Source organism: Heterocephalus glaber, unplaced genomic scaffold (genome assembly GCF_053883595.1).
Source record: "Heterocephalus glaber isolate CG9 unplaced genomic scaffold, H.glaber_assembly_v1.0 deba00001687, whole genome shotgun sequence".
In the NCBI taxonomy this organism is placed as follows: domain Eukaryota; kingdom Metazoa; phylum Chordata; class Mammalia; order Rodentia; family Bathyergidae; genus Heterocephalus; species Heterocephalus glaber.
The window spans coordinates 3522616-3594704 of record NW_028258412.1 but is presented as its reverse complement, the minus strand read 5'-3'; positions in this window follow the sequence as shown (position 1 = coordinate 3594704).

Sequence of the window (72089 nt, the reverse complement as noted above, 5' to 3'; positions counted from 1 at the left end):
CAGGGAGCTGTTTGATTTGTTTGTTTGTTTGTTTGTTTGTTTGTTTTTTGGTACCAGGGATTGAACTCAGGACCTCGCACTTACACCACTGAGCTAAATGCCCAGCCCCAGGGCACTGTTTTAACTCTCAGTCTCGGAGGATTTAGTAGTTGCACATGCAAACCTGTCTTCAGCCTGTCTCTAAGTCTTCCCCTCTGTGGAACGGTCTCATGCCAATGTCACTCCTGCATAGTGTCCACTGGGGTCCTGGTACCTGGCTCCTGGTAAGCTCCTGGTCAACATCTGAGCAGGCACCCTTGGTCTTGCGACTTTCCAAGTCGAGTCCCTGGCGGACAGCCATGCTCTGCATCCATGGTGTAATAACCGTGAATCACCCCGGACTCTCAGATGAACCAGCCAGCCCGGCCTCCCAGCCATCGTGCAGGGAGATGCTGGACACTGTCACCAAGCCGGCGGGCTGAGCTGCCGACAGCACTCTGCACAGAAGGCCCTCCTGCCGACCTTGATGAAAAGCCCAGTGAATTCAGCAGCCAGGATGTCTGGCTTCCCCACTTGTCACCCCCTAAATCTCCCTCTAAGTGGCAGGACTCTGGCCCTGCTGCCCTGTCTGGGGGCATCTGCTGCTTCCCAGCGGAGCCGTGCCAGGGACTTCGGAGACCTCGGTGGGGACTTTGTTTTTCCAGCCCAGGAGCAGCAGCTCACAGCTGTGAGCACCGGGGACATAAAGCAGGGACTCCAAAGGGTCCAAGTCCCTCAGCCCCCTTGGTGGTTGAGGTCAGAGTTCCAGGGCGGCTCCTGGGGAGCCTGTGCCCCACTACCCAGCTTTCTCTGGGACCTCAAGGAATCTGCCTTCCAAAGGAGCAGCCTGGGGAGTCCTGGGGCCCTGGGTCAGGTGAAGGCTGAGGCACCTTGGACAGGTCCCCTTGTCCTTGTCCTCAGTGTCCTAACCTGTAAATCCAAGTCCTTTGCTGGGAAGTTATGAGAATCAAAGGATTCATGAGTTTTTGCCATTACCCATACTGAGCACTGACTGTATACCGCACCCTGTGATTATATAGCTGATTCTAATGGGAAGTCAGTCGTTTTTATTATTTAACCTCCAGTGTGGAAAAGTCATAACTGATACTCAGAGAGGTGGAGTAATCTGGCCAAGATCACACAGTTTCACTGTGATTCACTCAGGCTCATCTGGCCCCACAAGCTGAGAGTCTGACACACTTCGAGCGCCCCTGAGCCGTGCTCCCAGCCACGGCCTGCTAGATGCCTTCTCTCATAAGCTGCTGGCACCTAATGGGTGATGCCAGGGTGCTTCCAAGCTACACATTCTCCAATACCCGGGCGGCTCCCTCAGCTCCTTGGATCACCCAGTCCTGGTAACGTTCTACTGTGGCAAAGCCCAGTCACTTGGAAGATTTAGGGGGGCACGAGGCTGTAGGGAGGGGCCAGGGTCTCAGAGCTCACCTGCCAGTGCAGGGAGCAGCCTGAGCCACGGAGGGGTAGATGCGCCCACCTCCTCCGGGCCAGACCAGGCGGCTCCTGTGACGCAGGCAGAGGCCAGAGGCACCCCCACTTCTAAGCAGACTCCACCCTGCAGTGCTGTCCCCAGTCTTACTTTCCCAGCTCACCCAGCCCTGCCAGGGCCAATGGGCTTCTGCTCTCTGTTCTGGTGGGTGGGGCGCCCACATGCGCACACTCACCCCCATTACCAGGTTGTGGCGGTGGCAGCTCCTGCTCTGGTCCTTCCTCTGTCTGTCTCCCTGGGACCAGTCAGGGAAGCTGGGCTGGCAGGAATTTTTCCACCCAACTGCTGGGCGGCTGCTAGCACCAGCAATGTGGTGGCCACCCCCATCCCCACAAAGGCTGCTGGGCCTGGCTGCAGCTTTTGGGCTCTTAGGGGCTGGGGAACTGAGGACTCCCCGAGGGCATGGAGACCCCAGGTTCCCATCCCAGACCAAGCCTGTTTGTCCCTTCCAAGCTCCCTAAGCACTTCTCAGCCCCCCAGCACAGGAGCTCATGAAGAGAACCCAAGAGGCTGAGAGGTCTCTCCCTCCCTGCAAGGGTCTTTCCGGTCTCTCTCAGAGTGGAAAATTCGTGGCTGGTCTCTTGTGTGTCCTGTCACTTGACACAGCAGGTCCCAGAACTGGTGCACAGCATCCTTTCCCATGGGCCCCTGGGAGCCTGAGGCTGCCTCCCTGAGCCAGGGCAGTGGGGCCCCCAGGGCAGAGCCTGGTGTATAGTAAATAGCCACCAGCGAGTGGGAGCGCATGCACCCAGGTTAGGAGGCCTGATTGCTCCCCCAGCTTTGCGTTGGGGTTGATGTGTGACTTTGAGCCAGCCTCTCCTTCCCAGGGCTTAGGGTACTGATCTGTGCAGTGGAGCTCAGTACTCACGGTTGTTCTCCCAGAAAACAAGGCAGAGGCCTTGGGGTTGTGAGGGGAGGAAGCTGTAGCTGAAATTATCCCTTCGAAATAAACCTCAGAAGCACATGGCACCACACAGCTTCATCTATGGCGTGGCAGCTCCGTTAACTTTGACTCCGGAGAGGCTCATCCTAACCCAGCTCTCGCCTTGCACTGTGACCAGTGCTGAGTAACAAATCACCCTAGCACTTGGCATTCTCCAAGAACAACCCTTTATTATCTCAGTTTCTGAGGGCCAGGATTCCAGAAGGGGCTTAGCTGGATGGTTGCGGCTCACGGGCTCATGAGGTTCATTTCAGCTGCTGGCTGAGACTGCAGCCTCTCAGGACTTGGCTGGGGCCAAAGGAGTCAAGTGCACTTGGGTGACTGTTGGCATCCATTCCTCAGGACATGAGCTTCTTTCCAGGGCTGTTCTGACATGTGGGAGTGGGGAGGACAGAGAGAGACAGAGACAGGGGGCGAGATGGAAATCGCAGAAGTGGCCTATCATCATGTTCTCCATGTTCCACTGGCCGCTCAGACCAGCCCCAGTGCAGCCTGGGAGGATGTGGTACCAGGAAGTGAGGGTCTTTGGGTGCCATCAGGGCATCCGGCTGCCACATTATGCAGTATGGAGCTTGTGTCATCCCCTAAAATGCAGAAGGAAATGTGAAAGGGCAAAGGCTTTTCAACAGTATCAAAGTAGAGGTGTAAACGGGGAAGGTGCTGTTTGGTTTTGGGTGGTTTTTTTTGGCACCTCCCATATGCCAAACACTATCCCAAGCTATTTTCATATATTATTTTCTTTCATCCTCCCAGCTACCACAGGAGGCAGGAAAATCACCGTTTTTCAGGTAAGGAAACATTACATACACAGATGTCAATGGCCAGAGGCAGGTTTTGAACCCAGAAGAGAGCCATTGGCTCTCGCTTTCCAGCCCTGGGTTTCACTGCAGTGCCTCCCACCCCAAGCCAGTTTCTGGAGGTGAGCGAGGTTGGTGTGGTTTCTGCTCGTTGTGCTAGAATCAGGGAAAAGCTTACCCTCTTCAGAGGGGACACTGGAAAGCTCTTTGCAAAGGATCCCCAGCCATTCCCTTGGAAGTGCTTTGCCCTCCACTGTGCCTTCCAGCCTTGTTGGGGAGGAGGATCTGTGTCCCCCTCACAGGAGAAAGCCCTGATACTCAGCCCGCAAGGCAGTGCCCTGGGCCTTTCCCAGTTCTGAGTATGTGCCCCGCCTCTACCCTGCCCAGATCCTCTTAGGGCTCACAGTGAGCTCTGCCCAGGACTCCTACACCCCAGAGGGCAGCTGGCTGGTGCATCCCACCTATAACTCCCCTGGGTACTCCCAGAGAGAGGCTGGGTGTGAGTGTGTGTGTGTGTGTGTGTGTGTGTGTGTGTGTGTGTGTGTGGTACAGAGCCCTCCTGGGTGTCAGAGATGGGCTTAGGCCAGGATTCTGAGTGTCTGCTGAGACTATTTTGTTCAATGCCTGAGTGGCCAAGGACTTAAAAATCAGGAAGGGAGGCTGAGTACATAAGGGGAGACAGGATTTTCCCATCGGTGGTCCCTTCACAATCTCTTCTGAGAAGTCTTAATCCTTTAATCACTTTTATTAATCTCATAACAATCTTTCCAACATCGGTTACATCCTTCTTATCTTGGTTAAACATTTTGGTGAACTCTTGTCACTCAGGGACCTTTTCTTTCCTTCTGCTTCAGGCCTCTCCTCTTACATAGTCTCTCTCTCTCTCTCTCTCTCTCTCTCTCTCTCTCTCTCTCTCTCTCTCTCTCTCTCTCTCTTCCCCCTTTGCTCTCTCCTTATCTCCACCTATGCCTTTAGAATCCAATAACCCTTGAATTTCAGAGCTAGCAGGAGCCTACTCGATCAGCCAGTATACCTTTGTCACTTTACAGCTGGGAAAGCCAGGGCTCCTGGATGCTAATCAGCTTGTTCGAGGTCACACACAGGTACAGTGAGTCTGCGCTAAAGCCCCTTAGAGGCGTAAGCTCTTAACCCCAACCTGCACCATGTCTAATCCACACAAACACCTCCGAATGGGTCTAGAGCTTCATTCTGGAGATGAGAGAACTGAGGCAGGAGGGGAAATCACTCAGCCTGGACACAGAAAGGATCTAGTGTTCTGACTTTGTGTTCTGGGCACCCAACCACTAGATGCTCTGCACAAGGCCTGGGCATCCTCCTCTTTCAGATCCTTCAGGACTTCAGGACTTCAGCCCCCTGTCCAACCCAGTGCAGGTGCATCCCACCACTCTCCCTGGCTAGTGGCTCAGAAACCCCTGCATGGAGTTCCCCCAGCCTGGCTCAGGGTCTCTCTGTCTACCAGGGCCATGACAGTGACATCTGCTACTGACCCAAACCTCAGCTCTTCTGCAGGGTTCAATGGGCTAAGTCTGGTGTCAGACACCTGGGCTCTCACCATGGCCACATCAGGCCTCATGCCCCCCACCCCCACTGGGAAAGGGGTTTGCAAATACTTCTCACAGCCTGTGGGAAGCAGAGGGAAATCCCCATTTCTGTAAGCCGTGGGTAGAAGTGGGGGTTTGGGGTGGAGGACACCCACATTCCCATCTCCCCATCTGTTCTCAAGGACCCAGGGAGCAGCTAGACTCTAGGACACACAGTGTCCAGGCTACAGCAGGCACAGCTCTGCGCGTCCCCCCATGCCTGTCTATCAGAGAGCTATAAGCATCCCCCTTTCTCCCTCCAAGCCTAAAGAAAATGGCATCCCCAAGAGAACTGCTCTCCAAACTATCCCAGAAGCCACAGAGACACACATGGACTGCGGCCTGCTCCTCCCTGGTCCCTGCCTCCCTCCTCGGTGACAGTGTCACCCTCACCTCTCTTCTCTCCCCCCACCTCCTCCCCTCTTTGTCTGCCTGAGAAGGAGTTGGTGAGGGTGAAGATGGAAAACCAACTGCCGAACTTAGAAAATAAAAACACCCCGGTCGGCTTTATTAATCTCCTGAAATATGCTCTCCAATTGCTGCCAAGCCGAAAGGGCTTGTGTTTTCCCCTCAAACATCGTAAAAAAGTAGAAATGTTTACAAGGATGACTGGAAATAGTGCAGTAGATCTTTCTGGTAATGTACAAGGTGATGCAATAATTGCTATGGAAACTAGTCATTATAATTCAATAAAAAGGGAGAAAAAACTTAAGTTCATTGTGTTACCTATGACTCTATCGTCACGTTCTTTACATATATTAGCATAAAATCAGGTCCCACTTTATTCTCAGGGTTTTCGCTGGCTCTGCCTTCACAAAAGGGTTTGCATGGTTCGGCTCAGATAAAGCTTTAAAGAGGAGAAGAAAACTTCCTTTGTAAGAAATCACTCTCCCTTTTTTTTTCCCTGGGCAAAATATTTGAGGTTTCTGCATAAATGCAGGTGCAGGTTCTGGAGCAGGTCCTCGGCTTGTACATGAGGAGTCTTACCCAGTGCCATGGAGAGACAATGTGTTTGCTCTATGGAGCCTGAGAAGTGACAGAAAGGGAAGACTTCTTCCTTCTGGGGAGAGGCTATTTGCCAAATAGACAGAAAGATGCAAAGTCACGTGATTGGTTGTACATCTGAGGTCTGAGCAGCTTGTGGAGGCAATTAGGGTTCAGGTGCTGGAGATGCTTGGGGATCCTGGGGTGGCCCTACCACACCGCATGGACACCCGGGCTCTCCTGCACAGCCTCACCTGCCCACCAAGCTCTAGTCACATCCACTCATTTGCACTGGGGACAGTGTAAGCAACTTGCAAAGCCAATCTGCACCCAGGGTCACTGTGATACCAGCAGTGGTGGGAACAACCCTGTGGCAGAGCCAGGAAATGGTGTTTGCTCAAATGCCCATTTCTGGCACTGGGAGATAACATGGAGGATCTAAGCAGCTGGGGCACGGGAAAGCATTCCGGGGCTACAGAGGAGTAAGGTGGAAACCATCACCCAGAGTCTCTAAGGAGCTTGCCGACCTCTCTGTGAGTGGAAGCCCTGAGGCTGGAGAGCAGGGTGAGCAGGCAGGCGGGCCTTCATGCAGCACTGCACACGGGTGAGGCGGTACATCTCCTGGAGCCTTCCTAATTGTGCAGGTTACTATACTTTGCCTTCTGGGACTAGGGCTGGGGCTGGGGCTTGGATTCTGAACCCTGCATTTCTGCTCCATGTGAGCCTCTGTTTGCCAGGGGCACTAGAGGGAGCCTTGTAGCAGCCTCCAAGGAAAGGGACACAAGCTTGTACCTGTTTCCTCCTTAAGGTTAGGTGGCAGCACCTAACACGGCAGGGTACTTCAGCCCTTCGGGGACAGTGGCTCTGGGGCAGACTGTCTTTGCAAGGATGACTAGGCTGTCACACCCCCGGCGGCTCCTCTGCACACACCTGTCCCCAAGCTCCACATCATCTGCCCTCCAGCTCTTCAGCACCCTAAACCTCTTATCCCTCCTCCAAATTTTCTGCCCAATTTCTCCATTGGCTCCCTCTTGGCCCAAAAAGAAGCAACTGCTTCCTGCCATTTTGTACTCTGTATTTCCTCAGTTCCTCCTTTTAGCTTTCCCATTTCATCAGTACCAGATCTGCTGGTTAGCTGTATTAAATTCTCCCTGGTAGAATACCTGGCGTGGTTTCTGCTTCTTACTCTGGGTCTCATCTCTTCTAATCCAGCTCCCACCTTTCTGATGGTCAGACTGATCAGGCTGCTGCCTGGAGAGGCTGACCCCCTATACTTTAGTCCCCACCCAGAGCAGACACCCTCTGGCAGTCCAGTTCCACTAAGGCAGGGGCATACCTCAGCATCCTTCTGAACACAGTCCTCCAGGACTGTACCATTCACCGCCCTGAGTTTGCAGGTGAGAGGGAACCAATTTTCCAATCTTTCCCTGAGGAGTAAGTTTCATATCTGAGCTATGACCCGGGAGAACAGTTTGATCATTTATCTCATGTTTATTGTTCATCCTATATCAGCCATTCTACTGCCTTGCCATATAGAATCTTCAGAGAGAAATAAATTCTGTTGGTGCAATCTCTTTTGTGGGCAGCTTTATGTTTATTTTTGTGTGAAAGAACCCACCTTGGGTACTTGGATCTGCTGTAGGACCGAGGGGAATTTTTAAGCTGAAACTTAATGAAATCAACACAAAGTATTCTTTGAGAATGGTGGAATCCCCTCTTGGGTAGGGGAATGCACTGGTAATTTCAGGATAATTACCCATAACTCTGAGTGGCACACAGTAGCACTCTGACGTGAATTGCTAATCTTGTCCCCATGAAGGTGATGATGGAAATCCTTATCTAGATGTGGCTATAGACACACATTGGATCCTGGAGTGATCCCATCTGAAGTCTTTTCCCCAGGTTCAGCTCTTCTTTGTTGATATCTCTCACACTAGTCTTGAGTTTACCCTGCCAGGATGTGTGGCCATGGCTGGAGATAGGTTCGAATGTCAGAAACGGGGACAGAATGCTGTTAGCTGCAGGTGGGCAAAGTTTAGGGCCCTCAGCAGGCAGCCTAACATGCTACAACTTACAAAAAGGCCCTAGAGGTCAGCTTGCTGTCACTGTAACACAATCCTTGAGATTATCAATTGTAAAGAGGAAAGGTTTATTTTGCATCAGAGTTTTGGAGGTTGTTTGACCCTGTTGCTTTTAGGCAGATGAAACAGCTTATCACAGCAGGAGCACCAGCAGAGTGAAAGTGAAGAGGAAGGATCTGGAGACTCATTATTGCGGTCAAGGCCACACCCCCAATAACCTACAATCTCCCACAAGGCCCTGCCTCTTAAAGGCTCCATTACCTCCCAACAATGCCACCTTGGGGACCAAGTCTTACACAAGGACCTTTGAGGGACATTCAAGATCTACATTATAGGAAGAGTCCCCCACAACAAAGAATGATCTGGCCTGGATTGTCCCCAGTGTCCAGGATGAGAAGCTGTGATTTGTACTCAATGTTTTTGTACTAGCTGTGACTTTCTGGTGTCAGGGCCCCCATTTTTATATGCAATGAGATTTCCCTGTTTATAGATAAAAATCGTCAAATGTGGGTACTAAGTATGACACATGTGCTCTGACTTATCTAGTGAGACTTGTCCCCTTGGGTGTACTGTGTGCACTGTCTCCTCCCAAAGCCTAGGACAGTGCCTGGTCTCTTTGGGCCCAGCCACCCTGTCCTTGCCTGGCACGCGTCCTTGGCTGTTGTGGTTCAGATGTGGTGTGAGTGTCTCTCCCACGACTTCATGTGCTGATGTTTAATCCCATCTCTGAGGCCCTCAGAAAGGATTAGAGGTGAGACCTTTAGGAAGTCATTAGGTTTAGACAAGGGAATCAGTTTGGAGCCACCGTGACTGAACCCTGGTGGCTTTGTAAAAAGTGACCAAGACCAGAAGAGACACAGTGCACTTCTCGTCTCTTGCCAGGGGTGCCTTTTGCCACCTTGGGACCCTGCCAAAGAGGCTGCCACCAGATGATGACCCTTGAGCCTCCAGAACTATGAGCTAAATAACTCTCTCTTCCTTATACAGTTACTGAGCCTCGGGTCTTTTGTTGTAGTGATGAAAAATGGACTAATACTCCAGCCACCTGTTCTGTGGCACATCCAGGCTGGGTCCAAAGACCTGGGAAGAATCTCTTCTAACTTAAGATCAAACTGAGAACATGTCTTTCTTTGGCCTGACTTCTGGACCCCAGGACATTTCCACCCCGCACTGACAAGCTCCTCTCTCCTACTCTGAGCCAATGTAGTTCCAAATTGTGCAGCTTGCATGCCTTATTCTTCCTAATAAGGAAACTGGTAAACTGGCTTCAATCTCCTTGCATTTCACCTTCATCTCGGTTTCCACTCGGGAAGTACAGCCTGTTAGGGGTGTCCCAGGGCTCTGTGGTTCTGTTACGCTCATAACAAGCATGGAGTTCCGAAGGTCTGTTTTTTGCCTCTGGATGTTCAATGCTAGCTTTGTGCAAAATGTGATGCAGACTTCCTTGTCTCCGGTTTGGTGCCGTTGATTTCATTAGAAAAATGAAAAGACAGTCACACCACATTAAATGGTCCAGAAAAATCTCAGCCTCCTCTGGTGACAGGACAGCAATCCAAGCACCCCATTTGTCTCTAGTGTTAGTTAACTGCTGGTCAGTTCCTTTCTGAGTTTACAGAGCTGAATCACAACATCCTGAGGCCTTGGCAGCTGGGAGCCACAACATTCCAGCATTCTTCACTCAGAGAGCCACATTTTCCAGGGAGGGATCTCAATGGTGAGACTTGGGGGCCAATTTTCACCATCAAGAGTTTGAATTTGGGAAGTAAGAGACACTAGAATTATGGGGCCTTGGAATTGTATTATAAAAATCTCAGGATTTTATAATTTTAGATTTTTTTCAAACTTGATATTCTGTAAACCTGGAACTGCTGAAGTAGAGGACGATGGAAGGCCAAACTTAGAAAGACCTTCAGGGCTCCAAGCTCAGGTCAGGAGCTGACCCGCCTCTGGGTCCCCTCTTCACCAACAGAAGGGGTTGCTCTGTGCACACTTGGTGCTGCCCCCAGAGGGGCCCCTGGGACACCACTGTAAAGCTGCCTGTAGGGAGCTTTCTGCCCCAATGCAGCGGTGGGGAGCGGAGCAGATGCCAGAGTCAGGCACTGTGTGTGAGGGCTGTGGGCAGATGCAGCAAAGCAAAGGAAGGACACCCTGGCCCTTGGAGTCAGGGTGACCCTGGGGAGTGCTGCAGACTGGCAGAGAGAGGATGGCACAACTCTGGCTGACTTTTGCCATGTAGAGCTGGCAGCTCTCATTACCCAGCTAAGGCATGTTACAAACCTGAGCTCTAATGCAGACATGCAGAGATTCTTTATCAACAAAGGCGACTGATTCAGATCTCAAATGCAATGCAATTGGACAAAGGAGAGGCATGTAAGGTGAGGGAGGTGCTGTTAGCTTGAGATGCAATCATCCCACAATATAAACACATATAGAAATACTATAAGGTACTCCTTAAATATATACAACTATTATTTGCCAGTTTCAAATAAAGTGTAAAACTCTTGGGCCGCTTTTGGTTGCATGCCGTAAGTTTGCATTTCCTGCCAAAGCCAGCACCTTTCCAAATGATTCTGCACAGTGTCTGGAGCAAGCTGTTCAGGGGTGGAGTTCAGATTCCTATTCTGCTATATTCTGACTGTGCAGCCTTGACCAAGTTACTCAACCCCTCTGTGCCTCCATTTCTACAGCTGTAGAATGGAGACGTTGAGAACCATGACTACTTCATGACCCTGTGATGAGGGCTAAATGGGTTCAGATATGCAAATCATTTAGTAAGTACACATGGGTTAGCATCCATACTATTCTTAGTCTTCTGCAGCTGCTCACTGTTTGCATTTGCAGTGTAGCCCTGGCAGAAGAGAAGAACAGACTGATTCACAAGGAAGGTCTTTTTGCAGATGGGGAGACTGAGGCCCAGGCATGTTTTCCACAAGCTCAAAGCCCCACAGCAAATGCCTGGCAGAGCCTGGCTCTCCAAATCTGGCCGTTTCTCCTCTCCAATACTCTCTTTGCCCTCCCAGCTGGCCAGCCCGAAACTGCCACCCTGCCAGATGTCCCTTGCTGCACTCCAGACGCAAAATGACAATGAGGTGCACTATTTTTTTTAAGAAAGAGAGAGAGAAGGGAGCAGAGGGTGGGAGAAGAGCTGTTCTCATCACAAATTTCTCCCTGGCCCTCTTCCCAGACTTGAAGTTCCTGGCAGCCCTGGCAGGGATCCGGGCAGGAGAGGGAGCGAGGGTACTGGGCAGCAGCGGGGGAGCCGCGGGCCCAGAACCACCTGCTCCGGTTTCTCGGGCTGGGCGTCCCGCGGGACCAGCGTGAAGCCGCGAGAATGAAAACGCAGAGTCGCTGGTACACAGACTCGGCCCGTTACAGAGGCTGTCACGGGGCCACTGAGCACGGGCGGAGCCCGGACACCCCGCCTCCTCCACGTGGCGACTCGCAAAGCAGAAAGAGTTCGAGGAGGGTTAAAAGACATCCTCGCCTCTCCCGTGTCCTGCTGAGATAAAACCACCGCTGGGAGACCCAGGACAATTTTTATATAGGATTAGAAAACAAAAATCAATATTTAATTATCTGTAAGCTTTTTGTGTCACTGAATCTTTAGCGCTCTAACAGGGAGCGCAGGCTGCCAGTGCAAGAGTAAGTCATTAAGGACGCCTCGTCGCCGGCCATCCCTTTTTAGTGTCAGGCCATAAATAGAGTACATTATCACTCCGCACGTGCTGGTATTGTTATTTATCTTTACAATCTTTATTTACCTCTATTTATAGCAGATTTCCCCCATATATTCCGAGGCCAGGTTAACTTTCACGGAGTTCATGAAAAGAAGGTACTTAAAACTTTGGAACATGCTTATGTGGACAGATGGTAAGGTTTTCAGAAGCTATGAGGCCCAGAAGGCCGATTTGAAGGGTGTTGATTTTCTTTCCCTTCTTCTCTTATTGCCCACATTTATCGCGGGAAGTCTGTCCAGAGTCCTCCATCCCCGGCACAGTTACCACAGCCAAACTGGATATTCATGGCCCATAGGACTGGAAAATCCTGATCCTGGACTTGTAGGTGCCACCTGGAAAGGGGTCCTTTCATCTTCTGGTGAAGTCGTCTCCGGAGACCTGTGCTTCCTTAGGGAAATCCTCACCAGATTTTGTACCTCGCCATCTTATTTTAGCCTTAGTCACACTGGCTTGTAACAGTCTGTTCAGTGAGCTGCCTCCCCCATTTCCACTGGGCTGGGACAGAAGCTGGGACACCAGGGAATCTGCACTGCCTAACACAGTTTCTGGCACATGGTAGATTCATGATGAATGCAAGTTATTATTGCATAGAGAAACAGCAGAGTTAAAGTTAAAACTAGCATTAGGCTGACCTGAGTCTGTACGTCCTCTTTGGAGCTTATTACCTTGGCGACACTGGTCAGGTTAATTACCCTCTCTGAGCCTCAGTTTCCTCATTGAGTGACTAGGATGGCCCAGTGCCCAGGGTAGAAAGCACATGGAATGAGCTAATTTTGTATCATTAACCCAAAGAGCCACATAACTCTTGGAAACCAGTGGGAATGTGGGGAAGGGATGAATGAGCATGTGGATGGCTGGCTGGCTGGATGGGTAAGTGGATGGGTGGATGGGTAGGTGAATGGGCGGATGGAAACACAGGAAGGGCCTTCCTCTGAAGCATTTAATAAGCATTTTTGCTTTTTAATTTCAAAAATAAGGCAGTCTAGGAGCAGACTTGAGGATATGTAAAAATCTGCATGCAATAAAGGCAGCATTTCAACTCAACTGGGAAAAGATTATCCCACAAATAACATTGGGAAAATTGTTTAACTATTAGAGAACAAAACCAGTTAAAGTAATACTTCACAGCCATTCAGCAGAATCAATTCCTGACAGATGGACTGCTGCTAACTATGAAGCATAAAACTCTATGACCCCCAGGTGAAAATGTGGGGTGGCATTTTATGACCTCTCACACTGAGGGGGTTTCTAAGTATAAAGACAATAATACACTATGAAAGAAACAGGTTGCTTAGACTAAATAAAATGAAAATATTTACAGATTTAAAAATAAAAGACAGTACACTGGGAAAAAACATTTTCTTCATCTACACCAGACAAAGGATTAATAGACACAGTAAGGAAATAGCTCTTGGATACTATTAAGAAAGCAAATAAAAAAATAATAAGGCAAAGAATGAAAAAGTATTGAATATTTAAAAAAGTAGAGAAGTGGCCAGATAAGTACACAGCATGAGCTAAACTTCACTGGCAATAAAAGTAATGCAACTCATACAAACAGCGACATTTAAAACCATCAAATCAGCAAACTTTTGCTTGATGGCAACACGTCCTGCTTCCAAAGACTCAGCAAAGCAGGAACAGTCCTGGGTGTTGTGGCCACAACCTTCAGGGAGCCTCAGACTAAATGGCTTCTGTTCTTTGCCTTGAAATTTTGTGCCATTTGTTATGTTGTATCTTGGGTGAAAGTTGAGAGATGCAGTTTTAATACAGTTGCCCTGTGTCAGTTCCCCTTCAGCCAGACTAGAAACGTGAACTTTTTCTTCCCTTAACAAACACTTAACAGGACCTATCATAATTTTTTTATAATTTGAAAAATTGGTTTTATTATTCGTTTTTAAAGATAAATTTTATTTTATCCCATTCCCCCTCAAGCCCCCTCCCCTCCCTATATACAAAAGCTTTGTTTCCATTTCTCCTATTTTCACTTTTTTCTTGTCCCTTCTTTCCTTCCTCCCTCCTCCCTTGTTCCTCTTCCCATCTGAACACTTTCTTCCCATTTTCTAACATCTACTATATATTTCAGTCCTTGTATCCACTTTCAGTTTCTCACACCAGAGAAACTACTTGGTATTTAAACATGTGTGTTCATTTATTTCATGTAAGAGTATGATATCAAAGTTCATCCACTTAGCTGTAAATGTCTGAACCTCATCCTTCTTTATGCCAGAGTAGTACCCCATTGTATAAAAAAAAAAACACATCTTCTTTATCCACTCGTCAGTTGATGGGCATTTGGACTGATTCCAAGATTTAGCTATTACAAACTGTGCTGCTATAAACATGGGTGTGCATATATCACTGTGGTGTGATGCTTTTAATTCTTTCAGGAAGATACCAAGAAGAGGTAGAGCTGGGTCAAATGGAACTTCTAGTTTTAGTTTTTTTGAGAAATCTCCACATTGATTTCCACAGTGGTTGCACCAGTCTACACTCCCACCAACAGTGAAGAAGGGTTCCTTTTCCCCACAGACCCTCCAGCATTTGGTTATTAGTTAATTTTTTGACAGCAGCCATTCTTTCTGGAGATGGAATCTCAGCATTGTTTTAATTTGCATCTCTTGAATGATCAGTGATGTTGAACATTTTTTTCATATATGTATTTGCTGTTTCTAATTATCTACAAAGTGTCTTTTCACTTCAAATGCCCATTTTTGCATTGAGTATTTAAATTTGGGGGGTGGGTCTGATTTTTTTGAGTTCTTTATATATTCTAGATAATAGTCTTTTATCTGAATAGCTGGTAAAAAAAAATTTTCCCACTCTGTGGGTTGTGTCTTCATTCTGTTGGTGGTTTCTCTTGCTGTGCAAAAGCTTTTTTTTGGTACTAGGGACCAAACTTGGGACCTTGCGCTTACGAGGCAGGCGCCTGAACCACTGAGCTAAATCCCCAATCCTGCAAAAGCTTTTTAATAAGATGAGGTCTCAGTTGTTGATTCTTTGTAGTACTTCTGGTGCGGTCTGGGTTTTTTTCATGGAGTCTTTGCCTACTCCTATGTCCTCAAGTGTTCTACCTATTCTCTCTTCCAGCAGATTTAGCGTAAGAAGAAAAAAATTTAAAGGCAATACCTAAATAAAAAACTGCCTATTTAGATTGGAAACATCTACAGGGTCCATGTCTATGGCATGAATCTGTCTAAAACCAGCCAATGCCAGGTTTTTCAGGAGCTCACATCCTAAGCCGCCAGTTCCAATGACTAGACCTTTACATGTGTCTAGCAAAAGCTGGAGAGATTCAGTGCTCAGTTTGAAATCAGGGTGTGTGAAGGGTCCAGGTCGCTGAGGAACTTCTTTACGTGGTCCCAGCAACCTTCCCAGTCCCCAGGGTCCCCACACCCTCCTCCAACAGCCATTTTCTCAGCCAGCAGCCCCTCTATTCTCCTTCTTTTCTTCTCTGGCTCCTCACCATCCACCATAAATCAGTTTTATTATTCTTTTCAAAGAACTTTTGGATTACTGACCCTCTCTGTTGTGTGCTTAGTTTTTCATTAATTCATTATTTTAAACATACCTTTTCCTTGCCCTGGAAATTCTGTTTTCAGAAATCTGTCAGCATCAACATTTATACACATGGTTAAAAATATTTTTGCAAGAACATTGCAACATCATTAACACTAACATAGAATAAAATTGGAAGCAACTTAAGTACCTTTCAAGAAGAGAATGGTTAAGTAAACCAAAATGGCTACAACTTCAACCTTGTATGGCCACATGATAGACTACTATACAGCCATCAAAAAGAGTGGAGCAGTTTAAGACATGCCAGTGTTGTTCTTGAAAATGTCCATACTAGATTATTAAGAGAGAAGAGTGATTTCTAGAATGCATCTATACTATGGTCCAATTTATGTAGCGAATTAAAATGCATATATTATCATGGCCTCAAAACAAGGGCAATGTTATGGATATGTTCTTTTTTTAGCTTCTGCATTTTGTGTTATTTATCATAGGGCTGTTTGTTCCCATAGAAACAACTTCTCCAACACTGCTCATAAGTCAGGATCTGGCTGCTTCTACACGCAGCCCATGTCACAACCCTCAGGGTGTGCTGGACACTCAGTTGATGCCCAGTGTTGGTCTGGAGGGCGGGTTCCCACTCTCTGTGGCGATTCTCACAGCTCCCTTCTACCCCACATCTGCTCTCACCCAGACTTCATGCCCAGACCTGCACCCCGAATACCCTCCCCTGCTGTGCCCACCTGGAAGCCTCCATGAAACCTCAACCAGCAGCTCCCTCAGGTAGCATTTCCAAGTGCTCCACTCTGCCTTAAGTCCTGAAACTATTTTAGCACATGCTCCACAGGGGGAAATCTGGGGTCCACTGGCAGCAGAGTCGCTGAGCCCATCCTTTTATTTATAGGTGAAGAAAATTCTCATAACATACAATGAACACACATGCAATATACAAGTTAGTGGTGATTTTTGACATCTACATTTCTGAACCTCAACCCAGTTATATGGCATTGCAAGCTCTGTTGGGCCCAACAATCTGCATTATTAGTCAAGCTCCCAGACAATTTCTGCAAACACTGAAGTTTATTTAGTTTTAGTTTAGCCCTAAAATCATGTTTTACTATAACAGCTAGTGAATGACTGCTTGCATGTCCTTTAACTTGCAATCCCTGGACTGTGAGAACCTGCATGAAGATAGAGCGGTAGATGTGTAGCTACGTTCACAGAGGTAAATAGGTATCTGCATATGTGTATGGATTAGTGTGACCATATTGAGTACGTTCTGTTGTATTCCTCTAAGAAGTTTTGCATACTGTAAAGTGCTGTCCAGAAGGAGGAAGTGGGAAAATGCCCCTTTGCCAGGGACCCAGCAGTCAGGGCCAGGGCCTCCACCTTGCAGAGCTTTCAGCTGGGGGTTTGTCGCTTCCCCTCCCCAGCACTGGCTGGTCTTGACAGCCGCCAGAAAGACCCTGTCCCACAACCCTCACAGCAGCATATCAGAGGCAAGGCTCCAGCAGAGGGAAGTCGGCTTCTGGTGCTTTCTGAAACCCCTCTCAGGCTGAGGACAGGGTGTTGGCAGGTCCAGTGTGGCTCCCTGCCTGGGGACAGCTATGATGTGGAGGCCCCATCTCTATCTCAGGGGCCTGTTCCATCCTTACCCAAGGACCTACTGCCTTTTGGGAGCCCATGGGCTGGAGTAAGAGAGGAAGGAGGTGACAGCTAGGCCAGAGGGAGGGAGGGTGGCGAGGGCCCCTCTCCAAAAGCCAGCAACTCATCTTTCAATTAGGACACTTTCATTTCCTCACAAACTGGTGTGCCCTGTGGAGAAAATCACACCACATATCACAGCAAGAAAGCACAGAGGTGTAAAAGCCCTGGACATTGCCAGAACTTGGTTCAAATCCCCACTCTACCACTTCCGGGCTGTGCTACCCAAGCCAGGTACTGGCCCTTTCTGAGCCCTTTCCTCGTGTATAAGATACTATCCCAGAGTTTCTTTGTAAGGTTTAAATTACCCAATGTCTGTGAGAGGCAGTATGCAACTCTCGGAATACACAGGAAATATCTCTTCTCTACATGTTAATGACTCCCACAAATGTGTACCTCCTCAGAGGACAGCTCTGTCTTCCATGGTCATAAAACACCACAGCCAGGCCAAGCGGAAGCAGCTCTGAATCAGAATCTGACACCTGGGCTCCATCTCTGTCACTTGGGGACCTGGGCAAGCAAATGCAGGAATAGTCCGATAGAGGGGCCGGTCCAGAGCCTTTCACCTGCAAGGACTGTCTGACGACCTTGCCTGGCTTCGGCACCATTTCTCAGATGAGCATGCTGAGGCCTAGTGAGGAGAAGTCAGTTACATAAGATGAGGAGAAGCCAGGAAGAGCTGGGTTTCCCACAGGGTGGGTCTGGCTCCAGTATCCATGTTCTTTCTACCCACTTCCTCTTGGTCTTTCAATAATGACAATAACAAATGATAGCTACCATTTATTTAACACTCCCTGTAGGTTGAGCATGCTTTAAAGACTTCGCGCTCTTCCTATCCATTAACTGTCACCACAAGCCATGAGGCAACATGCTCTGCCATCCCCCATTTTCCAGATGAGGACATTTATGCTCAGCTACTCTGTGGTATGGTCAGAATTTGAACCCAGGACCTTTTGAGTCTTTTTCTCCCTTTCCCTTAATGACTCACACAGGTATTAAACAGCCCCAGAGGTGCCTAGGGAATGAACCAAGGTGAGAAAGCTCTCCTGTCATTGCTCCCTCAAGGAAGAGGAGGAGGAAGTCCCCAGAATAGTGTCAGGTCACGTCTGCCCAGACACGTTTCCTATTCACCAGCCCTCCCTCCCGCACCCCAGCCTTTCCAGTCAGTCATGACAATGACAAGAAGCCTAGGCCATAAACAAGTTGCACAAATTTCACAGATGCCCTGGGAAACTCAAGCCGGGAAATGGCTCGGCATATGTCTAAATGGTTAATTGACTTAATTGCTGAGCACTGGGCGATTAGCTCACTTGATCCACCCCAGTGGCCACAAAACGTCCTTAATGGTGTTCCGTTTATTTGTATGTTAAGCTCCAGTTACTATTACGGGAAACTTTTCAATTGCTGATTACCTCATAAATATGTAATTGGAGTCGCAGGGGAGAGGGACTGGGAACCTCTCACCAAGGCTTTCTGAGCAATGGTGAAAGGTGGTATTTATTCACCTACTCAGCAGTTGTTTCTTGAGCACCTACTATGTGCCAAATCCTCTGTGAGGAGGCCCTGGAGGAGATGGAATCGAAAACAAATTGGGCAAAATCCTTGGCTTTGTGGAATGTGCATTCTAGCAGGAATAGACAGACTGTAAATAAGAAAATACATATGCACGTGAAATCACTTAAAATAGGAACTATGGCAAAAAATAAAACAGTGACTGACGGGAGGAATGAGCTGGAAAGAGTTTGCTTGGGTGAGGGTGGTCTGAAAAGGTTTGTCTAGGGACTGGCATTTGGACAATACACACACGCAAAGTAGGAATTATCCCTTCAAGATTTGGGGGGACAGTGCTGGAGGCAGGGGCCAGCAGAGTTTGATTAGGACCCTGAGACAGTGGTGAGCTGATCTCGCCTGAGAGCCAGAAGCAGGCCAGTTTGCCCAAAGCAGAGCGGGACAAGTGCGAGCAGCACGGGGAGAGCGTGCAGGTGGGCGGGCGCAGACCGCAGGTACCGAAGCACAATGGAAAAGCACTGCATGATTTGTATCGACTCCTCTGGCTGCCGGCTGGTATGGGTTAATGGGGAGCTGTAGGGAGACCAGTCCTCCGAGCTTAGCTGAGGTAACAGCACTTTGTAGCAGGTCACCGTTTAGCCGCCCTGGGGTTCTTCACCAGGTGCTGAGGCTGTGCGCAGACTGCAGCAAAGCGGAGCCATCCGTCCACAGTCACGTTTGCTGAGACCAGCGGAATTCCCGGTGAGGATAGGAACGGAGTGCACGTAAACATATCATTCTTCCTGGGTATTCTGGCTCTTGCTTTTGCTTTTTGCTGTGTAACTTAGAGCCTCATAAAAACAGGAGCTTGGTAAGCAGGAGGTGGCAAATTTGCTAGTGCAGCTGCCCGGAAGCCGCCTACCACTCTGTTAGCAAGCGATTATAAACCCATTTGGAGCCAAGCTGGACTTGTCCGAATCATTCTTTGATCTGCTGGTGACTTCCTAATTCAGAAGGAGCCATTTCCTTTACATTTCCCCAGGAAATTCACAGAACAGGTGGGGTGGGGGTATGAGTGACCAGTGAGGGACACTCACCATTGAGGTGAAAGGGGGTGACTTAAACCAGGTTTCCAGGGAGTAGATGCATATTTCTGAGTGTCCCTGGGAAGCAGATGGAATGGGACCTAGTCTGAAGAACCCAAAGACTCCTGGGTTTTAGCTTAAGCCACTGGGATGATGGTAGAGCCATTTGGAAAGATGGCAACCACCTGGAGATGAACAGGTGGGTAGGTAGACTGGTGGCTTTGAAAAGAGCAAGTTGGCCCAGACAGTTTGGAAGGTGGGATACCAGACTCAGGAAGAAAGCGGTCAGCAGTCACTGAAGCCCAGACAAGACGCGACTGTGGCCAGGGCTGGGACCAGGACCACGGAGTGGTGGGTTGTGACCTTGTGCCTGTTTACCTGAACTTGGAATGAAGCGGCAAATTGACTTTGGTCAAATCAATGTAATACAAGTCCAGAAAATAGACACCTTAATTCTGTCATACCCCAAATTATTACCCGTAGCCCCATCTTAATCCTTCTGAAGTTGGGTGGGGGTGAGGGAGACAGATCAAAATTAGAATGATATCAAGCAGAAAATAATCTTCAGTCTGGGTTGCACTGATAAAAAAATAGGCAGAATTCATGATTACCATATAAAACTGTTTATGTTGGTGATTATATGTTACTGCCACCTCCAGGTCCTGGCAGTAAATGACTTAATTGCTTTAGAGCTGGGGTGTGGGAAGCAGGAGGGTTGTGCCGGATGGTGGGATGGAGAAAACCTCCCGTCTCCATTTCCCACCCGCAGTGGCTTCTGGGTGTCTCCCTGGCTTCTGCATCAGCTTCTGTGGAACATGGCAACTATGGCCTTTGTGCTAATCAAGATGGCCAAGGCAGAAGTGGGGCTGCCCCCAGAAATCTTAGTGTCAAAAGGGATTCATCAGGTTTGGGCTGAAAAGGAGAGAGGGAAGCAGACCTTGATTTCCAGGCAGAAGGACATCACAGATGGGCGTGGTTGCAACCTGTGCACCACAGAGTGTTCCACTTGCCTGTTGGTCCCATGAGTCTGGGAGCCCTAGGAGGACCAAAGCTCTCAAGTTTCCTCCTCAACTTCTCCCAGTACCCAGTGCCCAAGTCCAGGTTTCCCAAAAGTAACTGTGAGACATGGATTGAGGGCAATCCCAGGAAGCTTCCATATAGGGGTGGGAGGGAGTCACAGTAGGAAGGACACCAACATGTGTCATATTATCAAGGATGGTGCCACCATGGGCCCCTGGGGAGCTTCTAGGGGAATGGAGAACTGAGTGAGAGTGGGAGCTGGGGTATTTATACTTCCCTTCCACCATGTCCAGTGGACAGAGAAAGCCTTAGGGTCCAGGAAGCCCGTGGGAAAAGAGACAGACACAGTGGCACTTGGAAACTGGACTGCAGTGCCTTGGAAATGGGACACCAAAGAGCACTGGACAGACAACTCACAGAGCCAAATACGTTACATGAAATTAAATAAATGGCTGGAGTATGGGACCCTCAAGACTCCAGCTCCCTGCCAACTTGCCTTTTTAGTTCTTGCTCTAGAAGTTACCACCTTCAGGTCCTTGGAGAGGCCCCTGAGCCTCTTGGTGGCTCAATTTCCCATTGGCAATGTGGCAATGACTGTGCTGTTTATATAACGGAGAACGCCCAATGTGAGATCCCATTTCAGCTGTTCATCCATGTGAGCCATTAGTAAGTGCTGACTGCATGCCTGCTTCAGCACTAAGCACTACAGGAAGCAAGATGCAGCGCCTCCTATCAGACAGGACCTCCCAGGAGGTCTCAGACTCCCTTGTTTCCTGCCCTCTGGGGGTAGGATGCATGAAAAACAGGGCTGAGGATCTTGCAGAACCTGTGGCCAGAGCTTGACAGGAAACCTCTCATCCAGCCCTGGGTGCCACAATAAGCTCTACAAGGAGCAGCTTTCCTTCATTCACTCATTCATTCATTCATTCTTTCACTCACTCATTCCACATGTACTGATGGGGGGGTGTATCATCAGTACATCATGTGTATCCATGTACCACTAGATGGGCATTTGAATCATTTCCTCATTAGGGTTATTGTGAATCATGCTGCTATGTTCATTCTTGTGCAAGTTGTAGGGCAAACACATTCTGATTTCTCTTGGATGCAGACCCAAGAGTGGAATCACTGAATCATGCAGGCATTCTATTGTTGATATTTTGGGGAAGTTCCAATTGGCTTTACAAGGAACTGCACCACTTTACATTCCCAACAGCAATGTGTGATGCTTGCAATTTCTCCTTAGCCTCACCAACACTTGTTATTGTCTAATTTTTAATTATAGCAATCTTAGTTGGTACTAAAGAGTGACCTCATTGTGATTTGATTAGCATTTTCCTAATAACTAAGAATTGAGCAGCTCTTCCTGTCCCCGATGGCCATTTGTGCACGTGCTTTAGGAAAATGTCAATTCAAACACTTTGCTTATTTTTAAGTTGAATTGTCTTTTTATTATTGAGGCTTATGCATTATTTATATTCTAAAAGCAAGGCCTTTTTAAGCTAAGTTTTTGGTATATGTTTACTATACATAATAATTACATTCACCTTGGGGAATTGGTACATACACATTTCACATTTTAATCATTTTTGCTTCTCCTTCCCCTCCCTGCTCTTCCCCTTTCCTCAGATTCCCTTTTCATCTCTACAATGTTTACCTCCCTGTCTCCTATCATCTCTCTTTTAGTTTGCTCTTTAAATTACTTATATTTTGGCTTTCTCATATAAGAGAAACCATTAGATATGTAGCCTTTTGTGTTTTGCTTTACTTAGCATTACAGTCTTTTTTAAGAGAGAGAGAGAGAGAATCTCATTATGTAGTTCAGGCTGGCCTTGAATTCACTGTGTAGCATAGGGCCTCCTGCCTCAGTTTCCCAAGTGCCAGGATTAAAAGTGTGCACCACCACACCTGGCCTCAGCATTACAGTCTTAAGATCTACCCATTTTCCTAAGTGTGACTAAAATCTGTCCTTCTTTATGGCTGAATAGTACTCCATTGTGTGTGTGTGTATCATTTTCTTTATCTGTTTATCTGTTAATGGACAAAAATGACACTTTCGTAGTTTTGCTATTATGACGTGTGCTGCTATGAACATGGGTATATGTGTATCCCTGTAATATGATGTCCTTAACTCTTTTGAGAAGATTCTTATGAGATATATGACCTGCAAATCATTTCTTCCATTCTATGGATTGTCTTTACACTTTCGTAAAGATATCATTTATAGCACACAGGTTTCTAATCTTGATGAAGTCCAAATTATCTATTTTTTTCCTTGTCTTTTCAGCTTTTGATATCATATCTAAAAAATCATTGCCTAAGCCAGGGTCACGAGGAGTTAGTCTTCTATTTTCTTCTAGGAGTTTTGTTACTGTAACTCTTACGTTTAAGCTATGGTCTGTGAGTTTTGTTCTCTTGCATTTGTCCCTAGCATTTGTATTTTCTCCCATTTAATAGTCTTGGCATCTTTCTCAGAAATCAATTGACCATAGATGTTTGTATTTATTTCTGGACTCTCAATTCTACTGCATTGATCTACATGTCTATCCTTCCAATACCCTTCTTAAATGTGGTCAATTTTTGCCTCCAAATATTACTTATATGCTGATGTTGCTCTTTCAGAGTAGACCATCAGCACCCAAGCAAAGTGGAATAGGACACCATCTCGGCCATGAGTCATGATCTCACCTCTTTCATGCTGTGTGAGTCTGGACAATTTATTTAAACTCTCTGAGCCTGCAGTTCTCAGAGATTTATTAATAAATATAAGAATAGCACCATCACAAATCCCTGTACCAGCCCAGTGTCTTACATGGAGAGCATGCTAGGCATGTGTGAACTGGATAAAGGAGTGGTCCCTCTTGCTGGGGAAGCCAGGGGACAAAGCTCTGGTTGTAGCCACCCACTGATATAAATAAACAGTGGCTTAGTGCTACCTGGGACATCAATCTGGTTTCCTTCTGCTTTTTTCTTTGCAAGACATCAGCCTGCTCCCTCGCGCGCCTCAGCCCTGCTGGAGGCTCAGAGCTGCCTTCCTCCCTCCCAGCCTGTGGGGGCCCCTGATCTCAAAGCAAGCTTCTCAAACTTGCAGGTTTCCAGCACCTTTATTTCAGAACTGTTTCACCCAAAGCAATCTCTAATGCTCCGCTGATTAGGTATTTATGTGCAAACAGCTTAATGGACATTCAGGTCCTAACAATTTAGTGGCCATTTGAAAAATTAACATGCACAAGGTATGTTGATCAAAGAATAACATTTTTAATTTCCATCTTAATTTCATTCTTAATTCCTTCCATTCTTAATTTCTTTCTTAAAGAAGCACCATCACTTTGTATGGAACTGTGTGTGCCCATGGGCTCTGTGAAGCCTCAGGAACTTCAGCATCAGACAGGGCCCTGCCACCCTCATTTCCTGGTCCCCATTGATTTTGGCACAGTCTTTTGCTTTTTATCACAGCAAATGCTGGAAACTCAGGGTCACAAAGATACGATGTCACCAGAAGGAATGTGTGACCTAATGCTGAAACTGTGCACAATGCTAGCAGTTCATGTGTTTTCCACTAGGCCTTGGCCGTTTACAATGTCTTGTGTGTGTTGCCCTGGGGCCCTGTGTGCTATGGTACAGTTTAGGAATCACTGTCCAGGAAGAATGAGCAAGGGAATGCGTTCTTTCGATTTCCCCTCCAATGCCAGGTCTGCTAGTGATTCCCTGTGTGACATTGGGCCAGTTCCCTGCCATCGCTGGAGCCTTCCTTTTCCTCATCTTCTGCTCAATGCTCCAATGCTTTGTCTCCCTCCTCCTCCTTCTCATCTCTTCTGATACAGGGTCTTTAGTATGTGGCAAGCACCCTACTCCTCATAGCTGCTCCCTCATTTCACAGGGGGGACACTGAGGCTCTACCAGGTTCCACATGGCAGGCAGGAAGGGGCCCACTTTGCATGTGCCTGCTGCCCACCCCTTGGAAACTGTGGCGCTCTGGACCTTCTGGGGACAGGAAAAGCTGTCCCCTTGACCACACCAGAGCCAACAAGGGGCCCCTCCAGCTGGAGGCCTGGCTGTGTGCTGTGTTGACACTCCGGGTGCAGACCCACCCACCCATAGTCCTGCCCCTGTGCTCACTTTCTTTGCTCTCACAGAGCCGGGGCAAGGTATGGATGGCAAAGGAACTGCTCATGACTGGATACCAGAACAACCGTCTCAAGCTTTGCAATGGTCCACCAACCCTGGATCATTTTCATTTTCCTTTGTTTTATTCCATTAAAAAACTTCAGAACACCGCCTTCAGGACAAAACACAAGCTCCTTCGTGTGGCTCAGAAGGCCAACTCCTTCTGCCACCACCTCATCCTGGGCTCCCTCCACCAGGCCATCCCCTCCTGGTCCAAGGAGCCAGAATGGACCTGCTTTGCTGGGGAAGTGACACCTGCCCTGCACCAGGCCCTGTGCTGGGTGCTGGGGATGGGGATGCCGTGCTTGCCTCATGGAACTGGTAGTGTTGGGAGACAGAGAAAGAGGGTGAGAGAGATTCGCAGCCATCACACAGGTAACGGCGGAGTCCTGACTGTGGGAAGCATCACGTGGTCTCTGCCACCTGAGCTGATAGTGTCCCTGTGACTCTGCCCTGGCCTCTTCACAGTGAGTTGTAAGTATCTTCTCAGTTAAGCAGTTCCACATGGGGCCCGATCGTCACCGAAGCCCTATCACAGTTTACATCTGGATGTCCCCAAAGTCTCACATGTGTGGAAGGTGATTGGAACGTGGGGCGCTGTGCTCACTAGTGGATTCACCCACTGATGAGTTCAGGACTGAATGTGCTGTTAGAGGGGGGCCTGGTTAGAGGCGGGTCCCTGGGGCCATGGCGTAAGGGTGTGCCCTTGTCCCTTGTCTCCTCTTCTCTGCTTCCTTGCTGCCATGGTTTGAGCATCTGTTCCTCCTTCTTGCCCCTCTGCCACCCTGCTTCTTGCTGGAAGCCAGTAGGCCATGGACTGAAACTATGAACCAAAATAAAACTCTCCTCCTTTCAAGTGTGTGTATTTGACGCTGTGTGTCAGCATGGGGAAAGTGACCGAGACAAGGCCTAACACAGTACCTGGCACATAATAGGTGCTCGATAAAACCTGTGTCAAATGAGTAGATGCTCACTGGAGAGACAACAGAAAATAGAGACAGAAAACCCTAAAGTCTCTTGCATGCATGCATGCACGAATTTATGAGTCAGAGCTTGACAGAAATGACTAACATATCCCAAATGCCTACTCTGTGCCAGGTTAAGACATTGGCATATATTTTACCACATCTCCAACATAAGAATGTTACAAAGTATCATGAAGTCCATTTGTCAGGCTAAAAATAGCATTGTAAATGGTAACAACAGTACTAATAATAGTAACAGTGACGGTGGTGGTGATGACAGCAGCTGTCATTTAAACCCTTGGACCAGGCACAGTGTCACGCCTTCTGCTGTCACCCTCACACAAACTTTTCAGATGAAGACATGGCTGGGTATGTGGCTCGGGGATAGCATGCTGGCCTAGCACACATGGGCCCTAGGTTCAATCTCCAGCACCACAGGGAAAGAAAAGAAAAAAACCAGGTAGGAATCTCATGGGGAAGGCCAGGCCATCCCTTGAAATGTGCTGAGCCACAATGTGGCAGCACATCAGATCGGACCTTCTGCCTCGGAAGCTCATGATCAATGCCCTGAATCACAATGTGCCCTGTGTGCTGTGTCCTGCATCCCGGACGAGCCCGTACAGAGATGGAGGGGCGGCACGGATCCACGGCCCCGCTCTTCCAGCTGGGACTGGTCCCACTCGAGCAGGACAGGGCATCTGGGGCAGGAGTCTGGGTGGGGGCGGGCAGGATCCCACCCGCTGAGTCCACCCCAGGGCCTTAGCAGCAGCAGGCTGAGAGCCCTGGAGCGCCCAGCTTCCCCATGATTGGCAGCTTGCAGATGGTGGAGGTGCCTCAGAATTTATTATCCAAGCACGCCTTTCAGAGGGGCCGCACTGCCTGACACTGCTTTATCGGAAAGCTGGGAATGGTTAGCTGAGCCCATCTGTTAGCCAAAAAGGAGAACTCAGTGGGTGGGGAAGTCTGCAGAGTCATTGAAAAGGAATTTCTCTGATGCTGAAGCCAAGGTGGAAGGTTATCTGCCCATGGGCCCTCAAGCTGTCTGGTTTGGGGGCCTGGGGGTTTGGTTGCAGGGTGTGTGTGCGTGCGTGTGTGTGTGTGTGTGTGTGTGTGTGTGTGTGTGGTGGGGGGAGCCTTTTTCCTTGTTCTAAACCCCAAACTGCTGGAGCCCCTCCCGCTCTGAGCAATAACTCTAAGTCTGCTGTAATCTTTCGTAGCAAAAACCTACCACATTAACATCCACAGTGTCTTGGTGACGAATCTGGGACAGATGGGGATAAACGCAATGATCTGAATTAATACCGGGGTCGCTAATGAATCCAGGAGCCAGAGAGTAATGAGGAGAAGTTACTGCTCTTGCTGTGGGGAGCTGGGTGCTGGATGCCCCCCTCTCCTCCCAGGGACAGAAGCCCAGAAGAAGGCTCAGGGGTGGGCACTCGGTTCCCATGGCTGAGTCTCAGGTGTGGTTTGTGAGGCGTTTACGACACAGGCTGGTGGATGGCAGGAGACAGAGGATGAATCCTTCAGTGTATCAAAGGCTTGGGAAAAGCACTGCACTGGGTTCAGAGGCAGGGTTTGGCTGGGTTGAAGTGCAGGCTCTTGTGGGTGGGATTAGGGCCTGTGATCCTTTCCTCAGATGCTCCACGGACTAGCCCTGTCTTAGAGGGGGACATGTACTGCCTGCTGCCTGGGCTGGCCATGCTGAGGGCTTAGCTTGTTTTCTATGCTCCACACCAGGCTGCTCTGATTGGCTCATTCCATCCAGGGGCATAGCCTCTTAACTTGCACAAGGGCAGGCAGTTGACGAGAGCTGGAACCCACCACACCAAGAACCCGCTCAAGGGCCTGAACCCTGGCCCTGCCACTTCCTGCATCTGCCTCAAGGATCCACACATGGCTGAACAGCACTCAAATAGGCTTTAGGCCTGCATGAGTTGAAGCGCCTGGGCGAGTCTGCCTGGCAATGTGGAGAGAGAGAGCCGGAGTGGCTCTGCGGCTGGGTGTCTGAGGAGGCCGGGCCCTATCATATGTGATCATATGCTTTCCTCCTCTCTTCTAAAACTTAGCACAATTGCAGCCGAGTAACTAACCAGGGATTTTCTTGGTTAATGGCTGTCTACCCTGCTAGACAATAGGTTGCACCAGACAGCAAATACTTCACTCACTCCTGTGTTTCTGGTGCTGGAAAGAGCGGAGGCACCTTGTGTTTGCTCAGTAAGCATTTTAAAATGAACACGTGAGTCAGCTAGTGAACGAGTGAATGAGTGAGTGCTTGTGAGTGAATGAATGGATAAACTGGTGAGTTAACGTGTAAATAAGTGAGTTAGCAAATGAGTCAGTGAATATATTAGTGAGTGAGTGAGTGGATGAATGAGTGGCAAAGGAATAAATGAGTGAGTTGAGTGTCTGGGTGAATGATCAGTGGCAGAGTGAGGGAGTGAGCTAGAGCACCGCTAGAGGCCAGGCCCTTCTGTGCTGGGAGCAGAGGTCCAACCTCTGGCCTGTGCTGCATGTGTCCTGGCCCCCAGGGGGACAGGGCCACTGGGGTGAGGCCCAGAGCCCTATCCAAGGCCCTCACGGGAGTGCTACTCATGGAGTGGCTCACAGGGACTCGCTAGAATAGCAAGGCCGCCGTGTGTGTCACATAACCGAGGGGCTGCCAGGGCCCACAGGCAGCCGGGGGGCCGGGTCACCTCGCAGTGAAGCCATGTACCTGGCAGACCGCATATTGTGGAGAAGGATTCAAGGAACAAAGCATTCTTCAATTTCTTTTCTTCCCTTTCTCCTCTTTCTTCTTCCTCACCATCTGCGTTCAGAATATTTCCATGCTGGTGGCCAAGGCAGGGCACCTTTCCGGCTGGGAAGGGAGAGCTGCTCCCAATCCACAGGTCATGTGGCAGACTGTCCCCCACGGAGAGGGTGGACGGCAAGCTCTCCAGTTCAAACAGGGGTGCCTTGCGCTGGTGCCGGGAACGACCTTGACCTCTGGAATTAGCTGTCCTGAGCTGACATCATCTTCCTCATCTGCTGAGAGCCTCGTCTCTGGTGAGAAAGCTTGAGGGGCTCGAGACGACCCTGCATGTAACCCTGCAGCACACACCTCTCCCCTATTTCCCTACCACTACTGCTGTCGACTGTGGAAACAAAACCAGCCCTGAGGTTTCTTTGTGCCAGACATGGATATAAACTAGTCAAGAGAGATGGCATCTTTGCCACTAGATTTTCAGGGACAGAAGCAAAGAAGAACTATCTGAGGGAGACCCTCTGGGGATCTTTGCAGTTTTCTATCAAATGTTTGAGCCTAAAAGTTTCCTAGAAGACACAGGCCTAAGTGCCAGAGGGGAGGACTGGCCCCAGGTTACGCAGCAGCAGACAGGTGAGGCCCAAACATTCTGGTCTCTCCTGAGCCAACCTCTGTGCCACCTGCCCAGAGCAGGTTGCTTGGGTATTCTGGTCCTCATCCTTCCAGAGGGCTGCTGCCATCCAGATCTCTAGTTCAGGTGTGGACCTCCCAGAGGGGCCGTGGCCACTGGTAGTCTCACAGCATACAGGGATGGCTGGGGTGGGCAGAGGTGTGTGGCACAAGGCAGGAGATGCCCTCAGACCCTGAGGCTTCCTCCTCTAAGTCTGCCTGTGTCTGACAATGATTCTTCTTGTGACCTCCAGCAAGTTCTTTCTGTTCTTTGGCCTCAGTGTCTCCACCTGTAAAGTTTGAGCAAGCACCATGGCACCCCCTCTCTGGGGATGGCTGGGACAAAGAAAAGTCCCTAAGTGTAAAGCTCCTAAAACAGAGTCTGGCACATGATAAGTACTCAATAATTAATACGGCCACTTCCTTGCCCAGCTGTCACAACTCTTGGCAAAGTGACAGCTCAGCACCCCATGAAGCCGAGTGCCTGGAAATGTGAGGTGTGCGACCCTCAGTGGTACCATTTACCAGCACAATGCACTAACAGAGGCCTGGTGTGCTATGGCCTAGTCCAAAGGGGGAAATAAGTCAGAGGCGTCTACAAACATGGGTTTCATGCCCAGTAATAAGGCCGCACTGTGTCAAGCACCCAGCCTGGATCACAAGCATGTCCCGGCTCCTTTCTTCCAGGGTCCACTTGCAAATGGTCAATACCATCTCCAGATATGGAGGCCAACTCCTTCCTTGTCCAGAGAAGCTTCCAGAAAGGGAGGTTCCTTCTTTCCCCGCACCCCCCGGGAAAGCATCAGCTCTGGGGAGAAGGACACATACCCTTGATTGGAATGGCATCTCAGCCCCTGTTCTGCTGTGTGACATAGGGAGTCGGTTCCCCTTTCTGACTTCCAGTTTTGGCATCTCTGAAAATCGACTAGGACAGCCTTGCCAGGGCTAGGCCCTGTTTTACTTATAGCCCAAAGCTTGACACCAAATGGATGTCCTGCAAGCACAGGCAAATGAGTGACTAGGTGTAGCCACAGGGATCAAAGGCCAAAGGAGGAGCTGGACTGCTCTAAACTCCTCCCCACACCAGTTCATTTCATCTCCACAGTGAGAGAGACCAGAATGCTTCCCTTTCCACACATGAGCAGACTAAGGCTGGGGAAAAACTGAATCCCTTGTCCAAGGTCACCACGGAAGTGACAGAGCCAAGATTCAAACTCAGCCAGTTTGAAAGTAGACCCTAAGCTTATTACCAACAGGATCCAAGTGGATGGAAAGAGAAGAGGAAGAAGATGTGAATGACTTTGACTTCGGGTGGCCTCATCACTGTATCTGCATCCAAGGCACTAATTAAAAGCAGAGAAAGCATGTTGGAACGGCTCTGCCTCCACACTGCTGCATTTCAGGGGTGCAGAGTCACAGGGAGGGGGCCCCGTCCATGGAGGAGCTCAGAAGGCCCAGAAGTATTGCAGACTTGCACAAGAACATCCGGTAGAGGTTACATCGGTGGCCCTCAGGCCAAAGTCCGCCCTCCCCAAGTTGGCCCAGTCTACACAGCATTTTTGAAACAAAATCTGAGTTGGTTTCTAACATTTAACGCTTGAGAATCCAGATTCCTGGTGCAGACAAGAAAGGTGTGTTGTGTCTTGCCATACACTGGCCCACTTTTTACTGTACATTTCTGGCCTGGCCCCTGGGGTCTGAGCGTGAGACCCCATATGCAGAGATCAGCGGGGTGCTGGTGGGAGGGAGGGGTGCAGTCATGTTGGCTGAAGGTACAGTTAGAGGCCGGGTCCCAGGCGGGTTTTCTTGTCTTGCTTGGATAGAGATGACTCACAGGCCAGCATGTGTCTCTGGCAGAGCCAGCTTTCCTTTCTTGCTTTGTTTATACAGAGCAGAAATAGAAGTTTCCAGAATGTGGTGCAGCTCTACCCAGCATCCACAGGCCTTGGGAATCTGCCACTGTTTGTGAGCATCCAGCAAACAGCTTGATGGGGAGCCTGCTGTTGCTCATGGAGAGGGGCTCTGCCTGGGGACAGACACCCCACTGGGTTCTCCCTCCTCGAGATTATCAAAGGGACAGGGGCTTCAGGGCACAGAGAGGGGCAGGAGGTCAGGGACATAGTCTGGGTTCTATAGCTACTTATCCATCCATCCTTCCTTCCTTCCTTCCTCTCTTCCTTTTTCCCTTCCATTTTTTCACTCATCCATCCTTGCATCCTACTGGGCAAGAGGAATAAGGTCAAGAGATCTGTTTTTCAGAAATAATTAATAACAATGTATCTTATCCTTGAAAATTGCTAAGAGAATAGATTTAAGTGTTTTCACCACAAATAAATGATTTATATTGAGATATTACATCAATCCATTAGCTTGATTTATCCATTCCACAATATCTCAAACATCGTGTTCCATACCATAAATATGTACAAATCTTACTTGTGAAAACAATGAATAAGAAGAAAAAAGATAGGCAGATATATGATTGATAGATGGGAGAGAGAGAAAAATAAAGTACAAAGTATGGGAGGAAAAAAAAAACCTTTGCAGGAAGTGGGGAGAGTATTTTGAAAGGGAAATCCAGGCTTCCTTGGGCATTCAGAGAAAAATTCCCTGAAGATGGTCCATTTGAGCTGGCACACAGGAGCCAAAAAGGAGTTGTGCAGTGTTGTGTGCAGAGGGAAGGACATAGACTCTTCCGGGCACCAAGAGGATCAATGGGACCTCAGGTCCACCCCTCCTCTGGACCTCAAATGCTGCGTCTGTGAAATGGAAAAAAGCATCTCCCACCCCAAGGTCTAGAAAACTGGAGATGGCGAAGGCGACACCCATGCCCGGGATGCTATGACCTCTGCCTGTGTGAGCAGCCTCACCAGGGCCTGCCTGTCTCCTCCTGCCTCTCTCCCCGGATGCACTAGACAGCGCTGCTCAGCACCTTGCCAACCACAGAAAAAGGAGGGAAGAAAATGTGGTGTGAATCAGAGCTCGAGGTGCCCACTCCCGCATCCCCTGGGGGAGGACCATTGTTTTCACCTTTCTCTTCCTCCTCAGCAGAGAAAGCCCTCGGGAGACCCAGACAGTCAGTGCACCCAGGAGAACGGCCAGCAGCAGTTCCGGGGTGCGGCCTATCAGCACTAACAGCAGGTTTTCCATGCCGGCTAACTGTGCGCACAGTATGCTCATAAAACCTACCCCATTCTCCAACAAGTGTGGCAGAGAGGTCACTTCCAGCTGTTGGTCCCTTTCACGAGGCGAGTCCTGGGGTTCAGAGGGGTCCAGTCACTTGCTTAGTTTCGCACAGCTCCTGAGCACCGGCGTGAGAGTCTGATCCAGGTTATCTCCCTGAGCCCACACTCCATTCTCCTATCCAGGAGCCTGCTTTGCTGCCTGACCCAGGGCCCAGGGGCCCCACCTCAGGCCTCACCTGGTACCCTGTGTCCACCAAAGAAGGCTGCCTGGAAGAGGAGGCCTACAGGTGGTGCCCAGGAGAACCCTGGGCTTTAAACCCTCCCTCGAAGAGAAATTAGCTATCCTGCACCAGGAGATTTCCTCAAGAATAAAGGGCCCTGGAGACATTAAAAGGAAACTCATAAAAGATTCATCTCTGAGTAGTAATTGCATCATAAAAAGTATTGAGTCTGAGTGCAGATGCAAATTGGGCCGTGTGAATTAATGATGTAAACAGCTGGAATGAGGGCACACACCCAGAGGCTCGGCTCGGAGAATGTCCTGTACTGCCCTCTTCGGCATACCAGGAAAAGGCCACCCAGGTGGCAGATCGCCCTGGGACGTCTTCAGACTGCAATGACCATGTCTCCAGCTGCAAACCCTGCCCCATATCGCTGCTTTGGCACCCGCTGGAGACTCCAAGGTGGCTGTTGTTTTCTTGCTATCAACATGCTCTGAGCATCTACTACGTGCTGGGGCTTGCACCCCAGATGCTGCTCCACTGTCCTACCTGGCTCTTCCCTGATCCCCACCATGTGACTCTGCCAAATCCAGGAAACAAAGATGGATGTCCACGAACCCAGGGTCCATGTGGCTTGGTGTGTTGGCTGGGGCCGAATTCCACAAGCATGTGTTGGCACCTACTGTGTACTGGCTGGGGCCGTATTTCAGCTCTCAGAGTCAGACTCAGAGGCCAGGGAAGACCTCCCAGCTGGAAGGAGGATGGCGGGGCAGGGGCACTGGTGGAGGGGTCCTGGGCTGGGACTCCAGAGAGAACCAACACTGGGAGGAGCAGGTCTGCACAGGAGAGCCGGGTCACCCACATCATACATATGGCTGTGGCTACCAGGTAGAGCCTGAGGGTGGAGTGGCAAGACCCTGGGGAAGGCCACTGGGGAAAGAAATCACTGGGGAAGAACACTCTGGATCAACTTTTGTGTCTCCCTAAGGAACAAGGATATCACTCTCATTTGGAGTGAAAGGCACCTTTGCTTTCTCTCCACACTGATTCTTTGTCCTGCAAGAACTGGGACCTGCTGCAGATGGGTCTCCTCAAAGTTCAGAGGAAGGGCCTTGTAACCCTCCTCTCGCTTTCAAGGTGGGTTTCGTGGAAGCCTGAGGGTCTGTGCCCATGTTTCCAGCTGCGTCTCAGTGGGGAACAGATGTGAGAAGGCTTAAATCAGGAATGCTCTGGGACGTGCCTCTGTTTCAGCTCCACTTCTCTGTTTCATTGCACTGCAGAATTCTACATATGACTTGATATGAAAAGGGGTTCCCATTGCTGGAATAGGAAAAGTCCATTTAGGATGAGAAGGAGCCCAAGAGTCTGGTGAGGGGATAGAAAAAGATTTAAGATGCGTCCTGTGCCTGTACCAACTCCCCTCCGTGACTGTGATCTTTATATGTCACAAACATGAACTGAAAGTAACGATAATAGCAGTCCTAATAATCATGAAAGGGGGAAGGGGATCTAGGGGCTGAGGAAGGGAGGTAGGTGGGGAGGGGCCGGGGAACAGAAGAATCAAGATATGGTGAGTACCTATACCCACTCCCTAAGATGAACGTAAACACCATGCACCCCAGACATGTACTGATAAAATTGAAAGAAAACTCCATTTAATCTGGACTAGAGTCCAAATTCTTGGACTTGGTGCCCAAGGCTTTGAATGGTCCAGAGCCAGTCAATTTCCTCAGGTTGGTCTAAACTTCCCCTCCTCTTGCACCCAGCCACAGGCCCTCTGCTTGTCCACTCCTCTGTCCCAGCTAGACACGGGCTTCAAAGGTAGCCCCTTGGACCCCTTTGAGTGTCTCCAACTTTGCCACACACCGTGTGTGCTCCCAAAGAATGCTGACCCACCCAGAGTGAGGAGAATGAGGTCCTTTCTGCTGAGCCATCTCCTCTCGCCCAGACTATGGATTCCAGGAGAGCAGGGCCTGGACCTGGTCACCAGCAGGGCCCAGTGCCACGCTGGGCTTGAGGAGGTCCCAAGAAATGTGCCCTGATCAGATGGGTGCCTGGAAAGCACTGAGAAGTGATGGGTTTGGAGTGTACAGATAAATCAGTTAAAGACGAGAGGATGGATGGATGAGTGGACAGGAAGGAGTGTGAGCGGGTGGGTGGGTAAACACGTGGTGATGGGTGGATAAGCAGAAGGGAAGGAAGGAGAGAGGGAGAAAAGAAGGAAAGGAAAGAGGGAGGCAGGAGGGAAGGGAGGAAGGGAGGAAGGAAGGGAGGGAGGGAGGGAGGGAAAGGAAAGGAAGGAGGGAGAGAGGGAGAAAGGAAAGAAGGAAGATGGACAGCGGACATGCGCAAGTACAGATAGGGGAACACAGCCCCCGGTTCCCTGCAGGTCACAAGGCCTTCCCCTGCTGGCAGCCCTCTCTCAGGCCCGACTCTCCTCCTCCCTCCCTCGCTTTCTTCATCGCAGAGCTGGCCCCTGACATGCCCTCGCTCGAACAGTGAGCAGCGATCACTCCTTGAGCAGCCTCCCGTAGCCTGTTCCTGCTCTTCCTACAAGCTGAGAAGCAGAAAAATCCACCCTGATGAGGAGGCAGCTGCCTGCCGCCCTGCCCCTCCTCCCAGCCCCGAGCCTGTAACTCTCAAGCAGTCAGGCGGAAACACAGTCAATGTTTTCCAGGGTCGAGCGCCCTGCTGGAAGGCACAGCCCTGTGGGGTGACAGGCGAGACTGGGGCAGTTTCTCCTCCATCCTTCCACTGCACTTGTCTGGTCACTGCCAGCGGGGTCACTGGGGGGCATAGCCCCTGCCATGACCATCAGCATGCAAGGAGCTCCCCTAAGACTCAGCCCATCAAACATGGCAGGGCACCCCTCACACCTCTCCCCTTGCCTGCCTTCCTGCTCACCTGGACACAGCCCCTTCCTCCCCACCTGCCCTTGGCAGCTTAATGGCAGGCCCCAGGCAGAGGAGAGGGTGACTGATGCACTGGTAACCAACTAATTGTCCAGTGGCTCCTTGCGGGGTGAGGCAGTGGGGCCCCAAATAGCACTCCAGCTGGTGGGGCTTGAGCGCCCCCAGCTCCCTGCTCACAGCGCAGCCCTCAGCTGAGAGGTGCCTAGGCAAGGCCATCCTCCCACTGGTGATGGGTTGATAAGGAGCAGACACCGCCCTGGCCCCCAACCTCCAGGCAGGGAGACTAGAACCACCTCAGCCCCCTGGAGGATCAGAGGGGGCCCTGGTGTGCCCAGACCACACCCCATCCTCTCTACCCATCCTGCTTCCTTCTCCCCCTGCAGATATAGATCCCGAGGGTTCCCCACAGTACCCCAGGACCCCTCATGCAGCTCACGAGTCTACAGGCCTGCATCTGGGGAACCTACCTGCCTCAGCCTGAGTTGCATTTGCTTGTTCCATCACCATGGCGATGCTGCACACCAAGGTCCTTGTTTCCAGTGTCAGCAGCCCAAGGCCCAGAGCCGTGGCAGCTTGGTCCTAGGTCACACACCGAGCATGTCAGATCTGGGACTTGTCCCCAGACTAGCTGACTTTGTCAGCCGAGGCTGCCATGTGCGCAACTTCTGTCCCCCAAGGGGCAACCCCATGGAGACTCATGACCACACTGGCTGCAGAGAGCCCACCTGCTGGTCGCCAGACTTGAGAGTTTCCTTCCCTGCCTGGCTCACTACACACTCTCATCCTGCCTCTGTCCACCTGCCACCTCAAGCACGTTCCGGGGTCCTGCTGCATAGTGGGAGGGCCTGGCACATCTGGCTTCAGTCCTGGTTTCTTAGCAGGACTCTCTGCCCAGCCTCAGTTTGCTCATCTTTCAAATGGGTCATTGCAAGGACAACATGAAGTGACATCTGTGAAAGACTTGGCGCAGTTCCAGGCATGTGCTGGCTTCTGAGTAACTCTCATTTCCTCCCTTTGTTCCTAGAGACAATGTCTAATCTGATGCAGGCCACCTTGCTAGGCATTGTGTAGAGTACTTAAAATCACATCAGCATTGCATGCCTGCCCTGACTCTCTGAAGTGCCACAATCAGACCCATTTCTCAGATGAGAAAGGAGAGGCAAAGGCGAATCCACAGTTCTCATCGGGGAGGTAGAGTAGCTGGGACTCAAAGCTCTCTGCAGTTCCAAAGCCTGCAGGCTTGGGCCCTGGCCTCAGCTTCTCCTTCCACTCTTTGGTTCTCTTGTACCCTCAGCTCATGGAGCTCTGCCTTAGGCTGTTGGTGTCCTTCCATTCTCATCAGCGGGGTCACTATGGTGTGGAACCATGTTCCCAGAGCCCTGCAGGGCCGATCTGTGGGAACCACGTGTTCTGTGATCAGGTTGCTCAGGAGTGAGTCTCCCAGCCCCCCAGGCAGAACTTGACCTCCTAACCACAAAACCCTGTTCCTGGTTGGGGGCTCCCTCAGGAAGCCACCAAACCTTCTCACAGGCCCTCTGACCCCAGAAAGGTCACTTGCAGCTCTGATGCCACCCAGCCACACAGGAGCCAGTGCTCTGGCCCGACAGTGGCCTTAACTCCGTAGCTGAACATCTGTGACTTCCTATAAAGAGAAACCAGAGGATGTGATACATGCTCACAGGGTGAGCACAGCAGTGTGGCCAGGCTCCCGGCTGCTTCACACGAGCCAGCCTCCCCTGTGGCCTCCTCAGAGCCAGCTCTCTGCCCGGGAGGCAGCCAGCCCTGTGTTCCAGTCCTGCATCCCCCTGGGACCTTGTCAGTTCCAGTAACCTCTTTCTGCCTCAGCTTACTGCTCTGAGAACATAGCAGACAGCTCCTCTGTATCGTTCTTGAAGCCATGTGATGTGACCAGCCCTTACTTAGAGCTAAAGGACAAGCCCTACCATTGGAAGCTTTGAAGACACCAGGCTGTGTTTGATTGCGTTGCAGTCCAAGAAGATGGAATGAGGACCGAGTGGAAACCCAGGACAGCCCAGATCAAGCCCCTGTGGGGATCTCCGGGCAAAATCAGGATGGTGTATTTAGGCCTTTAGACAAGATCCTCCTTCACGTGCTCTCTGGCCAACTCAGAAACTGCCGGATTTACCAAGTAGATTACATGGCACTTAGCTAATGAAATGACACCCCCACACCCCAAGATATCGATCAGCCACTGGCAACCATGCAGCTTGCAGACGGTTGAAAAAGAAAATCAACCATTAATAAAATTGAATAGAGGGGAGTGGGGGGGTGAATGTGCAGCATGGGGTGGGGAGGAGGGGCTGGAGGACGAAGATGAAAAGAAGTTAACAGACAAGGAAGAAGAAAAATAGGAAGAGCCAAACCCACATAAGAGATGTGGAGAGATTTTGCAGGGAGCCAGACTCACGAGAAAGCCCCTGCCAGGTTTGTAAATAGTGAGGGAGGGTGAAAATCTTCAGGCCACAGATGACAAAGGTCACAAACGCTGGACTGCCCAAGGATGTTTTCTTTGCTCCCATATGTGCTTTATTTAAAAGAAATTTGTTACCAGTATTCTTTTTTAAAAATACAGGAGTTTTCATATAAAAATCTAGATGGTTGGGGTTTCTTGGGAAATTGGAACCCATCCTGACTGGGTGGAGGGGCTTGCATACTTCTGTGGCAGGGCCTAAGCAGAAGGATAGCAGCTGGCCCTGGGGTGGGGCTCTCGGGGTCCAGCTTGTCCAGTACCCCACTGGCTCCCACACTCACTCCTGTGACCTCCCGGGGCCTCTGAGTTGGAGACCCCCATCCTGAGCCGGAAGTATGCAAGTATGTCCATGGGGGTAGAGACTGTGTGTATGCGAGTGACACACACAGCTCTGTGGACACACGTGCACACACATACGCGCACACACACACACACACCAGACAGACACGTACCAGAACGGTAACAGAAAAGTAACAGTGGTTACTTTTCCTCAGGTGGGACTTTATCTTCTTGTCCTTTCTGTGCTTCTGCTTCTCATCAGTAGAAGACAATACACTGGCTTTAGGGAGAAAATCAATCGGCAGAGCTGTCTTCTGTTCCATCACCATGGTTGCCCTGGTACCAAGCAAGAAAAATGCCACCGTACCAAGCTATGGTTTTCTCCAAAGTGGGAACTTGTGGGCAACTTGGCTCATCACCTATGCTTCCTGGAACACCATCCCTCTGGATTTCCAGTGGGAACACTGCACTCAAGGCACGTGGCAGGTGAGGAGAAATATGATCAGCCCAGGTCTTGCAGAGGGGGCCTCAGGCATGGTCGGCCGGGTTGTTGGACTGCCCCTCTATCTGGTACCTGGTGCTGGAGCAAACTCTATCAGAGAAGGCAGCCTGGCACCCTACCCTCGAAACTAGGGTCGCTGTGTAGAAAAGGGACAAGAACAAACTAGCCTGGTTGTGAGAAAAGCAAAGGGGTGCATCTTAGCAGCTCCGCCGGTGCCAGGCATGACTGGCACGCCTTATACTTGTGCGTGAGTTGAAAACCTAGGGGTTAATAAACCGGGCTCTCAACTCAGCCACTTTCCCCGGTGTGACCTTGTGCAGGTGGCTTAAACTCTCTAAGCCTCTTTCCTCTTTATTCTAGAAAATAAGGTCCAGTTTACCTCGCAGGGTTGGAGGGAGGACTAGGGGAGGGAAAAAATCATATGAAGAGCTCTGTGCCTGGCACAGAGCAGACAGTCACAGTGGATGCACCGGTGTTTATGTTGTTACTCTCCATGTTACTGTGCCTGCCACTGATGAGACAGCTTCTCACCCATGGTCCAATCAACTCCCGCAGCACCTCGGCGAGGTCAGAGCCACTGTGGCCACTTTAGAAAGAGGAAAGTGAGTCCTGGTGAAGGGAGTGATTTATCAGGGATGTGGTTCCCACGAGGGCCAGGTCTGTGTAACTTAGAGGACTCACCTTGCTTGCCGTGACCCCACCAGGAGGCTCTGCTCAATGTATTTTTCAAGCTGAGAGTAAGTGAGCCCCTGCTATGTGCCCAGCCTCATGCCAGATTCTCACTCAATTACCGGGTGTGAAATCGAGAGCAAGATTTCTAAAAATAGAGTCACCAGACTCAAGTTCTTCATCCACCTCACTGGGTGGCTTAGGCCAGAACCCTTACCTCTGAGCCTCAGTTTTATTACCTGTCAAATGGGCATGCTTACTGCAGCCTTGTGAGGTCATAAGGTGGTTAACGCAGGTAAGGGCTTCATAGGATGGAAGCAGTGATCAATAATGATATAACTATTCCACTTTACAGACAGGGAAAGCTGCTACCCTGCATCTTCAGCATTCACTCACTCATTCATTCATTCATTCATTTGTTCATTTATCCGTCCATCCATCCACCCCTCTGTTAGTGCACTGAAACAGCTCAGCCGTCCACCCAGGGCTCCAAAAATGTCAGAGCCCCAGAAATCCATGTGGAGGAGAGAAGCAAGGAGCCAGCTACCCCACTGCAGGCCCTCCTTCTCTATCTCTGCTGGGGAGGCAGCTGCAGCCAGACATTTGGAAGCCATTACAAACATCCCCGTCTGATTCTATTTCCCCTGTGTGCAACTTTAGGCAATGGATTCCAAGGAATTTTGGCTGGGTTCCTTGGCAGGGGGAGCCCCGCAGGAATGAAGGGGAGAGCCCTCCCCAGCCACCCCAGCTGCAACTGGCCTCTCTATCCTAGAGCTTGCAGAGATGGGCAGGAAACCATAGGCTTGGGGGAAGAGATCCGAGATCCAGCACCGGAGGGACTTGGATCTTGGCCCAGGCTCAGCCTCCTCCAGATGGAGCCACTGCCCCAGGCCTCTGTTTCCCTGTCTGTATAGTGGGAACCATCCTAGTAAACACATACCTACCCTTGGGGAAAGGTATCCATCACATCTCAAATTTGCTTTTCAATAAAGTCAAGAAGGGAAGGAAGTACATCAGAGAGGATCTTAACCCTAAAGTTAAGCCCCTGGTGTGCCAGGTCCCCTTAACAAAGTCACCTCCCCTCCCCATGCCTCAGTTTCCCCAGCCTTCCCCCTCTCACCATGGAACCTTCGCTACCTGGCTCGCCTTGGGCTGCAGCTACTCTCGCCGCAGGACCCCAGCCCGCAGCGTCTCCAACCCCGCCCCCCCGCACCCCGGTCTCCCGCCCTGTCCTGTCCATCCCCACCAGACGTCCTGGCTTCTCTCCAGCTTGCCATGCACCCAGCAGTGTGTGGCCTGCCCCTGCTCCTCTCCCCCAGCCTCCTCTCCCTCTCGGTCCACCTCCCCTGCTTCCTTCCTCTTCTCTGCACTGAGTCTGCCAGCTTCCTGGGCCCCTATGCTGGCCTCTTGGCGGGGGCAGGCTGGAGGAGGGGTAAGGTGGGACTCCTCCAGGAAGATCCCTTGCTTGTCTGCTGCCACCTCACCAGCCACCAGGGCCAGCCTGGCCCACACCAGACGGACCTTCCACCTTGGTGTGCACTGAGGCTGGGCTAGAGGGGCTGCTTAGAAGCGGTGGCCTAAGAAATGTGTGTGTGGAGCATGCTGTGCGTGAGCAGTGTGTGCTGTGCATGCAGTGTGTGTGTTGAGTGTGCATGTGTGATATGTCTGTGCACGTGTGGGGGGGTGTATGCTGTGTGGTAAGTGTGTGTGTGCTCCTGTGTGTGTGTGTAGCACCTTCTTGTTCTCTGTTGGGCACATTGCCTCAGCCCTAAGGGCAGAGCAAAGAGCAACGAAGGTGTCCTGTGCGAGTGTCACATGCCAGACCCTGTTTCCCGCAGCCTCTCCCACCTGTTCCTATGTCTCTGTACAGACATCTCCAGCTGCCCTGTCAGTGAGAGGTCACCGTGACCCTGAGCCCAGCGCTTCCTTCCAGCAACTCAGCCGATCTGCACACCCACCTCTACCTCCAAAGGGGAAGCTGCTCTGGGCTCCTGCCTGCAGAGGAGCCCTGGGCAACGGCCGGGCTAGCCACAGAAAAGGTGTAGAGACAGCAGGGGGGGGCGGGGGGGAGCCTGGCGCCAGGCCTGTTCCTCCCTTCCGGCACTGAAAGGGTCTCTGGAGAGTGTCAGTGCGGTCCAGCCCTTACCTCTGCGCCTGCAGCTTTTTTCAAGTGTTTGCATTTTTTTTTTTTGCTTCATCTCCTCTACCCTCAGACTCTGAATTCTTTATCTTGGGCTCCATCATCATCTCTCTTACTCTTTCTCTTTTCCTGTTTTCCCTCTCTTCTTCTCCCTTCTCTTCTGTCTCTTTTCTTGTCTCCCTCTTTTCTGTTCCTATAGTTACACTTTCCTATTTTCTTTCCCTCTCTCTCTCCCTCCTCTGCCCCTCACCTGTACCTCTCATCTTTGTTTCTCTCCCTCCCCCTCCACCGGGCCCCAAGCCTTTCCTCCATGTCCCTTGCTAATGTCTCCTCCTCTGCCCCAGCAACTTTGCCTTTTTGTTTATCTTTCTGCCTCCCGCCTGCTACCATCCATTCATTTTCTCCAGCCTCTCCCAGGAAGACGCCACCAGCCCATTCATCCCCGACAGAGCCAGGACTCTGTAGGGAGCCAGAGAGTTCCCTGATGTGGCTCCGATGAGTGATTTCCCTCCCCACTGAGTCACAGGGCTGTCAGCGCTGGTCTGCAGTGCCTGGCTGTCTGTTCTCTGTCTGCCCTTCCAGCTTGTGGAGACCCTTGCCCCTGAGCCCTGAGCCCTGTGACACAGCCTCTGCAGGGGGGACAGCTGGCTCACTGAACCTAGCAGGGGCTCAGAGTATGGAGGGCAAGGGAGGTGGGAGACCTGTCGTCCTTCCCCTGGCAGCCTGATGTTGGGCCCAGTGTTTCCTCTGCAGCTGGGCAGCCCTCCCAGCAGCCTCCCTTTGCACCCAGCTTTCTCTAACCCTTCATTCCAAGCTCCCTCAACCCCACCTTAGAGCTGTTACCTGCTTCATGCTGTGACTTGGACGGATCCTTGCACCCTTCTTCTGCTCAGCTCCTCTGCCCCCTCTCCAAATTCCAAATCCCTGCTCATACTACCCTGCAGCACTGGGCCCAGATCTGTTCCCAGCCAACCTGGGAGGCCAGCAAGAGCAGAGATCCTGCCAGGCTCTGCCGCGACCCAGCCTCCGCAGAGTGGGCCCGGGACTGCTGCAGCAGAAGCGCAGGAGTGGAGTGGTAGGGGAGTGAGACCACGGCCTTGGGGCCAGTGAGGGGGACCGTGCAGCCTGCTCCTTGTGCCCCAGAGGGTCAACTAAGGGTCCACAGACACCCAGCAGCCTCTGCCAGAGCTCCTGGCAAGGGGATGTCCTCAACATCGGGGTGCGGTCATGCTCCGGCACCAGCAATTCCACAGCAGCACCTTTCCACACACTCTGGCTCACGGATGGGAGGACGCCCCTCTCCTGGCGCCTGTTCAAGCTGCCTGGTGAACTAAATTGATTTTTTATCGTTGCTCTGGAGTGAGCTTAATGAATCTGTTAGTGACGGCTGCCTGCTCCAAAAGCCTCTCGGTGCCTGCGTCACCAGAACGGCTCTTCCCAAAAAGGTGGGGGTGTTATTTAAGGCTCAGCCTGGGCCCCTGAGCCAGCCAGGCATCAGCCGGGCTGGGCTGGGGGGTTTCTTGGACTGGCACAGGGCTGGAATGGGGGCCAGAAAATGGAAAGGCAATGCTGAAAAAGAAAGAAAGAGGTTATTTAATGTGTGGACAGTTCATCTGTCCACCCATCCATCCATCTACTCATTCATCTCTCCATCCATCCTTCCATTCACCCACCCACCCACCCATCCATTCATGTATCCATACATCTACTTATTCATCTGTTTACTTACCTATATACCCAAACACCCATTCACCCATCCATCCATCAGTCCACTCATCTATGTCTGTCCACTTAACCACCCATACATCCGCCCTTCCTACATCATCCATCCATCTATCCATCCATGCATCCACTTATCTTTCCATTCCTCTACCTACTTATTTTTCAATACGTCTGCCCATGCATCCACACACACATGCATCTCTACATCTCAGCTGTCTTGTTTATTTATTCATTTTTTGACCTTATGTGTAACTACGATGAAATCTAGCATCCTCACTGTAACCTGTAGGGCCCCACATAGCTGTACCCAAGTCTGTCTCCCCCCCATCCTCCCCATCTCAGTCCTCTCCTATCACTCTGGCATTGTGGCTTCTCAAACATACCTCAGGCCATTTGCATCTGCTGTCTCCTCTTCCAGAAATGCTCTTTTCTCCTGGATCCCCTTGACTTGCTTCCTTCCTTCACTAGGTCTCTACTCAAATTTTATTACTTCCAATGATGTTCTCTGACTATGTTTGATGCATATTAACAAATCCCTGTCACTATTCTTTATCCCCTTTCTGATTTTCCTGGAGCTGTCCTTGCCCTCTGACATTATATAATCAATTTATTTATCTTGTTTATTGTCTGTTTATTTATCTTGCTTATTGTCTTCTACTGGAATGGTAGAGGTCAGAACCGAGCCAATCCTACCCACTGCTACACCCCAGACACCAAAACTGAGCCTACCATAGAGTTGGCACTCTGTAACTTGGATTGATTGAATGAAGCATTTGATTAGCTAATACATGCTCTGTCACTTCTTCTACTTAGTATCAGACACAGTCCTTTCTCTCACAGGACACCAGGTCCCTGGGGACACAAGATGAAGAGGGACCCACCAGCCACCCAGATGGTTGTAGAATTTCATCTGGATTCAGAGCCTTCAAGAAAGCTGCCTGAGGCCTTGAACATACTGAAGACGCTGAGCCTTGTGTTTGTCGCTCGGTCTGACCATACCACTCTCACAGATGCCAGCTAAAGTGAGAACCTGGTTTCTCAACTCCTGCTCCCCCCATCAAGGCCTCCTGCTCCTCTTCCAGGGTCTCCTCTTATCCCCATGCCTTCCCTGGCCATGGAGAGACAGGAGGGGTGGGCTGCCCCTGGCTCTCTGAGCAGGGTCTGGGCATAGTTCAGCATTCAGAGGCTCTGACGTTGCTCCTCCAGCCTTCTCTCCTTTCATTCAAGTGGCTCTGCCTAGGGGAGAAGGTGGCTAAGCAAACTGAGGGCTCTTCCTGTGTTTGGTGTTTGAGTCCTGGCAAATATGCCACTGGAAGCCCTGAGGGGGAAAAGAGGAAGAACATACCTTTGAGGACAGCCGTGCTGAAAGAAGACTACAAGACCGAAATGAGGCTGGAGATTGAGTGATGGGGAAGGCATGTGAATATCTTAGGGAGGTGACCAGATCTTAGAAAGGACTGTGCTCTTGGTTACAGGGGCTCCCTGATCCCCCCCTTCCAAGCTCCCCATGCCTGCAACCTGGAAGCAGCAGATTGTGACTGTTGCTGGTGGTATTTCCCTGAGCAGCCACAGCAGTATCTCCAATCCTATATGCTCTTCCAGTGTCTACCACATGCCGTCAAGAGGTGGAGTCTATTCCCCTTCTCTTGAACCTGGGAGGGCTTGTGACTATTCTGACACAAACAGTGCATCAAGACTGCGACTCTGACAAATAGGTATTAAAAGGACGTGGCTTCACCTGGCCCTTTGTCTCTGTTTATTAGACGTAGAACCAGCCACCACGTCGTAAGAAAGTCAGTCTCTTTAGACAACGGTTCCAGCTTATGACTCACCAAAACTCTCAGGTAAATGAGAGAAATTTCAGATGACTCCAGCTTCCAGCTTTCAAGACTTCTGGCCGAAATCCTAGACGTGGTGGTGCAGGGACAGCCCAGCCCTATTGTGTGGCCTGTCTGGATCAGAGCTCCAGAATTCATGGGCGTAAGAAATGGTTGTAGTTGCTTTGTAACACTGAGGTTTAGAGAAATATTTTTACAGAGCCAGAGTGTCTGTGACAATAGCCAGATATAATGTCACACAACTCTCTGGATGCTGGGTACTTATACTAAGCCCTTTACAAAATTCATTCATTTAATGTGTAAAACTTACCTTAGAAGTCTTATTAATATTCACATTTATAGGTAAGGAAGGGAGCCACAGAGAGGAGAAGTAGCCTGCCCAGGGCCACACAGTAAATGACAGAAGTAGAATTTGTATGGAAGTATCTGGCTCAAGAGCTCACACTCTAACAACTAGGCAGCACAGCCTGCGGTAATTTGCAACCCGATGGTTGTAGGGGAACATAAAGTTGATCACTGATGTCCCAGCTCAGGCTTTAGATATGTGACTCTGGGGTATCACTGTTCCTGGAGGTAGAAATTGGTGGTGTTGCCCACTGTATAAGATTGGACCCCACTGTTGGATTCAATTGAAAAATTGTGATTAGATAGAAGATAGATAGATAGATAGATAGATAGATAGATAGATAGAGATGATAGATAGGTGGAGAAGTAGATGGATGGATGATTGGCTGGTTAGGTGAGTTGGTGGGTAGGTAGAGGAATGGATAAATGGAAAAATGGCTGGATAGATAGAGACAGATAGATACAGCTGGATAGATGAATGGATAGATAGAGTAGGTAGATATGGGTGATGGATAGATGAGTGGATAAATAGGTAAGTTGATGAATGGATGGATGGGTGGATGGATGGATGGATGGATGGATTGGTGGGTAGGTAGATGAATGGATGGATAGACAGACAGACAGACAGACAGAAAAACAGACAGATAATGGTAGTTGGGCTTTTTTTGTATATTTGGTGAACATCTGCTCTGCAGGATCTGAGACAGATAAATTAAAGATGTTTCCAGGTTTCACCAATCCTGGCAAAGCCTTGGGGTCCTCATCTATACAGTGGGCAGCATCCTCCCCACCTCAAGGGCTCTGATAAGAGATCCATCAAGATAGCACTTAGCATTGTGCCAGGCCTCACCAATGGCAGCGTCACCTCAAACCTCCATCCTCTTGTCCTTGCCTTTTCCTGTGTGCTTTCCCAGCCTCTCCGTCCTGTCCCCAGCTGCCCTGTGGCTCCCAGAGCTGTCTCAGCCAGCAAGGCCCCCTACCTGCGCCTCCTGAAAGCTTGGGTCACAGGAATGTGTCTCCCTTTACTGTGTGATGCCACCTTGGCTGGCAGCCTGTGGTTCCTGGCACAGCTGCCAGGCCTGTACGCCTCCTTCCTCACAGCTGCTAGGATGCGACCTTGTCTATCAGGATGCCCTGGGAAGCCTGCTGAGTATGCTCCCAGCTTGGTAGGAGACATAAATATTTTCCAACATACAGGCAATTCTCTTATTGGTGCCTTCCTTCCCATGAGTGCTGAACTCCACACTTGAGATTGTAGAGACAGAAAGGAAAAACCTTCCTTTTGCCAGTGAAGTCTGGTTCCTTCCTCCAGGAAAGAATTTAACTTCCTGTCCCTGGTCCCCTCCTTTGCTCCAACATGCAACCCGAATGAATGGCTGACATTCAGCAGGGTTTTGGCAAATGCCTGTGGTGACCGGGCAAACTTGGCACCAGTCCTCATAGGGCCACAAACCATCTGGGGCAAGATCTCAAATTTAAATGTGTGTTAGAGCCACTCGAGGTGATAAGAGCCTAGTGGTTAGAATTTCCACTATTTTTTAAATCCTTATCTCTTAGAGATACATACAGAAGTTTCCAAGTATGAAATGACAAACTGTCTAGATTTGTTCCAAAAAATAAAATAAAAACAGTTGCAAGTTGAGAGAGGAAAGATAGGAAGGAGATGAGATGGGCCATGTGTGGACACCTGTCAAAGCCTAGCGATGGTTTTGTAGTGATTTGGTGGACTCCTGAGCAGGTGTCAGAACCTCTCACTGGATAAATGCAGATTCCTGGCCCAACCCCAGAGAGGCTGGTTCTGTGGGCCTGAGGCTAGGGCGGATGTTGCAGGTCTAACGAGCCTCCAGGGGGTTCTTCTGGGTCTGCCTGCCCCTGGATTGCACTTGAATTAGCACTGCTTTATGCAATTCTCTCCACTCTGTATCTTTGAAAATATCTGTAGTCAAAAGTTAAAATCATTTCTTTGTAAAGAATCCCACTTCAAGAGATGCTGGCTCAGGAGGCTGAGGGAAGGGCTCAGGAATCTGCATATTAACAGGTGACACTGATGTCATGGTTTCATGGTACACACGGCCAAGGCTGCCAATTGTCTTACAGTGCTCTGCACCATACAGAGGGTGGCCCTGGAGGTTGTGAGCAAGTTTGAAGGAGGCTTGGGGACCGTAAAGACTGGGTGGAGAAAGGGAGCCCTAAGCTGAAGCTCCAGGGAGAAGCTGGAGTCAGCCAGGTGACAATGCAGAAAGGCAGAAGAGAGCCTAGAGAGGAACAGCTTGTTCTGAGGCCCAGAGGCAAGAGTCCACAGAGTGCCCTTGAGAAACTGAAGCAAGGAGAGCTGCGCCTGGTGGCGCCTCCCTATAATCCCAGCAGCACTCAGAAAGCTGAGGCAGGAGGATTTCACCAAATTCAAGGCCAGCCTGGGCTACATGGTGAGTTCAAGACCAGTTTGAACTACATAATGAGACCCTGTCTCAAAAAAAAGAGAGAAAAGAATGAAATGAAATGAAATGAAAGCAGTGTTGTAGCTCAGGAGAGTCAGAGTGAGAAGAGGAAGGTGTCCAGAGATGGAGCTGGAGAGGTTGGCAGGAGTCAGGACACACAGGACATGGTGGGTCATGCCAAGGAGTTTTGACTTCCATTCTAGGGACAGTGGGAGCCATAGAAGGTGGTAGGGTTCTAATGTGATCATATCTATGATCTGTAATAATCTCTCTGGCTGTGATGTATATCACAGAGGAGCAAGAGCAGAAGCTGGAAGACCCAAGGAGGAGGCCATTGCAGGGTTCAGGCTTGAGACAAGTGGAAGGGAAAGGAGCTGACACAGCTAATAGCTTGCTAGGAGGAGAAACAGCAACTGGGCAGTTGCATTCTCAAAGGCCATGAACCTTCGAGTCAGTCCATTTTCTGCTGCTATACCAAAGCACCCAGGGCTGTGCAAGATATAAGGAACCGGGATTTATTTGGCTCACTGTTCTGGAGACTGAGAAGTCTAGGAGCATGGTGCCAGCATCCAGCCAGGGCCTTCTTGCCAGAGCATGTGCTGTAGCAGGATAGAGTAGTGGATTAGCTCTGGGTTCCCTCCTTTCACACTAATGCCATTGTGCCTCCTCCATGACCTCGTGTGAACACTAATCAGCTCCCAAAGGTCTGCCTCTAAATATCATGAACATGGGAGTTAGGGGTTAGGTCTCCAACATGAGCTTCCGCGGGACACATTCACCCCCTTGCACCGTGTGTATGATGCCCCAACCCAGAATGGAAGCAGAGAGAAGAAGGCAAGGGAGATGCCTGGGGGCGGAAGTATGGCCCTGACCCTGTGGCTGGCCTTGACATCAGCGCTGGCATAGGGTGGCTCCCGTGAAGACACTGGTTAGGAAAGTCCAGCAGCCAGGCCAGCCTCAATGTCCATCTCCTCTGTGACTAAATGAAGGAAGGTTTCATAAGCTCCAAGACTTCTGGCTTCCTGGCTGAGAAGTGGAAAGCCAGAGTCTGCCCGGCTCTCAGGTTGGCATAAGTCTCAGGACCGGGGATCCTGTGTGTGATCAGAACATGTGTTCCTACCCAGCAAGCTTCTACCTGGCTTCAGAAGCCACCTTGGCATTACCTACTCCTGCTAGATTCCCAGGGTGGGACCGAATCACAGACATGCCCCTTTTGTGACATTAATTACTCTAAAAGGTTTTGATTTTTGTTTGTTTTGTTTTGATTTTCGAGATGAAGTCTTGCTATGTAGCTCAGGCAGTCTTAAACTCCCAATCCTCCTGCCTCAGCCTTACAAGCACTAAAATTGCAAGTATGCTCCACCATGCCCAGCTTTAAAAAGACGTTTTTATTCATGTTTGTTTTTCCTGCTGAATCCTGAGCTCTCGAATTAGCTTCATACTTGACACACGATACGTATTGTATGAATTCATTCATTCATTCAAGCACTGTTTAATTAAGCTGATGCTTATGTGTTAGGCACTAAGAACGCAGAGGTGAAAAATCATGAGTGAGTGATTGAGTGAATGAAAGAAAGCGCTAAAGTGCTATGAAATTTGTGTGTGAGGGTTCTTTCTATTTGCCAGCCATGGAGCTAAGTGTTATATAAATGGATTATTTCATTTAAACTTTGAGGCTCTCAGAAGTAGAATAGTGTTATTATTTCTGATTTTCAGATAAGAAAACTGAAGCTGAGAGAGACTGGACAGGATCAGGGACAGGGCCAAGAAGTCTGACCCTGCAGCCTATGATCTTAACCTCTCCCCTGCTCGCCTTCCTGAGCAGTGCTCTACTGGAAAGTAACACCGGAACTGGAGCGGAAAGGGACCCACAGTCCCCAGCCCCAGGTGGAAGGAGCTTGTCTCCAGCAAATGCCCATCTTGTGACCATCGTGGAAAACAGTTCTTGTGTGTCACTTCCTACAGGGACCGAGAGCAGCTCCTGTGGAGCCTGTAGAGACCACAAAACTCCACCAGGTGAAGGTGGAGCCTAGATGCCGGTCACACAGAAGATATGTATTTTAGGCATGGGGACTCCACCTGACACCTGAGCCTACCTGTCCCACCACCACCCACCAGGCTGCCCAGTCACCAGCTTCCCCTGGAATAGGTATGAAACACTAGAATGAGGAATGTGCGAGGCATTTGGATGGACTGAAACATCCCATGGAACCTCATTAACATGAACAATTAGTACATGTGAATCAAAATTTTTTAAATTAAAAAAAAAGCTGTCAGACACTTCTCAGACAAAGAAGTAGAAATGGCAAATAAACATATGAGAAAGTGTTCAACATCACTGGTCAATTGAGAGATCCAAACAAAAACAACCCTATGATTCCACCTCACCCCAGAAAGAATGGCTGCTGTCATGAAATCAACCAATAACCATTGCTGGCGGGGCTGTGGGGAAAGAGGAACCCTGCTTCACTGCTGGTGGGATGTGTAGACTGGTGCAACCACTGTGGAAATCAGTATGGAGACACCTCAAAGAACTAGGACTGGAGGTCCCATGTGACCCAGCTATTCCCCTGCTGGGTATTTTCCCCAAAGAATTAAAATAATCATACCACAGCGATATATGTGCACCCATGTTCCCAGCTGCACAGTTTGCAATAACTAAAACTTTGAAACAGCCCAAATGGCCATCAACTGGAGACTGGATAAAGAAAATACAAGTTTTTTAAAAATAAAATGGAGTACTACTCAGCCATAAAAAATGAGAAATTAGAGACATTTATTGCTAAATGGATGCACGTTGAGGCAATACTCTTAAGTGAAATAAATAGGACATACATGTATAAATACCGAATAGTTTCTCTGGTGTGAGAAACTGAAAGTGTAAACAAGGACTAAAAGGTATAATAGGTAATGTGAAATAGGAAGAAAAGGGGCAAAGGGAAAGGAGAAGTGGGAGGGGCAGGGGAAAGGAAAGAAGGGAACGGAATTAATATGAGAAAATGAAAAAGTGGAAACAAAGTCTTTGTAACTAGGAAAGGGTGGAGGTGGTGGAAGGGAGGGCAGGGGAAGAGAGATTATGTAAAGGTGCAAATTTCCAATGACGAATGTCATTATATTGTATACCTAAAATGTACCAATAAAATAAAATTTATACCAAAAAAAATGCTGTCAGGACAGCTTTTATAGCAAACACAGGAGGCATCTCACCAGGGCGATTTCTTCATCTAGTTTGAGTCAAATTCAAAGACAACACAGTAAAAGGTAAACAGACACAGGCAGGCTGCAGCAGCACACATGATGGGAAAACATCAGCCTTCAGATGGCCTAATGTGCTGTAAGGGGGCCTCAGAGTCCCCCGGGGAAGGGAGGGGGGATTGTACCTTTCTCCTGGGGCTCCCAAGTTTCTGGACCCATCCAGTCCCATGAGAGCACAGGGAGGGGTCCTAGCTGGTTCTCCTGCACATCCCACTGTGTTCTCCTCCAGGCCCAGCCCTCCAGATCCTCCTGAACTTCTTTCTGCACATGGGCGGGCACATTCACTGTCACCCTGCAAATCTTCCCCTGGAAATAGTGGCTTTTGCAGGGAGGAGGAGAGGAAGATCAATGTAGATTCTCACTTTCCACAACAAAATCAATCCCAGATGGATTTGGTAAATTCGGAATCAAATGCAAAAATATTAATAAAACCTTTGAAGACAACAACGGGAAGTTAATGACACCAGGGAGAGGAAGGCATTTCTTAAGCAGAAATACAAAGAAATGAATCACAAAGGAAGGGGGAAATGGATAGATTTATGTACCTGAAATTAAACTGGGAAAGAGGAAAAAAAAGAATCAGTGTGACTAAGAACATCATAAATGAAATTAAAATCCAACTGGCAAACCGATGAAAAATATTTGTAACACTTATGATAAACAAATGGTTAGTGCCCTCAATATTTTTTCACAAAGCTCTTGCATATCAAGTAGGAAACACTAAAAGCCTAAGGGAAAAAGAATCAAAGGAAATGAACAAACAGCTCCCAGAAGAAGAAATGCAAATGACCCAATGAACACATTAAAAAAAAAAACCTGCCCACAGCCAGTCTCACCGGAAGCAAATTGTGGCTTTGGCATGGAGGTTTAATGAGCTAATTCTGTGTGGGGAAAAGGAAGGTGAGAGCGAGCGGGCCTTGACCATTGCTGGAGGGGAACCTGCTTGCCACCAGGCACTGGGTCACCTCTCAAGGGCCCTGAACACTCAGGATCCCTGGCCCAAGGATCCATGTCCTGGAATCCATCCTCAGAGGAGATCACAGATACAGACAGAAATCATGGTGTATCATGCATCACATGCAAGCCATGTAGAAATGTCACATAGACTAGCGATTAAGGCATAGAATGGTGAAAATGTCATATCCAAAACTGTATTTTTGAAGTGCTTTGAGACATGTGTGAGCATTTGTCTGTAGGGAGCTGCCCCAATGCAGAAATATTAAGGTTATTCACCATAAAATTAACTGTTGGAACTGGAAACATTTTATTTTTTCCTTATATTTTTGTGTACTTTTGAAGAAGAAAAAATTTTCAGGTAATTTGGTAAAGTCTTAAAAAGTCTTTCTCAACTTGGGACCATTTGGGCAAGGAGAAACCCCAAAAGCTATGCAGGGCTTCTCAATGTGGGCAAATACAATGACTGCCTGTACTCTGGGTCAGATCATGAGGGCATAGGCCACCTCTCAGGGGTGGAGCACTTGCCTGCCATTCGGAGGAAGGGCCTAGGTTTGAACCCTAGCATGCAAAAAATAAAATAACAGCAGTTCTCCATTGGAGGCCCTGTCCTGCGCACTGTAGGATTCTGGGCAGCACCTCTGGCCTCCCACCCACCCAATGTCAGTAGCATCCCCACATCCCAAGTTGTAACAGCCAAAATCTGTTTCTCAAAGTTTCCAAATGTCAGGGGAGTGGGTGCCAAATTGCCCCCCAACTGGAAAGCACTGGAGTCAGGGAAAAGAACGTGGACTCTTCCTCTACCAGTGCTGGAGGCAGAATTCACTCATCCTTTCTTTCATTCACTCACTCATTCAGTCAGAGACATCGGCACATCCTCCATCTAGTGGCTGGGACCCCCAAGTTCCAGTCCCACCTGAGACTCTGTGACCTCAGGGAAGTCCTCAAAGGCTCACTCGTTTCTTCACAAAACAGTCCCTATGTTCATCCCAAGTCCCTGCTCAGAGACAGGAGTGCATAACTCCAGGCTCTGCCCTTGAGGAGGTCACAGCCCAGCAGAGTGGGCCAGGCCCCAAACAGGTGAGTTTGCATTTGGTGGGAAGGGTGGTCACAGGGGGGCATGAGAAGATGACCGGTGAATGTAGCAGAGAGGCGAATGGCCAGCAGCAACAATGATGGTGATGATTTTAAGTGGAGCCCTTTACATATGCACTACACTTTAGAGTTTACAAAGCGGATTATTGGGAAGCAGATGGTGCATCCTATGGGATAACTAAGGAGAGTTGAAGGATATGCTACTCAGGAAAATGTGGGAAGGAGAAAGAGAAAGCAACAGGAACGGTCAGCATTGGAGGACAAGTAAGGAATGGGGTGGGGAAGGGTCCCCTCCTTCATGGCCTTAAGGAGCCCAGAGCAGGGCGTGTGCTGGATTCTGAAGAGAGAACTGCCAGGCATCAGGGGAGGCTCTGGGTAGAGCCACACACCCACAGTAGACCCAGGCCAGGCTGGGAGGAGCCAGAGGAAGAGTGGTCTCATCCTTGCTGTCCCCCACCCTCATTCCAAATATCACCTCCCCTTGGTAGAGCCATGCAGGAAGCCAGAGAGGAGTGGAGCCTGAGGATGGCCTGTGAGGAGGAGCTGCCTAGTCAGGTGGCGGAGCTGGGAAGAAGCATGTAGAGAGGGGCATGCAGATGTCCAGCAAGGAGAGCTCTGTCCCTTGCCTTCTCCCTCCATCCTGACCCCAACCCTGGAAGCTAGATCTTACTACCCATCTTTTCAAAGAGTGGAAGTGGAGGCACAGAAAGATACAGTAATTTCCCCAAAGCCACACAGCTAGCAGGGGTGGAGCTAGCAGGAAAAGCATGGTTTGGCTGAATCTTTAAGCTCCAGGCTTTGTAGGTAGGAGGATCTGGTTTGAAATCTCAGCCCTAACTCTTACTGGCCTTTGACCTTAAATGATGCCTATCTGTCTCTGAAAGGGCCCATTGTGAAGTGGGGTTAGGGGTTCCTTCAGCAGAGGGGCTGTTGAGGGTTGGATCTAGTGTATAAGATGTGGGACCCTTGCTGGGTGGCCAGAGAGCTGACTCAGCCAGAGCCTTTCCCGGCCCCCTCTGGGCAGTTATTAACCAGCACATCGGACTCTGCATTATGCATGGGGCAATTTGTCTGCCTCTTCCTCCACCTGCAGAATCGATCTCCGAGCTCAGTTGCCTCATTGAGATTCAGGTCCGCAGCTCTGGGACTCCATCCCAGTGTCTGGTCAATAGCTTATATTTTTAATTTGTCAATAATCAGTCCAGACCTTGGCCACAGCCCTGTGGAAGGCTCAGCAGGATTGCTCCGTCAGGGAGGGGCCACTGTGCATGGAGGGAAGAAGACACTGAGCAAAGCTAGCAAACCCAGGTGAGTTAGGATGGGGACAACTTGGTACTCACAGTGGGCTAGAGGCACAGATTCATGCATGAACCCAAGGTCAAGAAAGCCTGGGTGTAGGTCCACCCTCTGCAGCTGTAGGCACTGAAACTCCCAGAGCCTCCATCTCTCCATTTGTTGAGTGGCTATTGTTACAAGGGCACATAACTCTCAGGATTACAGAACAAGCAAGAATTAATACAGTGAAGTTTCTAGAACTATGCTTAGCACATTATAGGCCCATGATACACATTAGCTATAGTGATTGTTTCTAAAAACTCAAGCAAGAGCCAAACAATAAGTAAGTCAACAGTGGTTGTCAGCATGCTTACAGAACCTGACATTCCCAGAAGAGAAATGATTATCCCCACCTTACAGATGAGAAAGCTGAGGCTCAGAGAAGTGGACTCACCTGCCCCAGGTCCCGCAGCTGGGGTGCAGGATGGCAGGACCCATGGAGTCTAACTTTACTTCTCACACTTCTAACCACCCTGTGCAATAAAGAATCCTCGAAGCAAATATCAAATAAAGCCTCCCTCCTCCCATTCTTGCTATTTCCTTTTGTGAATTAAGTGCACTGATTCCTTTCCTCTCTGACAAGCAGGTTCTGGCGTCCACAGGACTGCAGGGCAGGTGAGGGGAGCAGGAAGAGAAACACTTTTATTCTGGGTCCTTACCCATCCCATTGCTGAGGAAAAGCTCAGTTTCACCTATTCTGTGTCTTCCCCAAACAGAGCTCAGAAAAGCACACAAGAGCTGGGAGGAGGTGGCTAAAGATGGTAGAGTCACACTAGGAGGAAGGAGGTTCTGCCCCCGGTCAAGAGGACAGTTGGAGTTAGAGCTGGGGCTTGAACACAGGCCCCCGAAGGCCAGTCCAGGGCTCTTCTGGCGGCTGTGTCCTCCTGCCTCATCCTTTGCCTTGACCATCAGTATGCCTGAGTCTGCTCTCACTGCTTGTGCCCCTGCCTGTCTTCTTGTGGACACACCAGCTCCACACCCGAGGACCAGTCTCTGCTGTTCTTCCACAGCCCTGCCTGGGCTCCCATGCCAGGAAACAGCAGTGAATCCCAAGTCAGGACACCAGACACCCCACCTTCTAGATGTGCAGCCCAAGGAGAGCCCTTCTGCTCCTGGAGCCAGGTGTGCCCACCTGCCAGCTGAGAGTCACCACACCTGCATCCTTTAGTGGGTGTGAGGATTCTCCAAGCCAGCCCTAGCAAATGCTCCCATACAGCACCAGCCCCAGAGCACCTCCACGGGACTTCCTTCTGAAGCCTGGGGACCCCAGGAGCCCTGGAGATTTCCTCCTCTCTTCATCCTGGCAGGCTCCTGTCTCCAGAGAACCTCCCCCTTGAGTCTACATCTACTGAAATACACTTTCCACCAGAGAACTCCCTAGACAACAGTGCATCCCCCACATGCAGAACTCAGAAGCTGTTAAATGCCCCCAGAGAGTCACTGAGGCTCCAGGGACTGACTGGTGTGCAGATTACAGGCAGGGGGTAAGGGAGCTCCAGAGCATCCTGCCTCACAAGCCTCTGCAGTGAGCCCTCTCCCCTGGAGCAGAGAGGAAACAGGAAGGGACTTGTGCAGAGACAGCTGACAGGCTCAGCACTGGGAGTCTGTTCTCTATGCGTCATGCCCTCTGCCTCCTCACATAGACCTGGAAAAGAGGGGGACTGGAAAGAACCCATCTCTGGGGTGGGAGCAGGTTTCCCAAGAGTCTCCCAATAGTTGTCCTCCTAGGCAGTATGGAGCTGGAGCTAGGAAAGGTGGGTAGTGGCCATCGCTTTACCGTTGGCCTGCAGTGTAACCCAGACAAGTCGTGTCTCCTCTTGAAATCTCAGTGACTCCACTACATAGGTCCAACCAGGGGGACAAAGCGTCATCACCACCACCATCATCATCCCTCTTCCTCTACTCCCATTGATTAAGTTTTGCACCATGCTCAAAATATGCTTCAGAAAAGTCTCTGAGCAGCCTGGAGGCAGGCACTATTGCCCTGTTTTACAGCTGAGAAGGCTCAAGGCTGGCCGTCTTTATTTGCTCACCTGGGTCACTGTGAGGTCCCCAGGGAAGCAACCAGAGAAGCCAGAGAGCAGAGCTGGTCCTTAACCCCCTCCCTGACCTCTCCCATGCAGAAAGGCCTCCCCACTGATCACATGCAGAGTTGGGTGATGATCCTTACATGACTCTCCTGTTGGCTTCACAGTCCAGGGAAGGCACGTTTGAACCCAAGCATGGAGCGTCTGGTCTGCATTTGAGAGGGCCAGTTTTAATTCTTCCTGCCTCTCACTAGGCTGTGGCTGAGGACAGCAGGTGGCTTGCTGAGGGGCATTCAGATGTGAAATAGGTCAGAGAACAAATGAGGAAGGGGAATTTAACATGTTTGGGTTTCTCCATGGCTGGAGTTTATCCATGCGGGAAGTGAGTTGAGTCTGCAGATTTCCCATGGGGCTGGGAGTGTCAGCCAGCCTGGCGACAAGGAGGCCTGAAGGCAGAGGGGTGGGGGAGGCCCTGCTAAGCCTCTGTACCGGCCTAGGTCCCTCCAGCTTCTGTCACCACCCAAGGTGCTGTCCCACTGACTGTGTGGCCTGGGGTAGGTTGCCCCCCTCTCTGGGCCAGGCTTCTCTACTGGACAAGCAATTACAATGAAATTGAGGAAAGAACAGTGCTGACGTTCTTCAGAATGTCATGGGACATGGTCGCTGCTATCTGACATCAGAATTAGGTGGAGTGTTTCTTAAAACTCTCCGTGCCCGGGCCCTGCCCCAAACCAAAGAATGCCAGTAACTAGAGACGGGGCTCAGCCAACAGGCTTACAACTCCCCAGATCCAACTGGTAACCTCTCAGACCTGCCTCTGGGTGCAGGTGTAACAGCCACCTACCTGACTACTGAGAAACTGAGGCGCAGACAGAGAAATGACCCGCCTCGGCTCACAAGGATGACCGGCAGCTGGGCTGGGCAGAGACACAACGGGGCCTCTGTCCAAAGTGCTGAAGGCGGAGCGAGGCGCCTCCGCAGGGCCCTCTGGTCACGTAGCTCTCACCCTGCCCACTGCGCACTCCGACGGCTTTCCCACAAAGGACGCTTTCCTCTTGTTTCCTGCCTCCTGATCCCCACCCCCCATCATTTTATCTCTTCTTTACTTACCTGTCTCTTTCAATTGATTCCTTTCTCTCTCCCTCTCCGGCCCTCCCTGTCTCCCTTCTCTCTTTATTTCTTCTCTCCCAGTCTCTCTCCCTTGACCGTTCTGTCTTCCTCTTTCCCCTTCGTTACTGTTTCCACCTATCTCCCCCACTTTCCTTCTCCTCCTCAACCTCTCCCTCTATCTCCCTCCTACCAGCTGCTCCCTTGACTTGAGTCTCCTTCCCAGCCAGCCCTCTCCTGAGGGCAAACACTGCCCTCCAGCCCCAATTCTGCTCCTTGCTCAGCCCTTTGGAGATGTCCAGTTTCTCCCAAGAACTCCAAAGTTGGATCCAGACCCAGAGTTGCCCCTTGTTTCCACTTTCATAATGGGGGCCTCTAAATCTCCAGTGGGAAACCACTGGGTAAGTGTCCCATTCAAGTACTAGCGAAGCCTGACCCTGCTTATCTTTTGAGATCAGATGAGACTGGGCACATTCAGGGTGGTATGGCCAGAGTACCACTGGGTAAGGTGGGCTCTCACAGAGAAATCCAGTGGGGTGATGGTGCCACAGCCACACTCCCTGCCCCAGATGAGGACACAGCCCTTCGATTCAAAACCTCCATGCTGGGGCTGGGGATTTAGCTCAGTGGTTTTGCCACCTGCTGTGCAAGCCCAAGGACCCGAGTTCAATCCCCGGTACAAAAATAAAAAATAAAAAAAATTTTAAAACTCCATGCTGAACACCTACAGTGCACTAGATCTGGGAACTCAGCCATAATGAAGGTAGGCTGATCTCATTGCCCTCCTCTCTAGTGGAGTAGACAGAAATAAACAAGCAAAGGTCAGGTACACATTTTAATCCTTTGTTATGAAGATAATAGGCAAAGTGTTGAGCTAGTGGGTCCCTGGGCCTGGGGTAAGGCTGCTTCAGATTGAAAGATCACAGAAGGTCTCTCTGGGGAGCTGACATATAAACTGAGACCTGAGTGATGAAAAAGAATCAGCCACTCAAGGGGCCCATGGGAGGATTTCCAGCAGAGGCACAATGGGTGCAAAGATCCTGGGGTTGGGTAGAACTTCATAGAGTCAGAGAGAGAGAGACAGAGACAGAGACAGAGACAGAGACAGAGAGAGGAGCCTGGCATCACTGGAATGCAAGGGAGACTGGGGCAGGAGAGGAGCTGAGGATGGTGGGAGCCAGATGTGAGCACGATCAGCAGTTCTAACCCACCCAACCACCCCTCACATAGCCCAGAGTCCAAAGGCCTGCTTAGGGCTGGTGGCTGTCTTTACCCCCAACACCACCAATGCCCTCATTATCATGATCATTATCATCATCTTCATCATCATCATCACCACCATTGTCACCACCTCTTCATTATGTGAGTGGCTCTGACTGACACAGAAATAAAAGCAAGTATCAAATATCCCAATGATCTGGTCCAAGATCATTGTCACAGAGGACAAGACAAGCGGATTAATTCCAGATGCATCAATAGGCTGCCTTCTGTATGAATACAGAGATGAACGGATCTTCAAAATGGCTAATATGAATAACAGGAACCACTAATATTTACTAAACATTTGCTAAGGGGCTTGCTAGGGATTTAAGTGACTTATCTTCTTAAATCCATACAATAATCCTATGAGCCACACGTTTAGAATTTCTCTACTTTTTAGATGAGGAAATCAAGGCACAGAGTGTTGAAACAATCAGTTAAACCAACTAAAAGCTGCCTACTCCATCCCTACCCCTGAAGCAACTGCTTGCTACCCTGAATCCCTCCTCACCTCCAGCCCCCTAAATCCTATACTGAAGAGCTAGTATTTATCTTGGAAGTAACATAGTTCAGCAGGGAGACTTTGAGGCCAGAGTTAGACTGAGCACCTGCCAATCCTAGTGTCACAGATAGTGCAGGCTATCAGAGAGGATGGACTATTTTTCAGTGATCTGACCCCAAGATAGAAGGTTTCAATAGAGACCCCCTGTCCCTCTAGCCTGAGATAAGCATCTGTCCTTCTCCTTGAAGGGTGAGGGGGACAAAAGAGAAACCCTCACCCCCAAAGCCTGAAAACCTCCAGTTCTCCCCTACATCCTCTCTAAGAGCTAAAAGCTCTTTCATTTCTCCCTGAATGCATAACTAATAAGTGCTTTGTTGAAGGCAATATTCCACTGCTGCAGAATTAAAGCAGTGGACTCCATGCTGTATATCACCCCAGCTGCTCCTACAAGCAGGAGATCAATAGTCCGGCAATAGACATTTCATAATTAACAGAAGATGGAAGAGAGGCAAGGCGAGCACCCTGGCAGATGGTCCTGCATTTTCCCTAGCTTTGTGGTTCCCAAGGCTTTGGGGGATTTGCCAGAGCAATAAGTCATGGTTGGAGCTGTCCCAAAATGCTGGCTAGGAAGGGACTTCAGCAAAGTCACATGGTCTGCCCCCTGGCTTGAGGCTGGCTGGGGAAAAGTACAGTCTTTTTAGACCTGCTGAAGTGCCTTTAAAGGCTCCTCTAGTGCCTTTCTGTATAATCCAAAGCTGACCACAGTGAACACCCATTCCTATACCTATTCTCTTTCCAGTAGCCACATCTCCATTTTTTAGTTAAACACCCAGATATTTCCTCTGGGAAAATCTCTACCATGGGAATGTTTGCTTCAGCAGAGTGAATTTGACCTCATCTTAAAATGGAGGCATAGTTAGTGAAAAAGAGATATGACCACTAAGAGCATCCCATTCATCTCAAGGCCATGGTGATTGGGTGCACATGTGACCCAAAGTCAGCCAATCAGGGTCAATTCTGAGACTTTTGCTGGGGCTGCTGCTCTCTTCACAGGGTAGTTAAAAGTTCAGCTGCAGGCAAGGGCTGTCTTGTCATCATGAGGAAAGAAAAAGGCCAGAACACCAGGAAACAGGAAACAAAAGAGAAGTGGATAGAAAGAGATTGACCAAGTCCTGGGGAAGCTGTTGGACCTTAGAATCCAGCTAGGTGGGAACCCAGGTTAGACTCTGATTTATGAGACCCATACATTCAACTTCTACATAAACTACATTTGAGTGGCATTTCCATCTCTTGTCAAATAGTCTGGGCAAATCCATTAGTTTTTCTTGGTCCATTTCTCCAATAATGAGTTACTTCCCATGGGCAAGAAGTGCAGATGTTGTAGTTAAATCCACAGTCCAACTCTCGCTCAACTATAGACTAGCTATGTGATCTTAGGCAAATGCCTTCACGTCCTGAAACTCAGTTTCTTTACCTGTAAAATGGGCATGTTGCCACTTTCAAAGGGTTTCTGTGAGGATGAAATGAGACAGCACCTAGTTCTTAGGAAGCGTAAAATACAGTTAGTTCCCCCTCACACTTGAAGTCTCGTACTGACATGACAGAGAATCTGTCATTGCACAGACTCTGCCACCATCAATGCCATCATTTACAGAAATCAACCAAATCTACTAGAATGCTCTGATGTCTAGCAAAGGAGATGTGTGGCAGCACCACCTGGACCCAAAATGAGAAGCAAACGTTCAAAAATTCATAAAACTTCATCGAGGTTACAGGGCTCTTTGCTGTTGGTTCTTTACTGTTTTCTACTTCAAGTAAAGAATTAGCAGAAAGGAAGAATGATGCTTTGGAGATTAAAAGAGTCATTTATTGCACATCCAAATGACACTGTGGACTTTATTTGTATGGTCTTATTTAATTTTCACAGGAGGAAGCTGAAGTTCAGAGAGGTGTAGTTACTGGCCCAAGATCACATATTGCTATGGGTGTGTTGCGATCTCCTCCAAAGCCTCATGCGGTCTTAGGTGGGGCTTTTTCAGAAGTGGCTGAATCAAGAGTAGGTGATTGAATTCTGGTGAAATGCTAGGCCCAAGGACACTAGGATTAAGGATGTGAGTGCAGCTCACCCTAATTAGTCTGAATAAGATAAAAGGGGCAGAAAGACACTGTTAAGGTCCCTTGCTCCTTTTGCTACCTTCTGGCTACCATAAACTGTTTCTCCTCTACAAGTCCTGTCTGCCATGTCACCCTGCCTTAGAGCCTGCTGATTATGGACTGAAACTTCTACAAACTGTGAGCTACATAAACCTTCCCCTTTAACTTTGGATGTAGGGTATTTTGTCTCAACAATGAGACAAAAGTAACTAAGACACACACTGACAAGCCTGAGTCCAGAGACTGTGTCCGTCAGGGACTGACTCACTGAGCTGTGTTGATATCCAGTAATAATACCTGGGCCTTAGAAGAGCACTGCATATCAGGCACTAAGCAGAGCTCTGTACATGCCTTTCCCTTGGACCCTCTTTCTAGCCTTTGAGAAAGCCTTGTTTCCTATTATACAGATGAAAAGCAGCAGTTGTTGTCAGTCACCAAGTACATTTAAAGAGAGAAACAAAGATCTTACTCTTCATTCTATTGCAAATTGCAAATCTTATGTTACAAACACACACACACACACACACACACACACACACACACACACCACAATTTTATTTTTTTTGTAGTAATAGAGATGGAACCCAGGGTCTCACGCATGCTCAGCACATGCTCTACCACTGAGCCACCACCCCAGTCAATAAACAACATTTTAAACATAGCAAAGAATATGCATTTTTAAAGCACTATGCATATATCCTTTTACCCATTGCTCCAAGGTATCCTGGGGAAAGCATACTGATGTCCCCAAACTGGAAGCAATTTGAGGATCTATTGATGCAGTCTTGATTTTTAAAATATGGTGCATCCTTATGTAAGAAGCAATGAATGGAATAGAACTACTTGTGTTCACTATAAAAATATATTTAAATATATTGTTAAATGAAGCAAGATGAAAAACAACAAATAGAATAAGACCCCCAAATCAAAACCCCTTCATACCCATCTCCTCATCCCTCTCAACTTCACCCCTGCACCATATCTGGGAGCCTTAGCCCACTCAATCTGTCCACGTTCCCTGCTGGAAATACCCACAGTCTCCACCTTCTTCATGGAGCTCCTACTTAGTCTTCAAGACCTCACTTCCATGGCAAAGTCTCTCCCCCTGTGTGAGGATGGATTCCCTAAGAAAAAGAAGCTGGAAGTCCAGTGCCCAGGTCTTTCCTGGTGTGGTGGACATGGGTAGGATGACCAGTGGTGTGATGGGTGGGGAATGAACCACTCCCAGTGGGGGCAAGACCACTAACACATATGCAACCCACAGAATACGCGCAACACTGTCCAACAGAAAAAGTACACAATGGACACAATGCAAGCATACACAGCACAAAATATGCAATGTACACACACACCACATACACAACAGCCATAGCACACACACCCCAACCTTGAGTCCTTTCCTCTGTTGTCTGGCCTTGACCCCATGGATTCCCATGAGCAGAGTGGAAAGAACAGAAGTGATGTTTCTGGGGCAGCTGCTTGGATCTGAGTTCTGGGATGGGAATTGACTTAGATGTGTTTTCTCTGAGTCTTTAAATTTGCCCTTTTATCGTCCCATTTTATATATAAGAATACTGAGGCTTCAGGAGAGGAAAATGATTGTTCAAAAGTAACCGGCTGTTTGGTGATGGCTTTAGGAGACAATCCCAGGTGGGAATGTGCCTGGATCAGAGAAGCCAACCTGTCCGCACCACACCATACCTCACAGGGTGCACCAGATGATGTTTGGACTTTGGCTGCAGCAGGGCTCTTCCATCTGATCTACAATGTGTCGCTCAGGCCGAGCCAGTAAACAAGGACTGGCCACCGGCATGCTGACCCGGGCTGCACTTGAAAGGGATGCTCTTTTGTGGGCTCAGAAGACTGTGGGCTGTTCGCAGAGCTGTCACCCTGCGACAGTATTGACAGACCCAGTGCCCCTCCTCGTGAAACCCCAATGTGCACACTTGGGGAAAACAAGCCCGTCCTCTCTCGCTGGGAGAGTAAGTGTAAGGCATTAGGAGACTCTGATTAAACAAACAGATGTTTTTAGTCGGCAATAGAAATGTCAACATGATCCTAATTAATGAACGTGTTAATGGCTGCTCTCTGTTTGAAGACAGTAGTCACTGCCTTCTAGATCTATCCACGGTGACTCATAGGGCACACACCTCGCGCACACATGGACCCTCGGGGAACAGGGGGAATACTTGGAGCACAGGGGGTTGGGGCCACAGGTGTGAGACATATTCACAACATATAGCCACACTACAGTGCACCACAACTGAACACAACCAACACAATACTTACATCAACCACACTGCCCCCACAAAAACACACAAGGAATGCAGCACACTATCACTCACATAACATGGAAGCAGGATACATACACAGCATCTCTTTCCATTTGCATGAAATCATACTACACTCAACACATATACAACCAACACAATACACACAACACCATGCAACAGAAAAAGCACACAGTGGACACACAGTGCATGCATATACAACACACAATATTCAACACACACACACACACACCACAGGCACAGCAACCATAAAACATGCACATATCCATACCACATACGTAATTCCAGTGTAAAGACCATGGTTCCCAAGGCACAACTACATACATTCTTGTAGAGTTTTGGTGTCAGTGCAGTAATGCTCATTGTGTGTCCCACCATGCACCAGGCACTACACTGACCATGAAGTCACAGGGATGAAGAAGGGGATCTGCTCTCAAGATATCCTGAGCTCACAGGGAAACTGCAGCTGAGAAGCTCACTCCACCTTGAACAGGCTTGTGTTTCCACATGATTAAAGGAAATCATGCATGAGAAGGAGTTTGCTATGTGGGAAAAGTACTGCACAATATTAAAGAGCATGCTGTTACCACTGAATGACATTTCTTATGAAGATATCAAGTAAAACAACGCCATGACTTATGCTATATTTATCCTTAACATCTGATTTTTATTTATCTCAGAGACTCTGGAGAGTGTGCAGTTGAGCACATCTTCCTTTTTTCCCTTGGCTGCTAGGAAGCTCAAAACTAAACTTTTGATCCACACATGCATAGAGGGTTGGTTTTCATCATACAAATTCCTGAGTGTTATGACTGACCCCATTTTATATTTATACATGTACTTTTCTACTTTTCTTTCATTCCATTTAAACACTATAACTGTAAGTGACTTTATATTTGTCTACAATAATACAGGGATAGAAGGAAAGATAGATTTTAGTTTGATAGATGTATTAGGACAGTTTAGCTTATATAAAAACCTTCAAATCTCAGTGGCTCAACAAACAGATTTATTTCTTGCTCATGATACAGTCAAATGTGGTTTGGAATGAGGTGGGGTATTGCCACACATAGCCATTCAGGGGCCCACAGTTCCTTCTGTCTAGTGATTCCAGCATCCCTCAGGGCCTTGACTTCCTCATAAAGAATCCACAAAGACAGAATATGAAGGATTGTTCAAAAGGTGCAGTGGCCAGGCCTAAAAGTGGCTGACATTTCTACTACCATCTCATTGGCCAGATTTAGTCATGTGACCCCACCCCAACGCAGAGGAGGCTGGGAAATGTAGTCTTCCTGTGTGCCTGGGAAGGAAATGAAAGGGTTGGTGAATCCAAGGCATTATCTCAGCCACAACAGATACATGTAAGTGCAATGGGTTCCCAATGAAATAATCTGTAGTTCAACTGATATTTACTGAGAACTTTTGAAACTCAAGGCTGTGTGTTAGACGCTTTGAAATAGAGTATTATGGATAAAGTGAACGCCACTCCTGGACTTTCTACTTTGTACAGAGAAAACATACTAATCAAAAACTAAGTGAAATGTGAAATGAAGGCATCTCTGAGATGTGAGGCTCTGCATAATTTCCATTTTTGTTGTGCTTTGCTGTGGTTCTAAATGTTCTTCAATGAAGGAACAGACATACATACATTTATTTATTTACATATTTGTTTATTTAGCAGAACTGGGGATTGAACCCAGGGTCTTTGTGCTGAGCTACATCCAGCCCTTTCTTCCTTTTTGTTTTGAAATAGGGTTTTGCTAATTTTCCTAGGCTGAGCTGGAATTTGTGATCCTCCTGCCTCAGCCTTTCAGAGTGCTGGCATTATAGGTAGACGCCACTACGCCCACTTCTACAACATTAATTGAAATGTGACAGGCATCTCTGAGAGGACACAGGATGTAAATACCCAGCTCATAGACAAAGGCAATGCTGGTGAAACCTTGTCAGTCCCAAGGCAGAATGTTGCCACCACCCCTGGGGTCCTCCCAGACCCTCTCTGTCTCTGTCTCCTTGGTAGAGGTTAGAACTAGCCTGGTATCCTGTTGCACACAGGTGTCCAGAGATCTAGGGCTCTCTCCGTCTAGTGCCCTTCAAAGTACAGTCAGCCCTGGAATCTGTATGGGGTTGGTTCCAGGACCCTGTGGGTAGCAAAATCCTAGGTTGCTCCAGCTCCATATAGAAAATGGTCCAGTATTTGCATAGAACCTACTCACATCACTCCATGACCTCAAATCATCTCTAGATGGTTTATAACACCTAATGCAATGTAATGCTATGCAAACAGCCATTCTACTGTGTTGTTTGGGGAAAATGACAAGAGAAGAAGTCTATACCTGATCAGTACAGTCACAGTATTTCCCCAAATACTTTCCATTGGCAGAATCCACAGGTGCAGAATGCATGAACGTGGAAGGCTAAATGTACAAGGAAACCCTTTGTTGATCATGCTCTAAAGGCGTGGCTGAACTTTATCCTGGTGCACAGTAGGTGAACCCAGGGCCATGTCCAGGGGCGGGAGCAGTGGGCTCCTATGGGCAAGAAAGGGAAGATGCCAGAGAGGAGTGCATCTCTGAGCTGCTCCGTGAGAGCACACCAGCTGTGACTGTGCAGAGCGAGAGGCAGATGGCCACGTAGACCCATCTGCGCAAGTTAACAAAGGTGAGAAACGCCAGAGCCTTTGTGGAGGCCAGTGAAGGAGAGGGTCCTTCTGGCCAAAGCCTAGGGTGCAAGATGGCAGTGGTGGGCATCAAGGCTTGACCCGAATGAGTCTTGAATGTCAGGCTCAAAAATGACGTGTTTGACAATATTTTAATCGTCCAATATATATTAGGTGCTCAAAACAATGCTGAGTGATAGGCTTGCCATTATTTTACCAGTTTCTGTAGCAATGTCTGTGGCCAGGTTCTATGGGGATGCACACTTTTCAGGGTGGACACGGGCTCAGAAAGCCTTAGTGAGAGGTCACCCAGACACAGATGGCACTGTCAGAGGTTGGGGTGGTGCACTTCCTCAGTGCTACCCTCCGGGACCTCCAAAACAAAGTCTCTCTTCTGTGCTGTGGCTACTTCTGTGGTGGCAGGGTCACCAGCACAACAACTCAGTGCCCAGTCTTGCATATGCATTTGATCTTGAAGCCTCATTTTACTCACCTGTAAAATGGAGCAAGTAATGCTTCCACTTTGGGGCTATTGAAAGAGCTAGGTAAGATGCAGCCTGTGCTTCACTGAGCCAAATATCTAGCATACAGAAGGGGCTATGTAAATAGTAGCCATAGTTATGGTGGTTGTTGCTGTTGTTGCTGTTGTTTCTGTTAAAGGGAAGAGGGAGTCAGGAGCAGGCTGCTCTACCAGACAAGTGATTTGGGAATGCACTAGCAGAGGCCATGGAAAGGGACAGCTGTGAGGGAGATTAAGGAAATTCACGCGGAATATATGTACGTCTGGTACGTATGGCACATTTGGCAAAGACAGAATCAAGATGGATGCATGCTTCTCCGGAAAGATGCGAACGGCATTTGGCATCCCTCTTCCTGCAAGCCAGGAGCAGTCCTGTGTGCGCGTGTGTCTGTGCGTCTCATGCAAATTCGGGTGTGAGGAGATGTCAATTGCACACAGCTTGGGAGACTGGGGAGCAGGCGGGGAACAAAGAGAGGACCAGACTCCCCTGCTGAGGAAGCCAGGTCACTGCAGGGCTCCATTCAGAGGGGCTGGAGCTTGGGATCATCTTCTCTTCTGCTTTGGACTTGAACTTGGCACTTGGCCTCAGCTGCTTTGCTTATAAAATGGGGGTAAGGTCGCCTTACTCACCTTGACTCTGTGGCAGCACTAGATATGCTTTTGAGGTTCCCATGATTCCAAGATCTATTGTCCTCCAGTATATTCAGATTGAAGAGGAAAAGCAATTCTGAAGTTCTAAGATGGGGCCTTAGCTCCTTCAAGTCCAAGAGCAATAATGAAAGGAAAGGACGATAGATGTTGGCCAAAGATATCTGATTTCTCAAAAAGACCAAATCAGAGAAGGATGAACTCCAAAGACTCCAGAGTTGGGCCATATCCCAGAGTGGACCTTTTCTTCCTATGTCATGGAAGAGAGCCACTGTCACCCTGTCCCTCCCTGAGCTCCCTGCCCGATCCCCTTTGTCCCCAGGGACTCCTCCCAGTTGCCTGTAGGCTAAGGAGGCAGCTGGGGGTAACTGTAGAAGAGCCAGTGGCAGTGCCACCTCCTGAGACCCTCTCTCTAAACAAGAAGCCTGTTTCAAATCCCTTCCTGGTTCTATAATAAATGCCCAGCGCCAAAACTCAAGAAATAGAACTTCAAGGCCCAGTGATGAAGCAGAAATAGTCCACCATCCAACATCAGCCTGGCGCCGATGGCTGGTCCTGAGGTCAGCTTGCACAGGACAGATGTCCCCTCATCTCTTGGGATCTCAATTTCCTAACCTGAAAAATGGAGCTGACAAGAGAACTGTCCTGTCGGGGTAGATGTGAGGACTCACAGCAGTAACACTCAACTGCCTGCCTCAGTGTTTGGCATGGAGTCATGGTCCTTGCCTGCCATGGAGTTTAAAGCAGGGGTATATTTTGGCTCATGGTTTCTGAGGTTTCAGTCTATAGTTGGCTGGCTCCAAGGCAGGACCATCATGGTGGAGCAAAGCTATTCTGTGGGTTGATCATCAATGAGATCAGAGCTCTAATGATCCAGTCACTTCCCCAAAGTCCAGCCTCTGTTCACTGCCCCTCCGAGGACCATGCCTTCCACATGTAAGCATTTAGGAGTGTCAGGATCCAAACCACAACACGGGAGAATACAGTCTTATCAACCTCCTTTGGCCATGCCCTCATGTTTATAGAAAGGCCTTGATTCCTTCCACCAAATGCCTCCAAAATTTGGCTTACTGATTTATGGGAAGATCAAAATAAGACATGGGAAGCTGTAAGCTGGGACACTCCTGTTTTTCTTGATACACTTGATTATGTGTCAACAGCAAATTGTGAATTACCTACTATTTATTGTGCAATTCCTCATGCCAACTCAAGGGTCCCTCTGGATGAGTCTTGAGCTCCAGGACAAAGATGCACTGGTGACTTTGTGTAGGTGTTTATCACCAGGAAAGTCTTTAGGGTTCCCCAAGAGAAAGAAGGTCCTGGACAGGGAAGGTGGAGAAAAGGAAGGTGGGGGGCCACCACCTGGTGTCACCCTGAGCAGTGGCTGGTGGGGAGGTGCTCGGTGACGTGATCTAGAGGGGACTGATCGGAAAGCCGTGGCTGGATGGACCCTCAGTGCTACTTGCTGCCCAGGACAGAGAACATGTCCTCTCAAGCCCCCAGAAGTGGCACCCCCAGAATCCACTCTTAGAACTGAGTGGAAATCAAATCTTTTGGAGAACAGTGGGGAGAGTGTGGGCAGGTACGGTTGCAGTCTTAGGTTTTCTAGTGTGGGAGTTTTGCCTGCTTGGTTTCAAATCTGAGTTCTTCCATGGAAAGAGCAAGAAGCCTAACTTCCCGGGGCCTCTTTTTAAAGATGGGAGTGGTAATAAAGCTACCCTAAAGGCCACAGAGTGAGAGATCATTGGCACAGACGGCATAACAGCTTGCACCGAGCTGTGAGGATTTGGAAAAGGCAGCCCTTCCTGGCTGAGTGATCAAAGAATGGTTTTTCCCTTCCTCCAGGTTGGTGCAGCCTTATGCCAGGATCAAGTGGGTAGCCTAAAGACTGAGTTTAGTTCTCATTCCTTGGTTTGGAGCTCTTCTGTAGTGTACACCCTTCACAACAGTACCTGGCAGCCCTACAGGTAAAGCACTCAGTATGCACTCAATGTCAGGTGGCAGGTGTGGTCACTGCCGTCATATATCATCAACTATGAGGATTGTTAGCATTAGGCAAACCTATATTCAAATCCCATTTCTACCACATTATGATGTAGATTTTGAGTGTCCTTCCAAAGCCTGGTGTATTTAGGAGATGATTGAACCCTGAGTCCTATACTCTTCCGTGAATTAGTACACTGATATGTCCATAGGGGGCTGGCTTTCTTAGGATGTGGGCCCTGGTCACAGGCTGTTCACTGAGGGGTGGCCTGGAAGGGTGTCTCCTCCTCCCTGGCTCCTCCCTTCACTGTCTGCCTGAAACTGAACCCAAATAGAGCTCTCCTTTCAGTTTTAGGTGTTATCACCACGATGAGGAAAGTGAATAAAACATACCATGTTCTGGCTGTGAGTCCTTGAAGAAGTCGCTCACCCACCCAAACCTCCACTTCCTCCCCTGTCACATGGGAAGTAATAATTTTCACCTAGTGATGAGGTTTGGTTATGCAATATCTATCTAATGCCCCTGTGGGCCACACCTGATAGGCATGGGGTGCTCAGAACGTATTAGCTTTCATCACTCTTCCCTTTCCTACCAGCACCCATGCAACCATGTGAAGGAAATGAAGAATCATCTATCAAATCATCCCAGGTACAGCCTGTTTGCAGGCAAAAATGAAACCAAAAACATCAAATGTGGAATCAGGAGACAGGGACCTGGGTCCACCTCACTTCCCAACTCACTTTGTGACCTGGACGAGTTATAGTCTCTGAGACTTGCTTTCCCTTTGGGTAGAGGAGATGAGGATTATTGCACTTGAAAACAAAAACAAAAACAGCACTGATTCCTTTTATTTTCCTCTCACAAACACCAACATAGATTGAAAAATCATTCAATTCCTTTGCCAAAAAAGCGAAAGTACCGGTTAGGCCTAAAAACTGAAAGTTACCCCCGATATCACCCAAGCATCCGGAAAAAGCAGCAGCCTTCTTGCTCAGAGGTTGGTGAGAGATATGATACAATTTTATGTAGCACTGGGGCCCTTAATTCCAAGCAAGCTTATGCATAACTACAGTGCAGGGAGCAGGTACAAACAGAGAAGCTCCAACTGAGCAAGGCCGAGGGCAGGGCCACCAGTCCCTCTCCTTCTCACCCCACGGCATTCTTCGCTGCTACTTTGAGGAGCCCCAGGGGTCTGGAGCACAGTGTCACAGCCATCGAACTCCAATCCTTTGCTGCTTAAATATTCCAAGACTCTGTGCTTTACATGCACTGTCTTGCCACTCAATTTATCCTGACCACTGTGTGTGTCAGTGTGGGGGGGGGGGGCACGCACGCTCATGTGCATGCACATTCCACAAACAAATCCTCAGAAAGGAAGCAAAAAGGAAATTCCACCAGCCATTAAGGGGAAATTACAAATGCATTTTTCTTTGCCTCCGGCACATTAATAAAAGAGATTATAAAACGGGAAATGAGTGGAAGGAGCTGGGCAGCATCACAACAATCAGAGGGGGCAGGCTGCTTCCTGTACAGTCATCTGATTTCATGCCATCTCCATGCTGAGAGAATCTGTCTGCAGCGGCTGCTGGGAAGATGTGGAGCTCATGCATTAAACATCAGGGGACCCTTGCGACATGCACCGTGGGCTGGTAGGAGGCTGGGGAGGAAGAAGCCCTGATCAGCAGGGCTGGCTGGGGGGATACTTGTGACATGCCCCAGCTTGGCCATACTTGTGGAATGGGAGCTAAAGAGCATTTAATGAGGGCTTGGGAACATGACTACAGATTGCAGGGTGAGCGATAAAGGAGCGTATAAAATGCAGAAAATGCAAAGATTACTGGAGTTTTGAACACAGGAGCGTCACCTAGGGGTCAGTGGTCATAGGGAAGGGTTACTGTATAGTAGGGTCTCTCCAGTCTGGATTCTGGAGGTGAGCATTGGTGTAGACTAGTTCTTCACTCCCATTCTTCACCCTCCACTTACCCAAGTCTTCTGCCATGGGAGTTTGCTGTCTCTCCTCCAGGGAAGATTCTGTACTTTGACTTTGAGTTTGCCCAGGTGCTGGATTTGACCACGGACCTTAGGAAACCTTGTGTGTTTCTAGTTTTTCTCATGCACCTCTGCCCCAGCCATGGGAACATGTACCAGCTGGCCTGCTTGTCCACAGAGGCCAACAGATGTGCACAGCTGAGCCAGATACACCTGCAGTTCGCTGTCCCAGTGAACTTGCAGAATAAATTTAGATGGAAAATGCATGTTGATTGTTGACACAACTGAGATTTAGTGGCTGTTTGTTATGCTGCAGCAGCTGACTGATACATTTATATATGAAGTCATTCATTTTGTTCAAGTATTTGTTCATTCAGCAAATATTTCCTGAGCACTTCTATGCCAGACATTTTGATAAGCAGCAGGGATATATTGGTTAATGAGAAATCTGTGAAAATGAGCAGAGAGTTTGGATTTATTATTTCAAGAACTGAAGATCTGCTACTACTAGGCATGCTAATAAGTGCAGCAATTACAGCAGCAAA